Genomic DNA, 61,227 nt, shown 5'->3' on the forward strand with positions numbered 1-61,227 from the left:
GCTGCTTGGCGATGGTCTTGTAGCCCATTCCAGCCTTGTGTAGGTCTACAATCTTGTCCCTGACATCCTTGGAGAGCTCTTTGGTCTTGGCCATGGTGGAGAGTTTGGAATCTGATTGATTTATTGCTTCTGTGGACAGGTGTCTTTTATACAGGTAACAAGCTGAGATTAGGAGCACTCCCTTTAAGAGTGTGCTCCTAATCTCAGCTCGTTACCTGTATAAAAGACACCTGGGATCCAGAAATCTTTCTGATTGAGAGGGGGTCAAATACTTATTTCCCTCATTAAAATGCAAATCAATTTATAACATTTTTGACATGCGTTTTTCTGGATTTTTTTGTTGTTATTTTGTCTCTCACTGTTCAAATAAACCTACCATTAAAATGATAGACTGATCAGTCCTTTGTCAAAATCAGCAGGGGATCAAATACTTTTTTCCCTCACTGTAAGTACTGTCGGTCTAATGTATTAATGAATAATACTAATTTCATATTCCAAAAGAGTATTTAGGACAAGTCAACATTATTTTTTACAAAGTAAATGTCTGAAATGTTACAATATTCAACATTATGTAGTCAATGGTGTTAATAATGATATCACTGAAATAAAAGGACCTGTATGAATCTATAATACAGTTCTCTCTATTAAGTTTTTCACATTTAAGTATTTGATTCTTCTTTCCACATTTTTTCTAGAGCTAAGTTTGAAAACTGTCATTTCAGACATATGATAGAAGCCCCCCTCTTTCTTTCTCTCTTCCACCATCCCCTCTATCTCTCTTCTCCCCCTCTTCTCTCTCAGGGTGTGGCACAGCTAAAGCCCACTGATAAGCTGCAGTCTCTCTGTGCCCCCCTACACTGGGTTCTAGCCAATCTGCATCATGCAGCAGAATTGGACTCAGACTTCACTATCCAGTCAGTGTTATAAATCACTAAACGATACTAAGAGGTTATAAAAGTACAATTGAATGGTTTTGCCTCTTCCCCTGATGACAACACTTTGAGCACTTCTCAATAGCTCTATATGAATGCAATTAAATATTAAAGTCCCTTTTTAACCAGGTTTATATTAGAATAGAGGTAGGCTACAACTTCATAGCCCAGACCTGCTTTCCTTCTGATAGTTAGGGAATGGAAAAAATTGTATTCATATTGACTTTTAGGGCCAGGTATAAGACAATGTACAGAGACAGGTCTACTGTCTAGCCATACTCTACTTCTGAGTGGCGCATGAGAGTAACCAATCACCACTGTGGCGTCTACATTTCTCCCATCTGATTGGCTCATTGGGGACATGGGGGGGGGGGGATTCTCTGAATACTGATATTCCTTCTTCTAGCTTGAATGGCTACAGTTGATTGGTTCCTGGGAAAAGGCGGGTCAGTTGCTCTGGTTGCTGACTGGAGGAAACTCGTTCTCGTCATCCAGACAGACGGGTCCCTCTGTAAACTCATGTTCAGGGATCACATCACCTTTCTCAGCCCCTCCATCCTCTGAGTAGCCTGGGGAGAGGTTTGAGGGAGCGGGGAAGGAAGAAGATGGAAGGAGAGGAGAGATGACAAAAGGTCACGTCACCAGACTAAATCACATAAGGTAAGACATACACACACCATACACACGCGAACCATACACACAACCAAACATACACACAATACCTGAGAGAGTGGTAGAAGAGGGTGGCGTCGAGGGGAGGGCCACAGTGGCAGCGTTTGATGGGCTGGTTGACGGTGGGAGGGATCTTCCATCCTCAAGCTCCTCCTCTTCCTGTTGTTCTTCCTGTGGCTCCTCATCTCCTTCAAATAGTCTGGAGAATACACAAAGAGAGCGTGATCACAAACACCCACACAGAAGCGCATATACAAACATGCTTACGCACTCACCAGGGTTGGGGTCAATTCTATTTAAATTCCAGTCAATTCAGAAAGTAAACCACATTCCAATTGCACATTTTCCTGATTGAAAAGCATTGAAGAGAATTGAAATAGGAATTTCAGTGTACTTTCTGAATTGACTGGAATTTAAATGGAATTGACCCCAACCCTTAGGCTCACACACTTATTCACCTGTGTTTCCTGACCAACACACACTCTCCTCCCTCCTGTGGGTCGATGTTATAGATGTAGATATGTCCATCTGATGATGCCACCAGCAGACGCGGCAGCTTCTGAACCCTGAAAATCATAACAATACATAGGACTGTAAAATAAAGAGTTACCAAACATTGAAACGCACACTGACATACACCATCCCGCCGTGCAGGATTGAAACACACACAAACGTACGTGGCCAAGGCACAGACGTTCTTGAGTCCGAACATATTAAGTCGTACAGTGGCGAAGGCCCGGTCCTGGTGCATCATGTCAGAGACCTGGGAGGGAAGGTAGGTGCTGGCTGCTGTGAACATCTTCCCCACGTACACACCCCACGTAGGAGACTCCTCCTCTCGACTACAGACAGGCAGAAGAGACACAGTCACACACAACAAGTCAATCACACTCCTCTTCCCAACTGACTACAAAGACAACTGTAACACAAAGCATCTTCCACTCCTGACAACTAGCCACTGAGGACCAGAAAGAGCCAAGTTGTAACACAAGCAACACAACAAAATCAAAAGAGAGTAAACAGTGTGTACCTGGGGCTGTGATGTTCCAGTTTGAAGATATGGACCGTCTCTGTGTTGCTGGAGGCACAGAGGAACTGGCCGTCTGTACTAAAGGACAACGAGCTGATACTCACGTACCTGAGACACAAACACACATGGTAAAAGTCATCATCCTCAAGAGACCAAACCTACCCCTACAAAACCTTGTAGTAGTAGACATTCTAAAGCATTGTGTGTCTATCAGCTGTAGTATGGTGTGTGTGTCTGTAGTCTGTCTGTCATAAACTGACCTCTTCATCCCTCTGCGGAACTCAAACAGTCTCTGTCCCTCTGGGATGGTGAACACTCGGATCACTGTACCCTGGAGAGGAGGAGGAGATGGTCAGACACAACTATTGTACACAGAGAAAGGGAGTGACACTGAGTATACAAAACATTAAGAACACCTGCTCTTTCCATGACATAGACTGCCCAGGTGAATGTTAGGATCCCTTATTGATGTTACTTGTTAAATCCACTTCAATCAGTGTAGATGAAGGGGAGGAGACAGGTTAAAGAATGATTTTTAAGCCTTGATACAATTGAGGCATGGATTGTGTATGTGTGCCATTCAGAGGTTGAATTGGCATGACAAAAGTTTTAAGTGCCTTTGAACGGGGTATGGTAGTAGGTGCGAGGTGACCGGTTTGTGTCAAGAACTGCAACGCTGCTGGGTTTTTCACGCTCAACAGTTTCCCGTGTGTATCAAGAATGGTCCACCACCCAAAGGGCATTCAGCCGACTTGACACAACTGTGGGAAGCATTGGAGTCAACATGGGCCAGCCTCCCTGTGGAACACAACTCAATATTAGGAAGGTGTTCCTAATGTTTGGTATACTCAGTGTATATATAGAGAGAGATACAGTAGAAAGACAGGCAGAGACAGGCAGAGAGAGAGAGGGAGGAACAGTCAGACTCACCCTCTCGGAGGCGCTAGCCAGTTTGGTTCCTGACGCATTGAATGTGAGAGCTGCCAGGGGACTGTCATGGGCTGGGATCATCGTCACCGTGCTCTGTGGAACACACAGGTCACACGTCACCTCACACATCAACCTGCGACCACTTCAACAGCTGTGACATGCAATGATTGTACTCCATGTACTCAGAGGTATTAAGGCATTTCAACTACCACTGCAACCACTCTACTAGATAAATGCAAGATGCCATTGGGATCAACATGAATATCCCCTGCGTTGTGCTGTGTAGACTGACTTGAATAGCAGTGGTGGCAGAAGTAATTTGAATATCAGGTCTTACCAGGTTGTTGGCATTGTAGACAATGATCTCTCCGATGGTCTGACTGCCAGGGTACGCCAGGTAGGAGTTACCATGGTTCACAGAGAGGGCACAGAGACCTGACGGGTTGGAGGGTGTGTCTGTGTTTAAAAACGTAGCATAGTTGAGGGTACGCATCGTGTGTGTGTGTGCCTAGGTGTGTATTCAGTACCTGAGGGGTTGTGGGGTGTGTTGAGCAGCGTCTTGAGCAGCTTCATGTCTTTGATGTTGTGGATGTAGACAGACTCCTCCAGACACACCACCAGCCTCTACAGAGGACGGAGAGAGAAACGTTACTGCAGAGCTATAAGGGGGGATAGGTTTGGAATGGGAACTGACCTCAGGATAGGTGAGAGGGATTGGATTGGAATGGGGCCTCAATCTGACCTAGGGATAGGGGTGAGGAGTGGGTTTGGAATGGGGCCTCCGATGGCCATTACCTGTCTGTTGAGCCTGACTGAGAGGATGTTGTTGGAGTAGCTATAGTTGCAGATCTCTGTTCCCCTCTTGAAGTGGTAGACGTTCATACGTCGGGGCATGGAGAGACTGACCACCACCACCAGACTGCTGGAGAACAACCGCTCCACGATGTACACGTCTGGACACTCCGCTGGGAGAGGGAGGGAAGGGTTAAATCACATACAAGTGCTTATATAAAAACACTTTGCATAGAATACACACACACAGGTACACATGTGCATAGATCACACATGCACAGACACGCAAACACATACACACTCACGCAGGCACACATTTCAACACATTCATTTCATAGTAAATATTTTCATAAAACTGCATTGTTGGTTAAGGGCTTGTAAGTATGCATTTCACGGTAAGGTCTACACCTGTCGTATTTGGCGCATGTGACAAATAAAATTGGATTCGGTTTTTTGATTTGATACTCAAACCAAAACATTCATAGGCTGACACTTTCCTCTCACTGTGATATGAAACACTGATAAAATACTTGTAGAATGCATTACTGGGAACAGGCTTATGGTGTAACGCGTTACTCACTACCATTGTTTACATATGTGGGAGAGGGAGGGCTGTGTCAGCTTAGAACAACTTGTTCTCTGGTTAGAGACTACTGTACAACCACGCTAGTTGTCCTGACCACAGCTTACTGGGTGGTTGTTTTGTCCCTGTCCTATGATTGCAGTTTAGCGAACCTCTGCCAGTGTTTAACTGTAGTTACTAGCTACCAGTACACACAGGCTATAAGGAAACTCACTCACCTCCTTCATGGATGCAGTCCATCTTGTCCACCGAGGTGACAGAGAAGAGTCTGTAGCCTGACTTAGTGCCCACTGATAGAGACCTGAGACACACAGAGACCCAACTGTTATTACACATCCAAGATGGCGCCCACTATGTGTATACCCTATATCAGGGTTTCCCAAACTTGGTCCTGCCCCCCACCCCCTCTCCGCTCTATATCAGGAATGGGCAGCCGGGGTCTCAACTTACTGTTGAGAGTTAGAATAATAGAATACCCAAGGTGCAATTTTGAAATGTGGTTGTGCATCAGCAGTCACTCAATTAGCCCATGTCAGCAAAAAAAATTTGGATTGGTAAATTAGTCTATCAGCCAGGTATCTAAACTCGTAGTAAGCATAGTCGAACCGGGGTGGGGCCCATTGATCATCAGTTATCATATTAAAAACTGCAAACATTTGCCTCCACCCTATGGCAAAATGTGTAGAATTGCAGGAAATGTGTTATAAAATCGCTAAATCTTATCTCCGCCCCATGGCAAAATGTGTAGAATTGCAGAAAATGAACTTTTTCTGTTTACTGTCATGAGAGGGGCCGGGGGAGGGGGAGTATGGATTTGGGTACGCAGACCCACGAGCCACTGCGGCCCCTCATGATGAGTTCCATTTTTTTGTGGCCCCCACCCCCATCAAAGTTGCCCATTCCTGCTCTATAACCGCCATAACGGTTTCATCATAATCCCCTCTCAAGGTTTGCTTGAAGGTGACATTTTGATGATATGATATAACAAATATATAGATGTTAACTTGTTGTGCCATAATCTAAGTACTCATCTACCATAGGGGTCTTAAGCAACGGAAATTAATGCACATAAACAGAAAAACCATACAATAAAAAACAATGAGATTCCACAATGTTTATGAGCGGAAAGGCTGATTGGACCAAGGCTGAGGATGTTGTTTCTAAGGACAGTCATACACACACTCAGCTGACCAGGAAGTGTAGGGAATACATGCAATGCCTCACTACCCAGTGAGCTATATATAGCAGTCATGGGGAAATTAAGGATACACAGTGTGCTGTATGACCAACACAGCAAGAGTTGAATCAGGTCATGTATTTATTTATTTGGATCCCCATTCGCTGTTGCGAAAAGATGTGATCACCCTAAGCACTTCAAACAGCACTGATATTCAAGCACACTATCTATGGGCATATACAGAGATACTGTGTAGAGAAAAGGAGGGGCAGGCCTCTGTCAACAGATGGAGTAGGATGATATAGGATGATATTCATTCTAGAATAGACACTGATTTAAGATCAGTTTAATGTTTTCCCCCCTTATGGTTTAGGTTACGCTATGGGGAGGGTGAGCTGATCCTAGATCTGTGCCTGAGGGCAACCTCTACCCAGAGTTGATCAGGTGTGTGGTTCAGTGGGATATAGGCCTTGCCCAGCCAGGCAACATATAGCCTAACTGCTGAGGATGACTGAAAATGGGAGAGAGTTAATGTCAAGTGTTTGACCACCTGGATTGTTTATGACCCCAGACCCCAGCTATGCAGCTGTTATTACACCTGTAATCAACCTGTAGATCAACAGTGTCTGAATGCTCCTCTATCACTCACACTCACTCATGTTGCCATAATCCAATACATCCAACCGCCCCATGCATGCAGTGGTGATAGCCTAAGTATTTGACAGTTCCAAAACTCATTGCATGAGTCATCATCTGAGACAAATACCAGACTTGCACAATACACACTAAAAAATGAGGGTTCCTCAAGTGTTCTTTCGGAAGGGTGATGGTTCTATGTGGTACCATACTGACCCAAAGAACCCTTTGAGCCCTTCAATGGCTATTTGCAGTTCAAAAAAATTGTATTTCCTTTTTTTGTGATAATTAAAATGTAGGGGTGGCGGCTCATTAGAATATTTTGGGGCATGGTTTGCTCACAGCTCTTTTTGTGCAACTGTGATTGAGTGTCATTCCAGTTGATCTAATCTGTTGTGTTATGCTATCATATGTTATACAGTATATGACTGTGGCCAGTGACTGTGTTTTGTGAACAGTTGACTAAGTCAGTAGTTCTCAATTCTCTCCCCCTGGGACCCCCAGCTGTTCCAGAGCTAGCACACCTGATTCAACTTGTTAATAAACACAATAATAGACAGGCTGGAGATGTAGCCTATAGCCTATGTTCGAAGCGTATGCATATTAGCCCATAATTAATCAACTCAATGTTAGGCTTCATACTGCAGTGAATAAGTCAAGTCAATTTACACAGTGAAATAAATGAAAGTGTATCATAGGTAGCCTACACTATTTGCGCTCCAGATGCTGCGCTGAGTGCGCTCCAATCCCCGCGTTTGCAGTTCGAAAAGCTACCCTCCTGTTTCAGTTTATTAGGGACAATACGTTTATCCTACCTAGGCTACAACAAAACAACGTAATGAAGAATGTTATTGTTTTAAAGAGAGTATAAAACTCTAAGATGTAAACTGCAGTGAATAGCCTGTGTTGTTTGAGTAACCGCTCAAAAGCCTGGCGTTATGAATGCATGTCCATTTCGAAACAACTGCATCTAGCCTGCCTGATTGGGCAACCATTTGGATCAGTAATGCTTTTTTTCTCCAAGGTCACATTAACAGGGCAGTAATATCACAGATAGAACAATCGTTGGTAATATATATATTTTTAATTACGTTTCAGCTAACCGAAACATGCTAATGCAGGGATTTCTAGTGGCGCACATATCAATTATGATAATGCGCGAGCGTGGAGGAAGTTGTATCCATAGTTTCAGCGTTTGGCTTCCGTGTTTTAAAAGCGTTCGAAAATGAGGTGGATAGGTTACAAGCCTAATAACCCTTATTTGGCACTATATAGAACCATTCGTTTTTAGTGTGTAGTCTGCTGACCAGTATCTCTACTGTAGGTCAAATCTAGCTTGGATACTTTTCTCTCATCTATAGGCCTTCGTAGTGTGGTGGCCTACTAAACTAGTAACCTATATTTTAGGAACTGTGTTAAAGAGACACCATTGGATTAACAGTGATAAACAAAATGCACAAGTGGGTGAGGTTGGAAGAAACAATTCACACACTAACATATTTCTGCTACAGACCAGCATAAAGACCATATTATAGCTGGAAGCATAAGGATTTACTGCGGCCCTAGATTATGCAAGAAGAATCTATCTAGCAGTACAACAAGGAGAATCCGCTAGATTACGTGGTGTCCTGGTTGAACGATGCGCTGATCAAGTCTTGAGGCCCTCCCGGACCGTCGGATGTCTCCCGGTCCTCCATCTCGTCCAAGGTTATTCTCCTGCTCCACTGCCCTAGTTAGGAGGCATGGGTTCTGATCGATCACTCCGAAACCCAGCTCCTCTACACACGTATGCGCTAGAGATTAGTTAATACAATGTAATAAATGCTAAACAAATTAGAAACAGCTGGCTTGAATCCTGAAAATATAATTCGCTGTTGTTGTTTTTTACTTTTAGAGGAAGGCGCTTGTATTGTTCTGTTTTTAACCCTAACTTCAAGAGTTAACATGAGACAGACAAACAAAACAAAACCCGATGAGGGCTGTATGCGTGACTTTTGCCTCATTTTCTATTGGCTGGTAAGAACATTGGGGGGTTACCTCTGCACCACTCAGACTGGCCGACCTTTTCAAAACCTGTATCTGATTGGTTTACAAGAAAACAGTCCAGAGAGCACCGCCCATTTTAAATTAAACGATTGCGATTGGTTCACTTTACCTTCATTCGGGCACGAGGAATTGTTTTGATTGTTTTGATTGGTTGGAGTGTTTGAGGCTGCGCCAAATGGATGGACCCATCAAGTGTTTTGCTGACGGCATCTTTGCCACATCTCTTTGTGAAGCTTTGCAGAGTTTGCGTAAAAGCAATGCATACAGATGTAGGATCTTACTTCATTTGATCACTCTTTTGTTGGTGAGAATATTCCTGCAAAGCAGGAAATGCAAACTTGTAGTGTATTTGAGTTTTAAAAAGGCTTCTAAAGTTTGTAATTTCAGACTTGATTTGCCTTAACGAAAACTGTATCACCCCCTACAAAAATGTCCTTTAATTATAATCCACATAATAATTCACATTTCCTGTTGCTGCAGGATTATTTTACTACTGTAGCAAACTGGCTCAAATTAAGATCCTATATCTGCACAACAATGTATTTTACATATTTCTTGCCTGATCAGTCATTAAGCGTAATCTAATCCAATGGCACTGCGATCTGCCATCTATTGTTTATAATAAAGTTAAACTGCTGAAGCACAGTGTGCAGAAAATTAATCTTCCTAAAACAACAAACTCCTCCCAAAATATTCCTACATTTAGTATTCTTTGAATAAATGCCGCTCCACCGTTCATGGGAAATGAATATAAGGCTATCAGGTCCTTATATCTGCAATCGATTTCCCATTGACGTCATGATTTCCATGCGTTCCCCTTTAATGTTGCCAAGGGTTACGGCTCACATGTCAGAACGAGGCAAATTGACGTCAATGACGGCTCGTGATTGGTTCTAAACCCATATCCGGTGGGGCAGCGGTCCAAGGATTTGGAAAAATCGAAGGGAGATATTTGGTACGCTGGTGGAAATAACATCCAAAACCGAATTAGTGTCGAAGAGCTCGGTAAGAATTTGCGGATTCTTGTAAGTATTGCGCCACATTGTTTGAAATGTATGCCCTTGCGATTTCGGGATAGGTAGCCTCCGCCTGGTATTTGTTTATGATAGAGCTCAAGATGGCGTCATTGGCAAGACTGTCCAGAACAGAAGTATCTCTGGACTGGCTTTGCAGGCCAAAATGCCAACTAGCTAGCTAACTAGCTAGTTGATAGATTTGATATCCAACAATACAGTTTTAGCAAGCTAGCTTGGTCATGATTATGTTTATTTAAGTTAGCTAAGGTACCAGTAAACTGCGATCAACCCAGCGATCTGATGCGTACTAACTCTAGTAACGTTAGCTAGCGTACAGTCAGTATTATAGCCTAGGCCAGTTAGGTCTTGGTTGCTGTCATCCGTTATGCTCCTAACTAGTGTTGTATCTTTAATAGCTATACTATCATAGTTAGCAATCTAGCATTGATGCTACCGATGTACCTTGTTTTCCATCATGTTTGTTGGTAGCCAACCATAGTTTTGCCTTCTAATTTACCCGTCGAAGTTGTAACGTTACTGCTCCAATCAACGTTTTGAAAGCAAGGTCATTTTGAATGTTGTTGTTTTTTGGTGGGGGATCTGTCATATTATTCCAGGAGACAGTTCATGGGCAGTATTGAAAACACCAGAGAAATAAGCATCGCTAGATAGCAGGACATTGAAGAACTGTGTGAAATCCTAATCAGCAGTAGCTCGGCTAATTATTTATTTTATTGATACTTGATGTAAATGGTTGTTTCTATCATTTGCCTCTTCATGATCTGTACTTAGTGTACAATGCAACCCTTTGTTGGTGTACCTAACGTTACCAATGCACTAGATCCCCTCTTTCGTAGTAAAGCAGCATGTCATACTTGCTATCTGGCTCAATTTTTTTATCAAGATTATAAAGATAAATCTACTTTGACAGATTAGTAAAGACATGGTCCTATTTAAATGGCATATGATATACAGTAATCCTGACCTCTGCATGATGAAACTGATAAGAAATGTAACTTTTGTTTCCATCAAACAAGGATACCGTTTTTGTTGTTTAGGCCCATCTGTTTACCACCACTTAAAACTTAATCACATCATATGATCAAGTTACCCTCAAGCATCCCTAAAATGCCTATCTCTTTTTCTTTCTGTCTCACTCTCTCAACCTTCCTTTAATCTCTTCCAATTAGTCCCTCCCTCCCTTTCTCCCTCTCCCTCTCTTGCATTTACATTTTAGGCAGTTATCAGATGTTATACGACTGTAACAACCACATTAGAATAACATTTTAACCCTTTCCAAAAAAATAGCGTAATAGAAGCAACAATCCATGTTGTCTCTCGCAATCTCTAGTTTAGAGGCCAGAATTCGACAGTTCACCAGTTGGTAGCGGAGCAGTAGCGCGTCTTCAATCGTGATGGCGTCGGGCAGTACGAGCAGCGAGGAGGAGAGGAGTCTGAGGGAGTGTGAGCTGTACGTGCAGAAACACAACATCCAGCAGCTGCTGAAGGACTGCATCGTCCAGTTGTGTACCTCCAGGCCTGACAGACCCATGGCCTTTCTCAGAGAGTACTTCGAGAGGCTGGAGAAGGTGAGTCTGGGTGGGTAGGGTGGCGAGTGTGTGTGTGTGTGCGCACATCCAGCTGTGTGCCTCCAGGCCCTTCCATGAAACTCGTTTTATAATTGTAGTGCCTTTATATTGTAAAGTGTTGCCCTGGCAGCTGATTGGCTGTGTGTGACCTCTGACCTGTGACCCATGCAGGAGGAGGCCAAGCAGATCCTGAACCAGCAGAAGGCCAGCAGCCGTTCTGACTCCCGGGATGAGGAGGTGTCTCCTCCCATGAACCCTGTTGTTAAGGGTCGCCGGCGGAGAGGAGCCATCAGCGCTGAGGTCTACACAGAGGAGGATGCTGCATCCTATGTCAGAAAGGTGAGGATACACACACACACTCATATCAACATACTGTACGCGCACACACACACACACACATAACTTGCCACATAAAAATAAACTTACATCATGGCTCTAGTAAAACAACAAAGCATCAGACAAAACGCAGTCACTTAGACTAGCCCACAAAACAATGTTCTCTACTTAGTCATATCTATGGGCTGGCTGGAGATATTGTGAATACCTAGTATGATTTGCTTAATCATGGATGCTTTTTGTTTTCAAGGTCATTCCTAAATCATGGGTGCTTTTTGTTTTCAAGGTCATTCCTAAAGACTACAAAACAATGGCTGCCCTGGCTAAAGCTATCGAAAAGAATGTGCTTTTCTCTCACTTGGATGACAACGAGAGGAGGTATGTTGTTAACAGGCTTTGTTGTTAATGTTATTTGATTTGTCTGTAAAGATTGGTTGTCAATGTGAGTTTAGATCAATCCCACTGATTATGCCACAAACTCTTTATTCACAGCGACATCTTTGACGCCATGTTTTCAGTTACCTACATCGCTGGAGAGACTGTTATTATGCAAGGTACAGTAGGCTCTCATTTTCATTTAGATTCAGTGGAAATTCAAGTAGACCTGAAGTGTATTTTTATTCCAGAGAAAAGATTAACAATGTCTTCTCTCTCAGGTGATGAGGGGGATAATTTCTACGTCATCGACCAAGGAGAGACGGATGTAAGTCTCTTTTGATGTATTTTAGGAACCAACAACACTCTTTTTGCACAATGACTCTCGTGTTAACACACAAACACACACAACCGTTCCCATTTTAAAGAAAACAGGCCCCCAAGTTGAAAGCGTGTCTTGTTTTTTTTCTCCTGAATATGACAGGCTTATTTTTGAAACTCTCTTTTTAGACCGTTCTGTATTCTTTTTTTGTCATATGTTACTTGGCTATTCAGATCCCTATTATCTGCTACCTTAGCAATGCCTACTCTCATAGATGTAGCATTCTAATTATATGTCTACGCCTCATTATTTCGATATAATACAAGAAAGCACATAGGCAGTAAACAACATCTAATAGAGACAGTAACACACTCACCTTAACTAATCTTAATGTCTAAATACCCCTCTCCCCCTTTCTGCCAGGTGTATGTGAACAATGAGTGGGTGACCAGTATCGGGGAGGGGGGCAGCTTCGGCGAGTTGGCCCTGATCTACGGGACCCCCAGGGCTGCCACCGTCCGAGCCAAGAGCAACGTCAAACTGTGGGGCATCGACAGAGACAGCTACAGGAGGATACTCATGGTGAGCCTCCCCCTACTCTGCTCTGACACTTCACCTGACTGACATGATTTATTGATTTACTTTTGGCGTGATTAACGATGAGTAGGGACAGGTGGAACTGCTACGATTTTTATAACTGCTGGATTTTACGAATTGAATATACAGACAACTACAAAAGGTGAGCCCTATGACCAGTTTATGCATGATGTTTGAAGGCTTACAACAATTGTCAGAATAAACATTAGGACTTGTTGTTATTCTTTACAGGGCAGCACTTTGAGGAAGAGGAAGATGTACGAGGAGTTCCTCAGCAAAGTCTCCATCTTAGGTAAGGCTCACTGTTTCTTCTGCTCTTTGACATTTCCCCTGTAATAATAATAATAATAGTAATTATAGCCAGGGCCCAAACAAATTGGTCCACCAGCCACTGTGGCAGGTACAGTGCATTCAGACCCCTTGACATTTTCCACATTGTGTTATGTTACAGCCTTATTCCAAAATTGATTAAATAAAAAATGTTCCTCATCAATCTACCCACAATACCACATAATAACAAAGCGAAAACCGTTTTTTAGAAATGTTTGCAAATTTATTAAAAATAAAAAACAAAAATACCTTATTTACATAAGTATTCAGACCCTTTACTATGAGACTCGAAATTGAGCTCAGGTGCATCCCGTTTCCATTTATCATCCTTGAGATGTTTCTACAACTTGATTGGAGTCCACCTGTAGTAAATTCAATTGATTGGACAGGATTTGGAAAGGCACACACCTGTCTATATAAGGTCCCACAGTTGACAGTGCATGTCAGAGCAAAAACCAAGCCATGAGGTCAAAGGAATTGTCCGTAGAGCTCCGGGACAGGATTGTGTCGAGGCACAGATCTGGGGAAGGGTACCAAAACATTTCTGCAGCATTGAAGTTCCCCAAGAACACATTGGCCTCCATCATTCTTAAATGGAAGAAGTTTGGAACCACCAAGACTCTTCCTTGAGCTGGCCACCCGGCCAAACTGAGCAATCAGGGGAGAAGGGCCTTGTTCAGGGAGGTGACCAAGAACCCGATGGTCACTCTGACAGAGCTCCAGAGTTCCTCTGTGGCGATGAGAGAACCTTCCAGAAACCCAACCATCTTTACAGCACTCACCAATCAGGCCTTTATGGTAGAGTGGCCAGACGGAAGCCACTTCTCAGTAAAAGGCACATGACAGCCCGCTTGGAGTTTGCCAAAAGGCACCTAAAGGACTTTCAGACCATGAGAAACAACATTCTCTGGTCTGATGAAACCAAGATTGAACTCTTTGGCCTGAATGCCAAGCGGCACATCTGGAGGAAACCTGGCACCATCCCTACGGTGAAGGTTGGTGGTGGCAGCATCATGCTGTGGGGATGTTTTTCAGCGGCAGGGACTGGGAGACTAGTCAGGATCGAGGGAAGGATAAATGGATCAAAGTACAGAGAGATCCTTGATGAAAACCTGCTCCAGAGCGCTCAGGACCTCAGACTGGGGTGAAGGTTCACCTTCCAACAGGACAACGACTCTAAGCACACAGCCAAGAGTAGCTTCGGGACAAGTCTCTGAATGTTCTTGAGTGGCCCAGCCAGAGACCGGATTTGAACCCGATCTAACATCTCTGGGGAGACCTGAAAATAGCTGTGCAGCGACACTCCCCATCCAACCTGACAGAGCATGAGAGGATCTGCAGAGAACAATGGGAGAAACTCCCCAAATACAGGTGTGCCAAGCTTGTAGTGTCATACCCAAGAAGACTCAAGGCTGTAATCACTGCCAAAGGTGCTTCAACAAAGTACTGAGTAAAGAGTCTGAATACTTATGTAAATGTCATTTTTATATTTAATAAATGTGCAACATTTTCTAAAAAGCTGTTTTTGCTTTGTCATTTTGGGGTATTGTGTGTAGATTGATGAGGGGAAAATAAACAATTTCATCAATTTTAGAATAAGGCTGTAACGTAACAAAATGTGGAAAAATTCAAGGAGTCTAAATACTTTCCGAACGCACTGTATATTTAACAAATCTACCATTCACTCAGATTTTTTACCAGCCAATATATTTTTATTCTGCTAAAGTTACACCAACAAAACACAAAAAAACAGATGAGCATGCTTTGTAATGTTTCTAAAACAATAAATGTATTACTAGTAAGAAGAAATGTGGTATATTGTTTCATTAGTCTTTTAACTAATACTTTAGATGAGACATAAATGTTCACGGGCAGGACGTTACTGTGGTAATGCAACTGGAGTCATGTTTGTGCCTGTGAGATTGAGTCAGACTAGTAGAAGCGTTATCTTCTCTTCCCTAGCAGTTGAAACTCAAACATTGAAAAACAACCCAGCTTGTGAACAAAACAATGTAAATAGCCAAGAAACACAAGGACAAAGTCTCACTTTTACATTTACATTTAAGTCATTTAGCAGACGCTCTTATCCAGAGCAACTTACAAATTGGTGCATTCAACTTAGGATATCAAGTGGGACAACCACCACTGGGGGAGGGGGGTTGTAGAAGGATTACTGTTAGACTATTCCAGGTATTCCTTAAAGAGGTAGGGTTTCAAGTGTCTCCGGAAGGTGGTCAGTGACTCCACTGTCCTGGCGTCATGGTGGAGCTTGTTCCACCATTGGGGTGCCAGAGCAGCGAATAGCTTTGACTGGGCTGAGCGGGAACTGTGCTTCCGTAGAGGTAGGGGGGCTAGCAGGCCAGAGGTGGATGAACGTAGTGCCCTCGTTTGGGTGTAGGGTCTGATCAGAGCCTGAAGGTAAGGAGGTGCCGTTCCCCTCACAGCTCTGTAGGCAAGCACCATGGTTTTGTAGTAGATGCGAGCTTCAACTGGAAGCCATTGGAGTGTGCGGTGGAGCGGGTGACATGAGAGAACTTGGGAAGGTTGAACACCAGACAGGCTGCAGCGTTCTGAATAAGTTGTAGGGGTTTAATGGCACAGTGATGAACCGTCACTTCGGTAGACTTTAGTTTCAAATAAATTAGACCAACTTTTATGCCAGTGCGCAGCGCTTCTAAAAATGAATCTTTCACTCAGCTCTACACGTGTGTACAGCCCCCTGCCAGGCAGTGTTGCAGAGCGAGGAATATAAGATTCGTAGTTCTTTTGACTTTTTGCAATTATTTTACCGGCTATGAAACAAAACGGCAGAAATACTTTGAAAACAGCTACTGTAGCATTTATTTTACAGTAAATGTGATCAAACTTGACTATTTTTATTCACAAATGCAAGTGAAATGCTCGCATTGTGGAGCCCTGACCACCCGCCAATGTGGCTAGTGAAATAGACATCTTACCCGCCAATGCCAAAATCTACCTGCAGGTGGCGGGTGTTGATTTTAGGCTCTGAATATAGCCACTTGCATACAGTGGTTTCAAGATGCGTTAACAACTCTTCGTCCACCACCTAGGTGTACTGTACATTGTATGGTTTCGTTTTGGTTCTGTATTGTGATGTCACTTACGTCCCTGTCTTGTGATTCCACCCCCTTAGAGTCTCTGGACAAATGGGAGCGTCTGACAGTGGCTGATTCTCTGGAGCCAGTGCAGTTTGATGACGGACAGAAGATTGTGGTGCAGGGAGAACCTGGCGATGAGTTCTTCATCATACTGGAGGTATGTACATCACATTATGGTTTCACTCTGTTTAAAAAAAAAAAAAAAATTAAAAAAAAAACTCACCCTACTGAACAGCACCCTGATGTTGGTGTTCTGTTCTTTGTTCTGTAGGGTTCTGCAGCTGTATTGCAGCGTCGCTCTGAGAATGAGGAGTTTGTGGAGGTTGGGAGATTACAACCGTCTGACTACTTTGGTAAGAAGAACCTCCTCAGGCTTCAACTCTCCCTCTCTTCTCATCAACTTTTTGTTTCTTTATTCATTTGTTTGTGTATGCAGTATATAAGCCTGAATCTCACATTTTAAGGTGATATGATAAGAAAAGCACACAGCTCTAACCTGATTTGTGAAGCCTCTTACATATTTGGATGTTATATTAGCAGAAATGAACCAGATTTGGGAAGCCTGTTTTGTATTGACCATGTATGCCGTTCCTCCAGGTGAAATTGCCCTGCTGATGAACCGACCCCGTGCTGCCACTGTGGTCGCCCGCGGTCCTCTGAAGTGTGTGAAGCTGGACAGACCACGGTTCGAACGCGTCCTAGGACCCTGCTCAGACATTCTCAAACGCAACATCCAACAGTACAACAGCTTTGTTTCACTGTCTGTCTGAGGGGTTTCCCCATCCCCTGTACCCCCTAATCTCCTATGTAACCCCATAACATCCCCCTCTTCTTTTAGACACACAAATGCAATTTTGCTTTAATGTCAATTAATTTGATCTTCCGTTTGCTTTTGCTATTTTTTTTACCCATCACCTAGCCATCCTAGTCACCCATACGGGCACAGTTATGTTACATGTACCAGCTTCATACAGTATGCTTTCACTGCATTCACTGAAAAAAAAATAAAAAAATTGTAAACTCTAATTTTAAACACGATCAGTGATTAGTAGGGGATTGGCCGAGGTTAGGACAGGCCAATGATAAGATGGGACAATCAGACATGGTGAAGTAAGCATCCATGATGAATATTGGGTAGATATTTTGGTTCCATATAAAAGTGTGAAGGTTGGCAATCTCACAAAATTATCTAATTTTTACTTTCAGAATTAGAAGAATGCTGGAAGCATAAGGATTGCATCTAATTTCTTATGTAGCTTTCATGTTATGATCGTCTGGTTATCCTCCATTGCTACATTTAATCGATTTTTTTTTACATTTCTCCTATTGTTTCCATTGATTGATCCATCAATCTAATTTACTATTGTTTTATCTTGTTTGAGAGCGTTTGTACAACTTAATGCAAACAGAAGGTTTTCTGTTGTACAGCTACCAAACTAGTGCCAAATGTTGATAATTGTTTTCACAACTCAGAACCCATAGAAGATTCTTATTCTATAGTCCGAAGAAGTGGAACTCAAAACAGGAGGTATCTATCACCATGTTAACACTCACCTCTGATTCATTGGTACATTATTGGCTACAATGGGGGAAAAACATGGAGTATTAGTGTATTTCAGTATTCATTATTTTTCAGTAGACACCAAATAATTTCATCACTATACTTTTTTAAACAGAATGATTATTATTATATAGTTATTCAATTATTATCAAAGGTATTGTAATCGTTATTGACTGAACGAACTAATGTTACGGCTATGGTTTGGAGTGATGGTAAACTTAAGTACGTTTTAAATGTCTTTTTGTAAATGCTTATTTTTCCATAAATTCTATTTTAGGTGTTCAGTGCCACAGCGTAAATAAATGCTTATTCTTGTCAACTGACAAAACAGTATGTAGTTGTGTTGTGAAAAATGTCATGGGTTAACCTTTTAAAAGTAGACGAAAGGGCTTTAAAATAATTAGCATTTTAAGTCTCCAAATTGAAGATTGTTTTATGGGTTTAAGACTTAATTATTTCTGTATTTCAGCGCTGAAGTTAAAAAGCGTCAGAAAGAAAGAATCCCGATGACTGGTGATTCAGACATCAGATTCAATTGTCTTGAGTTTTAAGATTATATATTTATTTTAAAGCGGCTTCGCTGTTAAAGCTTTGTGAGAATTATTTGAATGTGTTTTTTGAAACAATCTGTGATCTACTCTATGCTTACCTACAGCATAATGTAAAGTGATGAGATGATGTGAATGAAAGAGTATTCCCTTTGTTGGTCAAATAACAGTCAAACAGCTGGTCATTTACTACCAGCTTCACCCCTAGAATCTTAAGAATGCAATGTAATTCTGACAAATGTGTTTATCATTTTTTTTCTACAAACTCCAGCAAAAATCTATAGTCTCAAGGTTGTATTCCTGTGCATTCCTGCCTCACAGCTTGCCCCTCACCCCTTTCTTACAGAAAGGACCGTTACATACGGTAATGCTATTATCCCTTTCTGAGGTATTCTCTTTGTTTAGGCTCTGTCATGTTTCCAATCTTAATCTTGTGTACTAAACAGTATGGCTGGCTGGATGGATGGATTGACTTGTGTAACCATTTGTTTGTATGTCCAAAACCAATCAACATGATCCTGAGTCGATGGCAGTGTTGCCAACTTGGTCCAAAACTTTTGTAGTGCTTTCAGATTCAGTTGATGTTATGGAATATTGCAGTTGTCTATTTGCTGACAGTTCAAACTCGCACCAATTATTTGCTTGTGTTTCTTCTGTCACATAGCAATCACATAGAAGTACTGATGTGGTGAAACACACCACCACAAGATTACTACTAACTAGTAGGCACACTGCAATCGACCCAGTTTGCCTTAGCTTATGTAACCTGGGCATAGACACTCCTTTTAGCCCGACCTTCAGCAAGTTTGCGCGGCCTGCAGCAGGCTCTGAGAGCTGCAGGTCATCTGAGGACCATTCTTTTTCTATTCTACCCAATGCCTGTACTCGGTTTGACTTCCTGTATGTGCAAAGACATTTATCCTTTTGGTATAGATTGTTCCAGATGGCAGTTTAAGCAATAAAAAAGTAAAATCACGGACTGAGTCCTGTAAGTCTTTACTCATTGGTTGTCTGAAGATGTACATACTATAATAATGAATGAATAGTCCTAACTCTGGAGGGCAGTGTAGTACCTCTTAATATTCTTCAGTGGTTTCCTTTACTCACTACACCCACATTGATCTGAGAGAACAGGACAGGTGAAGGCAAATCCCCAGGAGGGCCTCTTGACATTCTGTTTTATTGGTTCAGTGCATATGAAGGAAAGAGATGAGAAAAGGACGCACCTTAAGCCTATTGATATGCACCCCATTGATGGTGGTCGCTGAAATGGGATGTTTAACTTTCGGTGGATGAAAGAAAGCGACCCACTTCATTGGAGAGCTCATAAAGTTAGTAAACCCAGAACCCACTCCTGCATGCATTTAAGATCAGTCACTGTTGCACAACCAATAAATGTTCTGAGCGTTTTTGCTGCTGACACCTTATAAAACAGGTTCCCTCCAGCAGTGTTGGACAGAAGCCAAACTTCATTTGGTGTGATTTCACTTACTCAGACTCTTTAAAATAGCTGTGGTTATTCTCCCTCTCTTCTAAAACATCAGGATACATTGGATTTGTAGTCAGGACAACAATGAGAACAGCTCAGAGCAAAAGGTCCAGACATGTTGAGATGAAATGACATCAAACAGAACGTTGTTTGAAGACAATGCTTTGTTTCAGACTAGTTAGAACAAAGTATAAGCTGGTGGTGATATGATAAGCTGCATGTACACATACAGTACTGTAGCTGTGGCTATTTATGTCAGGGTGTGTTATGGTTGGGTTGATGATGTGAAAGCACTTAAATGGCAGACAGACACCCGATGAGACAGGCAGAAAGACAGACAGACACCTCTTTATGAGACAGACTGACACCTCCTGATGAGACTGATAGATAGACAGACAGACAGACAGACAGACAGACAGGAATTAGACATCTACGTGCTATCTGGAAAAACCATGGGCCGTTTAAATGACAGTTTAATAGGTAACACTTTCCTATAGGGAGAAACCCCTCATACACACACACATTATCTTTCGTCCATGCACTTTCTCTCGGTTGCTTTCTTTTTAACTTTCACTCCCCCACCCCTCGCCACCTCCTCTCAGTCACTACCTCTTTTAAATAGCTTTCTCTCGCTCTCTCCCCCAAAGATGACGTGCCCGGAGGCCCAATTTACCTTTCATCACTCACCCATTTACAGTATGTCTAATGTGTATCTAGATCAATCAAAACAGTTACACAACTGAAAGCAGTAGAAATGTAATAAGTATGGAAGTGTTCAATAATTTCTTCATATTAGAATTTTGTTCAATAAATCACCCCAAATCAAAACCTTTATTTACACATTTATATTTGATAAAACATCTGTTGGCACAAGGTTACTTCACAGAACCGATGTGCAATCAACCTTACATAGAACTAAAAGCAATTTAATTTCAAAAGTTGTCCCTAAATATCTTAATTGATGTCACATGACTGTTGAGTACTGAAGAAGGGCATGAGGCAGAAATCATCTTAAATTATCCAATGCTTCTTCCACAGTCATTTGGCTCCTTTGATGCACTGATACTGTAGGTCCATTTCAATGCACTGCAAGGCAGAGGGGATCTCCAGAGAGGGTGCAATGCATGGAAGGTGACCTCAGGTGACCTCATAGCCCAAGGCCATGCGTGACATTTTAATAATGCAGGAAAGCAGTGCTGCTGTCTATTGTCAAAGCAGGCCGTATCATTCCAAAGATTTGACTTCAAAGACTAGTTCGGAATGCATTACTCTGTGAGAGAGACCAGACCCTGTGCTTCCTGCTTTTACAGGACAAGGTTACCTGCCATCATGGTCCTCAGGCTGTCCTTGGTCTTAAGTTACCTCCCCTTGCAGGACTTGGGGATACGTCCAAAATGTCACCCTATTCCCCTATTATAATGCACTTATTTTGACCAGAGCCACACAGGCCTCCATTTGGATTCCTTATTAACCTTAGTTACCTCTCCTTGTTGGGCGCAGACACTGGTTTGACAGACTCAGGCTTGGCGGAGGTATCAATAAAGTCTGTGGTGATCACCTGAGCCTCTCCCAGCCTGCGGACACACCTGTGGACTGTCTTCAGGACACGCTGCAGCCGGCGGTCCAGGGCCTGCAGGTGGGGCTCAGCAAGGACCGGCTGCAGTGTGTCTCCTCCCAGGGACTCCCTCATCACGTCACTGAGCCTGTAGTGGTCCTGGGAGAGGAGCTGCAGCCGCAGCAACGTGGAACGCTTTATACTGAGAGGTGAGGAGGGGCGGGAGAGGGGTTAGAGGAAGGGGAGGGATGGAGGTGAAGAGGGGGAGAGAGAATGAGGGAAAGATAGGCAGAGAGTGAGACTTGGCCATGCCAAGTTAAATATGAATAAAGGTTAAATATTGGTGTTAGTTAATCTGTGTTAGTGACTATAGTGGATGCCCTCCATATTTACATGCAGCACTGTGACAGTGGAGCCAGAATGGACATCTCATCATGAGAATGCTTCCCAAACCTGAAACACAGGAAGTGATGTAATCATAAGGGAACTACAAATATTACATTGTACAATGACTGAAGTTATAAAGCAACTCTAGTACCCACCCTCTGGCGTTGTCAAAGTGAAGAAGAAAACCTTCATCGCCAAACTTGGTGAAGATCTCATAATGGTGCCTGTCCATGTTACCTGAGGGAGAGTGCCAAGAACAAATATTCACTCACATAGGGCTACAGACAAAAGTAGTGCACTGTAATTGGGAATAGGGAGTCATTTGTGACACAGCGTGTTTATTCACTGTATAGACAAAGATAGTGCACTACATAGGGAATAGGGTGTCATATGGGACAAGGACAGGGATACATCAGGGGTGATCGGTGCTAGTACATACCAATGAGGAAGTCAAAGACGGCCATGTCTATGATGTTGAGCAGTCTGTTCCCTGAGTTGTAGGGATACAGCTGCTTTATGGTGTCACAGTAGAAGGGGTTCACCTCCCACCTGGTAGAGATGGACACATGCAGATTGTATCAAAATATTATAAGATATTACAACAAGATATTAATTGTAACAAGATATTCATGTTCAGTCTGCCATATTACCTTATCAAAAAACAGTCAAATGGAGAACTTTCAAAATGAAAATGAGAGGCTCCAAAATGGCATATGGGAAGAGATGACAGTAGGTCTCAGGGTTAAGGTCTAAGGGTTGTATGCTTACTCCTCCCTGCCAGTGAAGGTGTATGATCGTATCCAGGGGTTGGGGATGGAGATACGAGGGGCGATGCTGAGACCGGGGAGGTAGGCTGACATGGAGCCCTCCAGCAGGTCAGGGCTCCCACACACTGCATACTCCGTCTTACACGCGTACAGGCACTTGGCAAAGAAACACGTGTTGTTCGCTGTTTGAAAGAGAATAGATATATTGTAGATCCTCACCTTTTAATCACAGACTGATTAATTAAAGATCTAGGTAACAGGTGTGTAGACTCTCAAGCCAAGTTGTCCTATTGTGGAACTGTGTTGTTCCAGCAGGGTAATGCCTACCTGGAGAGGTAAAGAACACACTCATTAGGTCCTCGTTGTGAGTGGTCAGGAGAATCTCCCCCGTCACATTCACCAGCCTGCCCACCACCGGCGGTACCCTCCGGAAGTCCAGGATTCTAGAAGAGAGAAAGACAAGAGTTCCATTCTGATTAACGCAAACTCATACATCTTCTACTACTCAGAGTTCTAGAAGAAAGAGTTCCATTCTGAACAGAACAAACAATAGAAAGTCAGATGAACTCATAGCTCCTGCAATCTCTCACCTTAGTTGACATACACAAAGTCACAGGAAATGAACTCAACTTTACTGATTTTTATCCATAATAACACCTATGTGATTGTTTCTGTTCTCCGCTGTGTAATCTAGCAGTTGTTGATGTGTAGCAATATCCCCCCAGGGCCATATTTACAGTCTGACAGACTTGTGTCTCAATAACAGTCATCAGTGTGTGTATCTGAGACGAAATACTGTAGATGTTATTGAGGTGCTGCCTGGGCTGTCATATCTCACCTGCTGATTGTGCCTTATAATGATAAGGCCTCTGGCACAACACAGAGACAGAGACACAACACAGAGACATTGGTGGGAACACACAGACAGACCAGTATATAGTCTTAGACAGTACTGTAGTGTAGAGTCACAGTGTACCGAGTATTTACGCTTTGTTTTTCTTCTCTTCTTTTCCATTTCATGAAATTAGAAAATGACTAAATGGTATATTGTGAGGTAAAAATGTATGTAACACAATAACTTGATCACTTATTTGACCTTTATTTGTGGATTGTAGCCTACACCCATGTACACCCATCCATAATGTTGTTGTTCCTCAAGGTATAACAACCATGTTGACTTGCTGTCTTGTGTGGTTTTGGGTTGAAAAGCTGTGACTCAAATGACAGTATTTGACTGATGACTCACTTGAGTTAATGTGCAGTAACCTGGAGGCATGGAGGTTAGACAGACTTTACAGTAGACAGCAGTAATTACACCTATGTCTGTGGAAATGAAATGCCTGGCTCGGGAAGGAGACATGTTGAAATAGTGGAGAGGCCTTAATCTCCCCAAGGACACTTTCTTTCATAATCAAAGGTAGACGGAGGTACACGCTTTCGGCTCTGTTTGTTGGGAGGCAACTTGGGAAATACAGTATGCTTGAAAATCATTCAATTTGAAGGGTTCTTATACGCTTTCTCAGAAAATAGATTGAATCCTTGAGAGAGTTCCAGGTAAGTTAAAGGTTGAATAAAACCAAACTAAATAAATATGAGGAGAGTACAGGTTGCCAAGGTTACCTGTCCAGGTGAAACGCAGCGATCTCAGCATTGTGTCTCTGGAAGTCGACAAAGTAGAATAAATCATCAGGAGTCTCCTGGTCTCTCTGCTGTCTGAGAGAAGGAGATGAGAGGGGAGAGTTGTTCAAGAGTGGTTCATATATCTACAGTACTGTTCAAAATATTACTACAAACCAGAATACTCCCTCTGATTGATTTCCCCAAAAAACAATCACCTCATGGGTTTGAACATGGCCTTGCCAAAGTTCTGCATCTTCAGGGCTAGCTTGAGGTGGTATCCACTGGGCTTTACCACTGACACCAGGAAAGAGAGAGAGAGAGAGAGAGAGAGAGAGAGAGAGAGAGAGAGAGAGAGAGAGAGAGAGAGAGAGAGAGAGAGAGAGAGAGAGAGAGAGAGAGAGAGAGAGAGAGAGAGAGAGAGAGAGAGAGAGAGAGAGAGAGAGAGAGAGAGAGAGAGAAACGGATAAAAAATTAAATTAATTAAACAAGGCCTTTTCTCTAACCGACCACTCAGCCAACCACCTGCCCTCAGCTTCTGTGTCTCTCTCGGCAGCTCTTCGTCTCGTACAGAGAGAAAGCTTAGCTCTCTAAAAATCCTATCCAAAAAACACATAGTTGGCCAGGAGTTTATTTTGCAGCTCGAATCCTTGGGGTTTCTTTTTGATTGTGTTCGTTATTATTTTCTCTGCTCTAGATCTGTTTTAGCCTGGACCTGTTCCCAATGATAAGGTAATGACAGAGGTTGTAATGGTTCCACAGATGGAGGACTACACTCAGCAGGGTTTCTCTACCATGTCCGGGTATTTAGCGTACCCTGGCAGAAAGCAAGGCTAACCAGTAACCATAAAGATACATGCTTCTCCTCCTGATTCCAACTGATTCAGCTTAGTCTTCTGAAGTTGTAGCTTATTAATAGTTTACAATCTCTCTCTGCTGTGTTTAACTGGAGAAAAATCAAACAGACACAAACAAGCTTTGAAGTGCAATGGGAACATTGTTGCTTTTCAACCGTTCAAGAAAAAGTGGTTGAAAAAGCCATATAAAAATAAATGTGGGACAGAGGAATAGAGGGTTTTTGGGTTCTTGGCAGTGTGTTTGTGTTGTGGCTGAGGTCGGAGCCACCAGTGTGTTTGTGCTGTTGCTAAGGTTGAAGCCACCAGTGTGTTTTCAGTGAGTGTGGTTGAAAGAGCTACAAATCTTGGAATGCAGCCGGCTGTAGGTCCCTGTTAGATGAGATTGGTGTGTGTGTGTGTGTCTGTGTGTGTCTGTCTGTCTGTCTCTCTGTGGGCATGTGAGTGTGTATCCATGGTCTGAGTTGTTTGTTGCTTGAAGGTATAGTAAGGCTGTGTAGACTGCTGTAGAATCACCCCACTCTCCTGCTTTCTGAGATAAAGCTTTTTAAAAAACACTCTGCCTTTGAACTAAATGAGCCACTCTCTGCTCTCTTTCTCCAGGGATGTGACTTATGAAGATCTGGAGAGTGTGAGAAATTAAAATGATGCTAATTTATGGGGCTTGGAACCAGATGAAAACAAAAGTCTTGTCAGTGGTGCGACTGGGTGTTTGGCTCTGATACCACAACTGCGCACCAAAGGAAATAACAGATGGAGAAAAACTACAGAAGAACCAGTCATGAAGATGACTGTGTCAACTGATTCTCTCTTTTCTCTCATTTCTCTCCCTGTCCTCATGGAAAACTTTTTAAGCAAATGGAATGCATGTTAGAACACAAAACACACAAATCATAGAGGCACAAAACAGAGCAGGTACGTAGACAGCACCAGACCTTACCCTGGGTACAGTCACACGCTCCTTTGAGGGCCTTTTCATCTTGAGTGTAATCTGCATAAAGACATTTCTGCAATGAATACCTATAACAATCATATAAATGTTTAAAGCATGAGGTCCTATAGCACCTGCATGCACTGTTGACAGTGTTGTTCTGCTATGAGTGACTATAATGCTCATATGAGTTGTTATTACACTCATATGAACACCACTTATATGAATGGTTATAACGCTCATACAACAGGTCCAACCTGCGCTGATGACGGTGGTGGTCTGCATGTCTTTCAGCAGGTGGGTGATTGTGGGGTCCTCGCGGGCGTATAGAGCGTAGCGATTGATGCCCAGGTGGAACTTCAGCCAGCTGGCCTCAGGGTCAAAGGTCGCTTGGTGTTCCAGCAACGTTGCTGCCTCGCTGTACAGCTTCATATGCCTGGGGGAGAGAGAGAGAGGGATGTTACAGTGGTGTTAAGGTTATGCATAGCCTTGCCCTTGCTGTACAATGTCATACTGTATGCCTGAGGGGGTAAGAGAGGCGGTCAAAATGAGGTCAGAGTTAGGGTATGCAAAACAGTGGAGTTATCCTTGAAAACCTGTGATACACACTGTGAAACTCATACAATATCAAATCAAATCGAACTTTCTTGAAAGCGCCTTTAAAAATACACTTGTAATATCCATGGTGAGGACAACAGTTCCTTCACAGGACCAACTTTTAGGGTATTTCCACAGAGGAGAATAGACTCAGAGGTAATCAGTCAAAGACAAATGCAGATTATTCTCGGAGGAAAACATTTGAAGTGGCAGCATTCCAGACAAACTAAAGCCTAGTAAACAGTCGCCACCTCCCTCTTGGACTCTCTGACTCCCTCCGAGCTGTTCGCCCTCACTTAGAAATCTCCCTTCTTTCCTCTCCTCCTCTCCTGACACTTCTGTATACATATCCCCACAGAAACATACACTTAAAATATGGGCAGGAATCACTCCAGATCCAAAGCAAACATTCAGACCATTAAGGAGGCTTGGGAAGCATGTGGCTTTGGTGCACCGTTGTGCCAATTCTGACCACGGTGGGTGGGAGGGTTGGTTGCTTCCCTGCGTTCAAACATCATCAGTTGCTGTGGTCAGATGACAGGAGGGGTCGTCACAGGAAGGCTGACCACAGACCACAACCAGAGACCACAAACCCACAGACTAGAAACCAGGGAGCAAGCAGCTGGCTGCAACACCACATCACCCTCCTCTTTCAGTGGTCTTGATTCAAACTATTGTTGTATGCCACACTTACACTTACACACACACACACACACACACACCATATATCGTAGTGGTTGACCTGTAAGTCAGTAAACTATAACTGCTCTATTTCATCCTCCAAATAAAACAGTCAAAACTTTCCCCAGATGTCCCTATGAAAAGCATCCATCCTCTCGTTAAGTCTATTTATCTTCTGTTAACAGGCTGCTGCAAGATTTTGCAAGACTCTCACACTAAGCCCTGGGGTATCTATTGTTATGTGCACATTTAGAAGTAAGCCAAGGGGGTAGAAATATCCTCTCGTCATATTTCTTCTGTTTTTCCACCATTGGAACCCAAACAGGATCTCTCTGAGGGGAATGCGCTGGGCTGTGATGGACAGCGTTAGACAGGAGCCAAGACAGCTACAGTCTGTTCAGCTCTCACAGGTTTAAAGGATTTCGTCAGGTTTAAGGGTCTTGTTTACCTAGCACAGGGAGATCCAGACACAGGCTCTCAAATGATGTTTGAGTATTGGTTCCAGCCCACTATTAAATGCTGTTTATAACACCGACTTTGAAGACAGTTTATGGGGTTAGTCTTTACGGGAAAATAGCTTGCCTAAGAGAAAACATTTTGTGTCGACATGCTTATGCTTGAGTATCTGTGCGTGTGAGAGAGAGAGAGAATAAGAGAAAGAGGGAGAAAGAGAATGGTGTGTTTATGCATGTCAGGGATCCACAGCCGTAATGTCAGGGACCCTACCCCTCCACCACATCGAAGCCACAGCAGGATAATACGTGTGTCTCCTAACATTTCTAGTCACACCTAAAGTAAATCACAACCATAACAAAACATTGAGAAATCTCTAAACTCAGGGCTGTGTGTACTGTACTCACCTCTCCCAGCGCGAGACCTTCCTCCTGTAATACCCCATTACCTCTTCAGACTGTAACAGCCTCTCTTCCAGCCCCAGCTCCGGTGTCTGGATGTTATACAGGGGGTGAGCAAACAGCCTCCCCAGCTTCGAGACCCAATCTGTAGGGTTGTCCGTAGCTCTGACCCCCATCCCCTGGAGGTCCATGGAGGTGGTGTTGGAGGCCCAGGGGGTGTTGAGGCTGCTGTACCCAGCAAGGGTGAAGTTAGTCCCCCTGGAGGAGGGACAGAGGCAGCCTCCATCCTCTGGTCCTGGTTGTCTGTGGCGGAGCTTGGGGAGCAGGACGAAGTAGAGATCAGCAGTGAAGATGGCTGTGACGGTCACAGACAGGAGCAGACGGTCTCTCCTCAGCATCATAGTGGGATGATGTGAGGAGACAGAGAGAGAGATGGAGGGGAGAGACAGAAGAGAGACGAGAGAGAAAGACTGGAGCAGAGAGACAGTGGCTGGGAAGAGACAGGGGAGAGAACAAGAAGATGGAGAGAGAGACCAAAGAAGTCTTAAAAGACAGAAAAGAGAGACCAAGATAATAAACTAGACAGTGAGACTAAAGAAAGAGACCATGTAAGGAGCGAGACCAGAGAGAACAGAGAAAGAGACTAGGTGCTGCTCCACAGTAGTCACACCGCCAGCCACAGGTTACAGGTAAGAGGTCAGAGGTTAGATCTGGGTCTATGTCCGTGTGTAATCCTCCTGGATGAAGGTGGTCAAAGCCCAAAGCATGTGCTGGACAGTCAATGTTCCAGGTTCCAGGTGCTGGGTTCCGTTCTGGCTCAGATCAGATGAGAGACAGTGTGTTGCTCCAAGTGACAGGTTGTTATGTGGCTCCAAACAGAAGTCCTTGGCTGTGTGAAGAGAGCGTGTGTCCATCTCTTGTCACAGCAGTATGTAGAGTGCAGTCCAGCTTCTGTCCTCCTGGTCTTGCTCTGACGGTGTGTGTGGGTTTGTTTACACGCCTGTTAGTGAGAGGTTGCAGGTCTAAGTCCAGTGTGTGTATCCTGGTCACCTCTCGTCCTCCTGAAAGCATTCCTCTTCATCTGGAGCTGGCGAACAGTGTTCTCTGAGAAAAGTGAAGGTCTGTGTTTGTGTGTGTGTTTGCTTGTACCTGTGTTTGTGTGTTTGCTTGTACCATGTGCCTGAACAGATTTACAAGTGTTTGTGCATGTATCTGAGTTGGTCTCTTTATGTGTATGTGTGGTGTGTGTGGTGTGTGTGTGTGTGGTGTGTGTGGTGTGTGTGTGTGGTGTGTGCGTTGGTGGGTGTGTTAAGTCAACCGTCTCAGTGTGATTGCCTTATCTCTGGTCATCTGTCTCCTGCTCTCCTCTCTTCCGTTGGGTGAGTCAGGTGTGAACGCAACACTCTCAACACCCTCTCTCCTCTTTTCTCCTCCATTCTCTCTCCTCTCCACCTCTCTCTCATCTCTCTCCACTCCTCCCCCTTTCCACCACTTTGCACCTTTTTTATGCTCCACCCATCTCCTGTAATCTCAACTCCTCTCACCTGTTCCTCAATCAGACTGACGCTCTCATCTCCTCTTTACTCCCCCTCTTCCTCTCCCCTCTGCTCCACTCGGTCTTCCTCTCCTTTACTCCTCTGTTCTAGACTGCTCCCTCCCTCTTTCTTCATCTCCTCTACACACCTCCCTCCTTTCGTCTCCGCTTCACTATGTTCAGCTCCTAGGCACTGTTCCAACAGCACTTTCTTTCCCGTTCCACTTCCCATGCAGACACACACACACACACACACACACACACTCCTCCCTTACTCTGTCATACTTGCAAGAGGGAGAGAGGGAGACGGAGAGAGAGAGGGAGCGAGAGCATGGTAAAGAGCGCTAGAATACGTCTACACACACACAGAGTAAGACAGTGTACACTCATACACTATTTTTTTATGCTTCTACTGTTTCAGTAGGGGAATAGGTTATTCAATGGCACTACTAAAAGTCACAGTAGACTACATTTGTTATTCTAATTCCCTGAGCAGCAAGAAACTCAGAGGGTATTTCCCAGACTCCATCTGTGTTGTTGTTACTGTGGTATTTTAGAAACATCTGTCGTGAGTTTGGGTGTGTGGAACTCTGGCAAAGCTACACTACAATTTTTCTAACTCATTCTCTGGGGGTTTTCACTCTCTCTCTGAAAATGAGAAAATGGACCCAGACTCTCCTTGATTGATGTTGGAAATTAGCGAAAGGCGTCCATAACCTGACTTTTTAGCTGTTAAAGTGCTTCTGTGTGAAGACACTCAAAGGGGGTGAAGTGAACACTCCCTAGAAGGGCTAGGAATACCACAACTATGAAAATATGAGCAGCTATTGTTGTTCTAACAAACCTAAATGCTTGATGTAAAAATAAGCATTTTATTTAGACAGGCGACGACCACGCTTTTTCACAACTGACTGAGCTTTCCATTTAATTAAACTGTTGTTCGCATGTGGCTTCTTAAAAGGCCATTGTCACAGTTTATTTAGCGAAGACAAAGTCGTCCCATTCTAAACGTCCCCCTAAAATAAACCTTCGTAGCCTGACACTGATAGAGAGAAATCATTTTTTGAAATATAACATGGGTTCAATTCATAATTCCTCCAGATTATCATCATATAATGTCTGTGTTAGTGTAGCTGGTGATTTAGACTGAGTCATGCGCAGGAGGTGTAAATCACAGAATAAATGGTTTATTCAGCCAATACAGCGGTTCGCAACAATGCGTAAAACAACTACAGTGCGGTAACACAGCGCACTGGAGGAAAACAAAACACACGGGTGAATATTCCGGCGATACAATACATAAAGCTCCACCGAGCTATCAACACCTCCACATGAAAACAATCACACACAAAGACATGGGGGGGCAGAGCGAATACTTATACAGGGACTGATGAGGGGATATGAACCAGGTGTGTGTAAAAAACAAGACAAAACAAATGGAATGATGAAATGAGGATCGGCAGTGGTTAGAAGGCAGGTGATGACGAACGCCGAAACCTGCCCGAACAAGGAGAGGAGGCAGCTTCGGAGGAAGTCGTGACAGTTAGTATGAACCGTGAGTTGTTAACTTGCTTTGAGCTAACCCTGTCCGTTTCTGTTTTATCCCGACACAAACACTGCCCTGCTCCTACTAACAACGTTGTTTTCCCTCTCTCTCCAGAAACAGCACAATAAAATTACCCCAGGTTGTACGTCATTGGTTTTATTTATATAATTCAAATGTGCAGTGATAAGGATGGGATGGATAATAATGTAAAAAATCTAATTGTGTTGATAAAGGTTTAGTCTCTACCCTTTCCTTCATACACAGTGAAGCCTGCCCACTGGGCACACACTAGTTGAGTCAACGGTGTTTCCACGTCATTTCAATGAACCAACGTGGAATAGACATTGAATTGACGTCTGTGCATAGTGGGTGGTGTATTTTATGTACACATGTCATCACATCTCACCCTGATTCCTGTTCTTTGGTCTTTACGATGATGTCATGAGAACCAGAACATGTTGTGGGAGATGATAGTGCCAAACAGGTTAGACAGAGAGATGGGAAAAATATGGGAGGGGGGAGGAAGAGGGGGAGGAAGAGAGAGAAAGAGAGAGAGATAGAGGGATAGAGGGAGAGAGCGATAAAGAGATAGAGAGTGGGGGAAGAGAGAGACAGAGAAATGGGACAGATAAAAAGACAAGAGTGGAGAAAAAAGACACAGCGACTGACCTTGGATGCTCTAGAGTTCCTTGCAGTAGTTTAGTCAAAGTGGTATCGCATTACCCTGTGAGAACGCCAGCCCTGCCATAGCATAGCACCCCATGACGTGCACTAAGGGTAGACAGTGCTTACCCTGTGAAAATCTAATAGAAAAAACTGTTATGAAAAGCCAAAGCAATTGTTTTATTAAATCTTTTTGGTTATTTCAATTTTTTTCTTAATGATTCTGGTGGTTTTAATAAAAACTAATCACACAATTTGCTAAAACTGCATCAAAACCTCAGGAAAGGCATCAGGGTATTCATGCCTTTCAGGCGAACAGAGTGAGTAGTAGTGTCACAGTTCCCTCAGCCAGAACCCAGAAGCAGACCAGGACAAGGAGAGTTGAACGAAAGTGAGGGTTTATTCAGATAACAAAAAGGTGCAGAATAATCCAGGGACAGAGCGGGCGGCGTGGGTGAGTAGTTGGGGGTGCAGTACTTGGTCCAGTGATGGCTCGGCAGCCGCCGACCATCAGGCAGAGGTGGGGTGAAGGTTCCGGACGTGTGACTGCAGGTGGAACAAAAACGGAGGTAAGGACACAAAAACTCGACAAAGTACAAAACAACAAAAACTCACGCTAGAACTCAAAACTGATACACAGATACACCTACTGTTCATGGCTAACGATCCGGCAGGAACTGGATGTTGGGCCAGAGCCTAAGAAGGTGCTGATTAGGCCCAGGTGTGCCGATTGCTAATGGGAAGCAGGTGCGGAAACCAGAGCGCTCCCCGGAGCGTTCCCGAACCCTCGGGAAACTGGAGATTACGACCAGGACCCGACTCAGACAGCCGGGATCGTTACAGTACCCCCCCTCCGACGAACGCCACCGGGCGGACTCCCCGGAGCGCCAGGATGGAGGCGGTAAAAGTCCCTGATGAGATCCGCATCTAGGACCTGTCGCCGCGGAATCCAACTCCTCTCTTCAGGACCATACCCCTCCCAGTCCACGAGATACTGGAAACCCCGGCCCCGCCGTCTGGAATCCATAATGCGACGCACCGTGTAGGCAGGACCACCTCCGATCATCCGAGGAGGAGGAGGAGGAGGCGGAGGAGGCAACAGAGGACTGAGGAAGACAGGCTTGAGGCAGGAGACATGAAAGGTGGGATGGACTCTGAGCGTCCTCGGTAGTTTGAGTCGCACTGCCACTGGATTGATCACCTTCTCCACCACAAACGGACCAATAAACTTCGGTAACAACTTCCTAGACTCAGTCCGTAACGGAAGATCCCGTGTGGCCAGCCAAACCCTATCTCCGATGGTATAGGTGGGAGCGGGGATCCGGCGACGATTCGCCTGGAGCTGATACCGGTCCGAACCTCTAAGGAGTGCCTTTCTGGCCCGATGCCAGGTCCGGTGGCAACGCCGAATATGGGCCTGAACAGAAGGCACTGAGAGCTCCTTCTCCTGAGAAGGGAACAGGGGAGGTTGGTAGCCATACAGGCACTGGAAGGGAGACATCCCAGTGGCAGATGTAGGGAGAGTATTGTGGGCATACTCAACCCAAGGCAACTGAGAGGCCCAGGAGGTGGGGTTGGAAGAGACCAGACAGCGTAGCGTGGATTCCATCTTCTGGTTGGCTCTCTCCGCCTGACCATTGGATTGGGGATGAAAACCAGATGTGAGACTGACTGTAGCTCCAATGGCCGAACAGAAGGACTTCCAGACAGCAGAGGTAAACTGAGGGCCACGGTCGGAAACGATATCACTGGGCAAACCGTGGACCCTGAAAACCTCCTAACCAGGATCTCGGACGTCTCCGAGGCAGAGGGAAGCTTGGCAATAGGCACAAAGTGGGCGAACTTGCTGAACCTGTCCACGATAGTCAGAACGACCGTGTTCCCCTCAGAAGCGGGCAACCCCGTGACGAAGTCCAGGGCCAGATGCGACCATGGACGCCGGGGAATAGGAAGGGGGTGAAGTAGTCCAGAGCTGGGCCGATTGGTACTCTTATTCTGCGCACACACTGGACAGGCAGCAACAAAACCCCGAGTATCCTCGGCCATGGCAGGCCACCAAAAACGTCTGCGAAGAAACGCCATTGTCCGAGCCACGCCAGGGCGACAAGCCATCTTACTGGCGTGGGACCATTTGAGAACAGCAGGGCGAACCGACTCAGGCACAAACAACCGACCGGGTGGACCGTTACCGGGTCCGGGCTGAGTCCGAAGGGCCGCCAGCACCTCCTCCTCAATCTTCCACATAACTGCTCCCACGACGCAGTTCCGGGGAGAATTGTCTCGGTCTTGGACCCACTCTCCTCCGTCTTGGAGAACATCCGGGACAAGGCGTCCGCCTTGCCGTTCTTAGATCCAGGTCGGAACGTCAGGACAAACTTGAATCGTCCGAAAAACAACGCCCACCTGGCCTGACGGGGAGTTGAGACGTTTAGCCGATTGCACGTAAGCAAGATTCTTGTGGTCAGTCCAGACAATAAACGGTTGCTCCGCCCCCTCCAACCAGTGGCGCCACTCCTCCAAGGCAAGTTTCACCGCGAGAAGCTCCCGGTTACCCACATCGTAATTCCTCTCCGCAGGCGAAAGGCGACGAGAGTAGTAGGCGAGGGATGGAGTTTACTGTCCGTGGAGCATCGCTGCGACAGGATGGCGCCAACTCCCACATCAGACGCGTCCACTTCAACGACGAACTGACGGGCCGTGTCCGGTTGAGAGAGAATCGGTGCGTTGGTGAATCGCCTCTTCAAATCCAGAAACGCTTCGATCCGCCTCCGGATTCCACTTGAAGGTCCTGATGCTGGAAGTCAAGGCAGTTAATGGAGCGGCCACACGGCTGTAATCCCGGATGAATCTGCGGTAGAAATTCGCAAACCCCCAAAAATCTCTGGAGCTGCAATCTCGTACCGGGCTGGGCCCATTCCAGAACCGCTCTAACCTTCTCCTGGTCCATCCTAATCTCACCCCTGGAGATGATGTACCCGAGAAAGGATGTCGTGTGGGCGTGAAACTCGCACTTCTCGGCCTTCACGAACAGGCGATTCTCCAATGAATCGCTGCAGAACCTGCCGGACATGCTGGACGTGGTCGGAAGGTTCCTTCGAGAAGATCAGAATGTCATCCAGGTAAACAAACACGAAGAGACCGATCATATCTCTCAGGACGTCGTTCACCATACTCTGGAATACCGCTGGAGCATTGGTCAGTCCAAACGGCATCACCTGATACTCGAAGTGCCCCATCGGTGTATTGAAACCCGTCAACCACTCGTCCCCTTCTCTGATCCGGACCAGGTGATACGCATTGCGTAGGTCTAACTTGGTGAACACCGTAGCACCCTGTAAGGAGTCGAAGGCAGAACTCATCAAGGGCAGGGGATACTTGTTCTTGACCGTGATGTCATTCAACCCCCGATAGTCAATACATGGTCGAAGAGAACCATCCTTCTTACCCACAAAGAAGAATCCTGCCCCCAGGGGTGATGACGAGGGACGAACGAGACCAGCAGCTAGGGACTCCTTGATGTAGGTCTCCAACGCCTCACGTTCAGGTCGGGAGATACTGTATAACCTTCCCTTGGGGTAGACAGCTCCAGGGACCAGGTTGATGGCACAATCATATGGTCGGTGGGGAGGGAGTGACAGAGCCTTCTGCTTACTGAAAACTTCCCCCAAATCGTGATATGTCTCGGGAACCAGGGACAAATCTGGAGGTTTAGCCTCAATCACCTGACTGGGAACCGAATGGGGGCAGGCAGTCTTGAGACAGTTAGCATGACAATCCAGGCTCCAACTCGTTACCTTGCCCGTCACCCAATCGAACGTGGGATTGTGTTCCTTCAGCCAGGGGTATCCAAGGACCAGAGGAACATGGGAAGACGGCAGAATGAAAAATGAAATCATCTCAGAATGATTCCCTGACAACCGCATCTTAACCGGTTCAGTCCTCATCGTGATACGTGCCAGACTACTGCCGTTCAGAGTGGTCGCTTCAATGGCTTCCGGCAATTGCTCCTTGGAAAGCCCCAGCTGTTCCACCAACCTCGGCATCAAGAAAGCTTCCATCGGCACCTGAATCGATAAAAGCGTTAAGCGCTAAGCTCTGATTCCTGTTCACAAGGGTAGCCGGGAAGCGGGGTCTGACAGAGGTACTGAGAGGTTGAAACTGGCTCGCTAAAAGTCCTCCCAACTTTAGCGAGCCGGGCAGTTTGACGACCGCAGGGAGCAAGTGGAGATGTAATGTCCCGAGCGACCACAGTAGAGGCAGCAGTTGGTCCTACGTCTCTGTTGACGCTCCTCCTTGGTTAACCCGTGCCGCCCCACTTGCATGGGTTCAGAATCGGGAGAGAGGTCCTCTCCACTAATCCTTCGTGGTGGAAAATGATCGACGTGTTCTGGTCCACCACCCGACCCGACTGGGAACTGAGAAGCTGATCGATTGGAAGGACCCCATTGCTTCTCCCTCCTTCGGCTCTCGGACTCGATTATCCACCCGAATAGACAAGGCTACCAAGCTGTCCAGGTCACTAGGCTCGGATAGGAGATCAACTCATCCTTGAGCTGCTCCGACAGACCCTGGTAAAAAGCCGCTTGCAAAGACTCCTCGTTCCACCCACTCTCCACAGCCAACGTCTTGAACTCGATCACGAAATCGCCACGCATGCGAGTTCCTTGGTGAAGAGAAAACAGGCGCCTAGCTGCGTCCCTCCCTCGGACGGAATGGTCGAAGAGCTTCCTCATCTCGGCCGTGAACCCCTGGTATGAAGCCATGCAGGGATCCTGTCGTTCCCAAACGGCTGAAGCCCACTCCAGCGCTCGACCACGCAGCAACTCAATCACAAAGGCTATCCTAGCCTTGTCTGTGGCATAAGAGTAGGGCTGTAGATCGAACACTAATCCACACTGCATAAGGAAGGAACGGCATCCTCCCAGCTCCCCCTCATATTTATCCGGCGTCGGAACCTTGGGCTCACGGATGGACACAACTTCAGAAGCGGCAGGCGAGATGGGTGAAACCGGTAGTGGGTCCTCCACCGGACACTGGCGTTGGTTCTGGACCTCCATCAGGCCGGTAGAAAGGTTCCGAACTGACAACGCGATCTCCTGTAGTACCGTGCTATGATGGCCCAACATCTTCTCCTGCTGGGCAATGGCATGGCGAACTGAGTCCAGGTCCGCTGGGTTCATAATTGGCCGGATCGTTCTGTCACAGTTCCCTCAGCCAGAACCCAGAAGCAGACCAGGACAAGGAGAGTTGAACGAAAGTGAGGGTTTATTCAGATAACAAAAAGGTGCAGAATAATCCAGGGACAGAGCGGGCGGCGTGGGTGAGTAGTTGGGGGTGCAGTACTTGGTCCAGTGATGGCTCGGCAGCCGCCGACCATCAGGCAGAGGTGGGGTGAAGGTTCCGGACGTGTGACTGCAGGTGGAACAAAAACGGAGGTAAGGACACAAAAACTCGACAAAGTACAAAACAACAAAAACTCACGCTAGAACTCAAAACTGATACACAGATACACCTACTGTTCATGGCTAACGATCCGGCAGGAACTGGATGTTGGGCCAGAGCCTAAGAAGGTGCTGATTAGGCCCAGGTGTGCCGATTGCTAATGGGAAGCAGGTGCGGAAACCAGAGCGCTCCCCGGAGCGTTCCCGAACCCTCGGGAAACTGGAGATTACGACCAGGACCCGACTCAGACAGCCGGGATCGTTACAGTAGACTGTCCACTTGTCTGAAATGTCATTACCAGTTAATACTTTTTACCCAGACTTTTACACATCTTGGACATTTACTTTTGCTTTGTGGATGTAAGGAATGGGAATTACTTTTTGTGTCAGTGTCGAGTGTGAACCTCGTATTTGCATTCACAAAGTGGAGAGAGCTTGCTAGCTAGCTAAGCTTAGGGATTCAAAACCGACCTGCTGAAAAGGTAAGACATAGCTTATATATCTTGCTAGATATTTAAGTGATATGTCGCGTTTGCTATTTAGTTGTAAATATGTATGCGAGTGTTATAGCTACTATGAAATACTTGTTTTGATTGTTGTTTTCAGACGACGTTAGCAGCTAGCTAGCTGACTACGCCACGCATTGGTTTGTTTCATTTAAATATAAAATTTCGCTTAGCTATTTAGTTGTAACTAGCTATAACTATATGTATCCTGGACATTATGTTATATTTATGATGTCTGTGATCAGAAAGCCATGCATCTAATTAGCTAGCCAGCCACTTCACTTCACACTAGTGGCATGGGATAGCCATGATCATTGGAAGAATTGTAAATCCATTGTGAAAGGCTTTGCATTATTCGGATAAAATGTGTCCATATATTGGTATTTTAGTGCTTCCTATCAGTTGTAACTGTGTAAGCTACATCGGTGTATGGCTGAGCTGTTCAGCAGTGTGTCATTTTGTCGGATGAAATTGAAATATGCCTCCATCGGAGGTCATTGCTTGTGTATATTTGCTACATTGGTATTTACATGTATTTTTAAAAAATTGTCAATTTCAGTTAATAGCCAAAACCACTCTGGTTGTTGGCGCTATCTGTTTTATGGTGAACGTCAAGCTTCATCAAGGTTTATTTGTGAGTAAAACTGCCTTTGATAAACGCCAGTGCTTACCCAGTCATCGACCTTACCGCACGTCACTGATACAGTAGCACCAGACGCATTTACTCACACACACTCCCTGGGATAACAGCAGAGTAGAATCAGGGTATGTATAAAAACACGCATTTTAGCTATTTCGGCATTGTGTTTGTTTTCAAACTAAGGGGTTAGTTCAGGCGTGAAAAAAGTCCATTGGTAAAAGACAAAATAGTTGAAACTCAATTATAACTGAAAGATATGAAAGAGCTTACTTCATTTTCCACCATATTTTTTTAAACCATGAAGCTAGCCTAGCTTATTTGTAGTCCCATTGTTGGCATGCATACGGCGTCCTACAGCGCACAAAACGCAGGACATTCCTAGGTGCATAAGTGCATTCCTGAGGTACTGCATTCTACCCAGGGCCAGAGACAGCAGGGAGAATCACAGACAGACATCCCAATGTCTGATCTGATAGAAGAGGAAGAGGATGAGGAGGAGGAAGAGGAGGCTGGTCAGTTGGCTTCCTGTTCTTGCTCTGAGCTGTTGATTGACAGCTGTAGGGAGCTAAGCCCCACTTCACTCATACACCTCAGAGCCTGACGCTGCATCCACAGGCTCATAGGTAAATCCTCCGGTAAGAACACCTCCTGACAGTCCTGGGAGAGAAGGATTAGAGGGAAGAGGAGAAGAGGGAGAAAAAGAGGGTAGGAGGGTAAAGGAGGTGAAGAGTGATGTGAGGATGAGAGGGAATGGGAGGAGGTCAAAGGAAGAGTGTGAGGTTCAAAGTTTAGGTTGAGAATACATTTGTCATGCAGCCTTAGGACTAACGTTCCAAGAACAAAACATTTCTGACATTCTTTGTTGGAATAATTCCCTCAAGGCCTGAGACTCTTTTCAAACCTCTCTTTCTTTATCTTGCTATTTTCATTCCTCCCTCACTGACCATCACTGAGTCGGCAGGCCAAAATCCCTCACTTCAGGCAGAGCATGGCAAAAGACACACAACAAACACAGGAAGACAGAGACAGGGAAATAGAGGGAGAGACAAATAGAGGAAGAGAGAGAGAAGGGGAAATAAAGAAAGAAAGATGGTGAGAGAGAAGAAACTGCATCCAAACGCCGTCACTATGTAACAGTGCAGACAAATACATTTTCTCCCCCAAAAACTATCCGAAATAGAACAGCAATGTTCCTCCTCCTCCTTCGCTCCCTCTTCTACTCCAGTCCTTCCGATCATGGAATATTGCAGCCACACTCTCTTTGCCTAAAGGATGTGGAGTTATGCTGTAAAATTCCTTCTGCAATGATCATTGTTTTTTTCAGTTATATTACTGGTAATAGCTATTATAATACTGGTGTAAGTATCCCAGATGTAAATGTCAAGTCCCTTAGCAACCAAATGTGTATAAACCCAGTAACAATACAATGTAATACAATACATTAATCAACTGTAGCTCAGAGGGACCACTAGTTTGTGACCTTTGACTTTGACTCACCTGCATGGCCAGTGCCTGGAAGGGCGTGCACATGCCCCCAAACACCTGCCTCCTCTCTCGCCTCATTAACAACCAGAAATAAGGTTCTGGTTGTAAGTGGCTAACGACAGAGCGAGAGAGAGACAGAGAGAGAGACAGTGATATATATATATATACACTGACACACACTGACACTGACACTGACACACACTGATACTGACACTGACACTGAACCACACTGATACTGACACTGACACACACTGATATTGACACTGATACTGACACACACTGACACACACCGATACTGACACTGAGACTAACACTTACACACACAGATAATGATACTGACACTGACACACACTGATACTGACACTGACACTGACACACACTGACACTGACACGCACTGACACTGATACTGACACTGACACACACTGATATTGATACTGACACTGACACACACTGATACTGACACTGACACACACTGACACTGACACGCACTGACACTGATACTGACACTGACACACACTGATATTGATACTGACACTGACACACTGATACTGACACTGACACCTACGCTCACTGATACTGACACTGACACACACTGACACTGACACACACTGACACACACTGGTACTGACACTAACACTGACATTAATATCAAACAATAACAGCACTACAGACACAGCCTGACACAAAGGAGCTAGGAGCGCTCTCTATCTCCCCCCCTCTTTCTCTCTCTCGCTCATTCTCTCTGTCTCTCTCTCTCTCTCTCTCTCTCTCTCTCTCTCTCTCTCTCTCTCTCTCTCTCTCTATATATATATATATATATATATATATATAGAGAGAGAGAGAGAGAGAGAGAGAGAGAGCGAGGACAGAGAGAATGAGCGAGAGAGAGAAAGAGGGGGGGAGATAGAGAGCGCTCCTATCTCCTTTGTGTCAGGCTGTGTCTGTAGTGCTGTTATTGTTTGATATTAATGTCAGTGTTAGTGTCAGTACCAGTGTGTGTCAGTGTGTGTCAGTGTCAGTGTGTGTCAGTGTCAGTATCAGTGAGCGTAGGTGTCAGTGTCAGTATCAGTGTGTCAGTGTCAGTATCAATATCAGTGTGTGTCAGTGTCAGTATCAGTGTCAGTGCGTGTCAGTGTCGTGTGTCAGTGTCAGTATCAGTGTGTGTCAGTGTCGTATCATATCAGTGTGTCAGTGTCAGTATCGTGTCAGTGCGTGTCAGCTGTCAGTGTGTGTCAGTGTCAGTGTCAGTATCAGTGTGTCAGTGTCAGTACATTATCTGTGTGTGTAAGTGTTAGTCTCAGTGTCAGTATCAGTGTGTGTCAGTGTGTGTCAGTATCAGTGTCAATATCAGTGTGTGTCAGTGTCAGTATCAGTGTGGTTCAGTGTCAGTGTCAGTATCAGTGTGTGTCAGTGTCAGTGTGTGTCAGTGTCAGTATGTGTCAGTTTCAGTATCAGTGTGTGTCAGTATCAGTGTGTGTAAGTGTCAGTGTCAGTTTGTGTCAGTGTCAGTGTGTGTCAGTGTCAACATCAGTGTGTGCCAGTGTTAGTATCAGTGTCAGTGTCGGTGTGTGTCAGAGTGTGTCAGTATCAGTGTCAGTATCAGTGTGTGTCAGTGTCAGTGTCAGTATCAGTGTAAGTATCGGTGTATGTCAGTGTCAGTGTCCGTTTCGGTGTGTGTCAGTGTGTGTCAGTGTCAGTATCAGTGTGTGACACTGGCATTGTCAGTATCATTGTGTGTCAGTGTCAGTATCAGTGTGTCAGTGTCAGTGTCAATATCAGTGTGTGTCAGTATCAGTGTGTGTCAGTGTCAGTATCAGTGTCAATATCAGTGTGTGTCAGTATCAGTGTGTGTCAGTGTCAGTATCAGTGTGTGTCAGTGTCAGTGTCTGTATCAGTGCGTGTCAGTCTCAGTATCAGTTTGTGTCAGTATAAGTACCACTGTGTGTCAGTGTCAGTGTCAGTATCAGTGTGTGTAAGTGTGTGTCAGTGTCAGTATCAGTGTGTGTCAGTATCAGTGTCAGTATCAGTATCAGTTTGTGTCAGTGTCAGTATAAGTGTGTCAATGTCCGTGTCAGTATCAGTGTGTGAATGGTCAGTGTCAGTGTGTGTCAGTGTCAGTGTCAGTGTCAGTATCAGTATCAGTGTGTCAGTGTGTGTCAGTGTCAGTATCAGTGTGTGTCAGTGTCAGTATCAGTGTGTTTGTGACAGTATCAGTATCAGTGTGTGTCAGTGTCAGTATCAGTGTGTATCAGTGTCAGTGTCAGTGTCAGTATCAGTGTTTGTAAGTGTGTGTCAGTATCAGTTTGTGTTAGTATCAGTATCAGTGTGTGTCATTGTCAGTGTCAGTATCAGTGTGTGTCAGTGTCAGTGTCAGTATCAAATCAAATCAAATCAAATCAAATCAAATCAAATCAAATCAAATGGTATTGGCCACATGGGCCGAATACAACAGGTGCAGACATTACAGTGCATTTATTTTTAATAAAAAAAGTAGAATAAAACAACAAAAAAGTGTTGAGAAAAAAAAAGCAGAAGTAAAATAAAATAACAGTAGGGAGGCTATATATACAGGGGGGTACCAGTGCAGAGTCAATGTGCGGGGGCAGCGGCTAGTTGAGGTAGTTGAAGTAATATGTACATGTGGGTAGAGTTAAAGTGACTATGCATAAATAATTAACAGAGTAGCAGCAGCGTAAAAAGATGGGGTGGGTGGGGGGGCAGTGCAAATAGTCTGGGTAGCCATGATTAGCTGTTCAGGAGCCTTATGGCTTGGGGGTAGAAGCTATTGAGAAGTATTTTGGACCTAGACTTGGCACTCCAGTACCGCTTGCCGTGCGGTAGCAGAGAGTACAGTCTATGACTAGGGTGGCTGGAGTCTTTGACAATTTTGAGGGCCTTCCTCTGACACCTTCTGGTATAGAGGTCCTGGATGGCAGGAAGCTTGGCCCCAGTGATGTACTGGGCCGTACGCACTACCCTCTGTAGTGCCTTGCGGTCGGAGGCCAAGCAGTTGCCATACCAGGCGGTGATGCAACCAGTCAGGATGCTCTCGATGGTGCAGCTGTAGAATTTTTTGAGGATCTGAGGACCCATGCCAAATCTTTTCAGTCTCCTGAGGGGGAATAGTCTTTGTCGTGCCCTCTTCACGACTGTCTTGGTGTGTTTGGACCATGATAGTTTGTTGGTGATGTGGACACTAAGGAACTTGAAGCTCTCAACCTGTTCCACTACAGCCCCGTCGATGAGAATGGGGGCGTGCTCAGTCCTCTTTTTTTCCTGTAGTCCACAATCATCTCCTTTGTCTTGGTCACGTTGAGGGAGAGAGATTGTTATCCTGGCACCACACGGCCAGGTCTCTGACCTCCTCTCTATAGGCTGTCTCATCGTTGTCGGTGATCAGGCCTACCACTGTTGTGTCGTCGGCAAACTTAATGATGGTGTTGGAGTCGTGCCTGGCCATGCAGTCATGGGTGAACAGGGAGTACAAGAGGGGGACTGAGCACACACCCTGAGGGGCCCCCGTGTTGAGGATCAGTGTGGCAGATGTGTTGTTACCTACCCTTACCACCTGGGGCGGCCCGTCAGGAAGTCCAGGATCCAGTTGCAGAGGGAGGTGTTTAGTCCCAGGATCCTTAGCTTAGTGATGAGCTTTGAGGGCACTATGGTGTTGAATTCTGAGCTGTAGTCAATGAATAGCATTCTCACGTAGGTGTTCCTCTTGTCCAGGTGGGAAAGGGCAGTGTGGAGTGCAATAGAGATTGCATCATCTGTGGATCTGTTGGGGCGGTATGCAAATTGGAGTGGGTCTAGGGTTTCTGGGATAATGGTGTTGATGTGAGCCATGACCAGCCTTTCAAAGCACTTCATGGCTACAGACGTCAGTGCTACGGGTCTGTAGTCATTTAGGCAGGTTATCTTAGAGTCCTTGGGCACGGGGACTATGGTGGTCTGCTTGAAACATGTTGGTATTACAGACTCAGTCAGGGACATGTTGAAAATGTCAGTGAAGACACTTGCCAGTTGGTCAGCACATGCTCGGAGTACACGTCCTGGTAATCCGTCTGGCCCTGCGGCCTTGTGAATGTTGACCTGCTTAAAAGTCTTACTCACATCGGCTACGGAGAGCGTGATCACATAGTCATCCGGAACAGCTGGTGCTCTCATGCATGCTTCAGTGTTGCTTGCCTCGAAGCGAGCATAGAAGTGGTTTAGCTCGTCTGGTAGTCTTGTGTCACTGGGCAGCTCGCGGCTGTGCTTCCCTTTGTAGTCTGTAATAGTTTTCAAGCCCTGCCCCATCCGACGAGCGTCAGAGCCGGTGTAGTATGATTCAATCTTAGTCCTGTATTGACTCTTTGCCTGTTTGATGGTTCATCGGAGGGCATAGCGGGATTTCTTATAAGCGTCCGGGTTAGAGTCCCGCTCCTTGAAAGCGGCAGCTCTACCCTTTAGCTCAGTGCGGATGTTTCCTGTAATCCATGGCTTCTGGTTGGGGTATGTACGTCACGGTCACTGTGGGGGACGACATCATCGATGCACTTATTGATGAAGCCAGTGACTGATGTGGTGTACTCCTCAATGCTATCTGAAGAATCCCGGAACATGTTCCAGTCTGTGCTAGCAAAACAGTCCTGTAGCTTAGCATCTGCGTCATCTGACCACTTCTTTATTAACCGAATCACTGGTGCTTCCTGCTTTAGTTTTTGCTTATAAGCAGGAATCAGGAGGATAGAGTTATGGTCAGATTTGCCAAATGGAGGGCGAGGGAGAGCTTTGTATGCGTCTCTGTGTGTGGAGTAAAGGTGGTCTAGAGTTTTTTTTCCTCTGGTTGCACATTTAACATGCTGGTAGAAATTAGGTAGAACGGATTTAAGTTTCCCTGCATTAAAGTCCCCGGCCACTAGGAGCGCTGCTTCTGGATGAGCGTTTTCCTGTTGACTTATGGTCTTATACAGCTCATTCAGTGCAATCTTAATGCCAGCATTGGTTTGTGGTGGTAAATAGACAGCTATGAAAAATATAGATGAAAACTATCTTGGTAAATAGTGTGGTCTACAGCTTATCATAAGATACTCTACCTCAGGCGAGCAAAACCTAGAGACTTCCTTAGTATTTGATTTTGTGCACCAGCTGTTGTTTACAAATATACACAGACCGCCACCCCTTGTCTTACCGGAGTCAGTCGTTCTATCCTGCCGATGTAGCGTATAGCCCGCTAGCTGTATGCTATCCATGTCGTCGTTCAGCCACGACTCGGTGAAACACAAGATATTACAGTTTTTAATGTCCCGTTGGTAGGATAACCTTAATCTTAAATCATCCAATTTATTCTCAAATGATTGAAGATTGGCTAATAGGATTGATGGGAGAGGCAGTTTACTCGCTCGCCGTCGGATCCTTACAAGGCACCCCGACCTACGTCCACGATATCTCCGTCTCTTCCTCATGCGAATGACGGGGATTTGGGCCTTGTCGGGTGTCTGTAGGATATCCTTCGCGGCCACCTCGTTGAAGAAAAAATATTTGTCCAATACGAGGTGAGTAATCGCTGTCCTGATATCCAGAAGCTCTTTTTGGTTATAAGAGACGATGGCAGAAACATTATGTACAAAATAAATTACAAATATAACGCGGAAAAACACACATAATAGTACAATTGGTTAGAGGGCTGTAAAACGGCAGCCATCTTCTCCGGCGCCATTATTCCAAAAAAGTGTTGAGAAAAAAAGAGCAGAAGTAAAATAAAATAACAATAGGGAGGCTATATATACAGGGGGGTACCGGTGCAGAGTCAATGTGCGGGGGCACTGGCTAATTGAGGTAGTTGAAGTAATATGTACATGTGGGTAGAGTTAAAGTGACTATGCATAAATAATTAGTGTGTGTCAGTGTGTGTCAGTGTCAGTATCAGTGTGTGTCAGTGTGTGTCAGTATCAGTGTGTGTCAGTGTCAGTGTCCGTGTCAGTATCAGTGTCAGTATCAGTGTCAGTATCAGTGTGTGTCAGTGTCAGTATCAGTATCAGTGTGTGTCAGTGTCAGTGTCAGTGTCTGTTTCAGTGTGTGTCAGTGTCAGTGTCAGTGTCAGTATCAGTGTGTGTCAGTGTCAGTGGCAGTGGCAGTATCAGTGTGTGTCAGTGTCAGTATCAGTGTGTGTCAGTGACATTAGAACATATCTGGTAGTCAATGGTATACTTTCTCCTGAATATGTCAACATGGTCTGAACAGTCTGAATTTTTTTTTTTTTTTTTTTTTTTTTTTAGGGGGTAGATCAGCTTAATATTGCAGATAGATTGTAACTTCCATCAATGTAATTGTCTGCATCACTTCCAATCCCCATGTTTATATATATATATATATATATATATATATATATATATATATATATATATATATATACAGTGGGGAGAACAAGTATTTGATACACTGTCGAAGCAAAGCATGTAGAGGTCTGTAATTTTTATCATAGGTACACTTCAACTGTGAGAGACGGAATCTAAAACAAAAATCCAGAAAATCACATTGTATGATTTTTAAGTAATTAATTAGCATTTTATTGCATGACATAAGTATTTGATTGCCTACCAACCAGTAAGAATTCCGGCTCTCACAGACCTGTTAGTTTTTCTTTAAAAAGCCCTCCTGTTCTCCACTCATTACCTGTATTAACTGCACCTGTTTGAACTCGTTACCTGTATAAAAGACACCTGTCCACACACTCAATCAAACAGACTCCAACCTCTCCACAATGTCCAAGACCAGAGAGCTGTGTAAGGACATCAGGGATACAATTGTAGACCTGCACAAGGCTGGGATGGGCTACAGGACAATAGGCAAGCAGCTTGGTGAGAAGGCAACAACTGTTGGCGCAATTATTAGAAAATGGAAGAAGTTCAAGATGACGGTCAATCACCCTCAGTCTGGGGCTCCATGCAAGATCTCACCTCGTGGGGCATCAATGATCATGAGGAAGGTGAGGGATCAGCCCAGAACTACACGGCAGGACCTGGTCAATGACCTGAAGAGAGCTGGGACCACAGTCTCAAAGAAAACCATTAGTAACACACTACGCCATCATGGATTAGAATCCTGCAGCGCACGCAAGGTCCCCCTGCTCAAGCCAGCGCATGTCCAGGCCCGTCTGAAGTTTGCCAATGACAATCTGGATGATCCAGAGGAGGAATGGGAGAAGGTCATGTGGTCTGATGAGACAAAATAAGAGCTTTTTGGTCTAAACTCCACTCGCCGTGTTTGGAGGAAGAAGAAGGATGAGTACAACCCCAAGAACACCATCCCAACCGTGAAGCATGGAGGTGGAAACATCATTATTTGGGGATGCTTTTCTGCAAAGGGGACAGGACGACTGCACCGTAGTGAGGGGAGGATGGATGGGGCCATGTATCGCGAGATCTTGGCCAACAACCTCCTTCCCTCAGTAAGAGCATTAAAGATGGGTCGTGGCTGGGTCTTCCAGCATGACAACGACCCGAAACACACAGCCAGGGCAACTAAGGAGTGGCTCCGTAAGAAGCATCTCAAGATCCTGGAGTGGCCTAGCCAGTCTCCAGACCTGAACCCAATAGAACATCTTTGGAGGGAGCTGAAAGTCCGTATTGCCCAGCGACAGCTCCGAAACCTGAAGGATGGAGGAGTGGGCCAAAATCCCTTGTCACGCCCTGGCTCTGGGGACTCTTGTATGTTGAGCCAGGGTGTTAGTTTCTTTGTGTAGTGTCTATGTTTCGTTTTCTATGTTCTGTTCTAGGTTATGTGTTTCTATGTTGGCCGGGGTGGTTCTCAATCAGAGGCAATGAGAATCAGCTGTTGCTTGTTGTCTCTGATTGGGAACCATACTTAGGCAGCCTTTTGTGCACTTGTGGTTCGTGGGATCTTGTTCCGTGTAGGTTTGTGTATGACCGAGGACTTCACGTATCGTTTTGTTGTTTTTGTTGCTGTTTGAAAAGTACCTATTAAAGTATGTACTCATATCACGCTGCGCCTTGGTCCACTCATTATGACGATCGTGACAGAAGATCCCACCAAAACAGGACCAAGCAGCCGGGTGCGATGGCCCAGGTGGGCCAATGGTGGTCCTGGGAGGACATGTTCGCGGGTAAAGGGCCATGGTCTAAAGTTAAAGCTCTGGCGAGAGAGGAGGTACGGCGCCAACAGTGTCGTCGTCGGACAGACGAGAGGCACCCCCAAGACATTTTTTTGGGGGGGCACACGGCATGGACGACGGGGCTGCTGGAGGCAGATACAGGGCGAGTTTGTGGACGAGGAGAGAAGGCCACCAGGTTACGGGGGCCATTGGTCGTTAGAGGGAGGGAGAGTGTAGAGGTACGGCGAGAGGTACTGAGGTGTGTTACCAGTCCGGTCCGGCCCGTTCCTGATCCCCGCACAAGGCCAGTGGTGTGTGTTCCCAGTACGGTCCGGCCTGTTCCTGTCCCTCGCACCAAGCCTGTGATGCGCGTCGCCAGCCCGGCTTGGCCTGTTCCTGCCCCTCGCACCAAGCCTGTGGTGCGCGTCGCCAGCCCGGCCCGGCCTGTTCCTGCCCCTCGCACCAAGCCAATGGTGCGCGTCGCCAGCCCGGCCTGGCCTCTTCCTGTCCCTCGCACCAAGCCAATGGTGCGCGTCGCCAGCCCGGCCCGGCCTGTTCCTGCTCCCCGCACCAAGCCTGTGGTGCGCGTCGCCAGCCCGGCCCGGCCTGTTCCTGCCCCTCGCACCAAGCCAATGGTGCGCGTCACCAGCCCGGTCCGGCCCATTCCTGATCCCCGCACAAGGCCAGTGGTGTGCGTTCCCAGTACGGTCCGGCCTGTTCCTGTCCCTCGCACCAAGCCTGTGATGCGCGTCGCCAGCCCGGCCCGGCCTGTTCCTGCCCCTCGCACCAAGCCTGTGGTGCGCGTCGCCAGCCCGGTCTGTTCCTGCCCCTCGCACCAAGCCTGTGGTGCGCGTCGCCAGCCCGGCCCGGCCTGTTCCTGCCCCTCGCACCAAGCCAATGGTGCGCGTCGCCAGCCCGGCCCGGCCTCTTCCTGCCCCTCGCACCAAGCCAATGGTGCGCGTCGCCAGCCCGGCCCGGCCTGTTCCTGCCCCTCGCACCAAGCAAATGGTGCGCGTCGCCAGTCCGGTCCGGCCTGTTCTGCCCCCTCGCACCAAGCCAATGGTGCGCGTCGCCAGCCCGGCCCGGCCTGTTCCTGCTCCCCGCACCAAGCCTGTGGTGCGCGTCGCCAGCCCGGCCCGGCCTGTTCCTGTCCCTCGCACCAAGCCAATGGTGCGCGTCGCCACCCCGGCCCGGCCTGTTCCTGCTCCCCGCACCAAGCCTGTGGTGCGCGTCGCCAGCCCGGCCTGTTCCTGCTCCCCGCACCAAGCCTGTGGTGCGCGTCGCCAGCCCGACCCGGCCTTTTCCTGCCCCTCGCACCAAGCCAATGGTGCGCGTTGCCAGCCCGGCCCGGCCCATTCCTGCTCCCCGCACCAAGCCTGTGGTGCGCGTCGTCAGTCCGGTCAGCTGCTCCACACCGGAGCCTAAGCAATCCGCTCCACCGATGTCCAGTCCAGCTCCAGCCAGCGGGGCCAGACCAGACCAGGGGTGCTACGGGGGGGTTGTTAGAGGGTGGTGGTCACGCCTGGAGCCGGATCCGCCTCCGAGGTGGAATGCCCACCCGGCCCCTCCCCTGTTGAGTTTATGCTGGCGCGGTCACAGTCCGCGCCTTTGGGGGGGGGGGTACTGTCACGCCCTGGCTCTGGGGACTCTTGTATGTTGAGCCAGGGCGTTAGTTTCTTTGTGTAGTGTCTATGTTTCGTTTTCTATGTTCTGTTCTAGGTTATGTGTTTCTATGTTGGCCGGGGTGGTTCTCAATCAGAGGCAACGAGAATCAGCTGTTGCTTGTTGTCTCTGATTGGGGACCATACTTAGGCAGCCTTTTGTGCACTTGTGGTTCGTGGGATCTTGTAGGTTTGTGTATGACCGAGGACTTCACGTATCGTTTTGTTGTTTTTGTTGCTGTTTGAAAAGTACCTATTAAAGTATGTACTCATATCACGCTGCGCCTTGGTCCACTCATTATGACGATCGTGACATCCCTGCTGCAGTGTGTGCAAACCTGGTCAAGACCTACAGGAAACGTATGATCTCTGTAATTACAAACAAAGGTTTCTGTACCAAATGTTAAGTTCTGCTTTTCTGATGTATCAAATACTTATGTCATGCAATAAAATGCAAATTAGTTACTTAAAAATCATACAATGTGATTTTCAGGATTTTTGTTTTAGATTCCGTCTCTCACAGTTGAAGTGTACCTATGATAAAAAATGACAGACCTCAACATGCTTTGTAAGTAGGAAAACCTGCAAAATCGGCAGTGTATCAAATACTTTTTCTCCCCACTATATATATATATATATATATATATATATATATATATATATATATACATATACACACATACATACACACATACATACATACACACAAACATACATACATACATACATACATACACATACATATCCTTTAAAAAAATATATTCCCCTTTATTACTTTCCAACCACACCACCCTTTCCCTACTTGGAGTAAACTAGTGAACAACAATGCTTAGACCTCTACTTCTAGCTTATACTTACTATCTACATTTTATGGACACAGTCAATTTTACAATAATTATATTTTGTTAGTTTTTTCTCCTGAACTTCTTCTACTCTCAACCTCTCTGATCATTTTCATGATGTCCATCCGGTTGGCTTCTATATGCATATCTTTCTAACTGTGCTCTTTCACAAAAGCTCCCAACCTACAACCTATATACTTATTATTTATTATGGACACAGTATGCTTACATTATTAGTTATCTTGTTATTATTTGTTGTTAGTTGTTATTAGTCCCATCCTTCAACTCCATTCAACACCTCCCATCTATCTCTTAACACCATCCATATAGGATTTCTATTTGCCATATATTTTTCAACTGTACTGTGATGTTTTACAAAAATTCTGAACCTTTCTATTCTCATTGTTTCTACAGATTGTGAATTGAAAATAAACATTTTTGCTAAAAGTATTATTATATTATTGATCGATTGACTATGACTTTTCAGATCACCCAGTAATGCTATCTGCAAGGTTAGCTCCAGGTAAATATTGCAATCCTTTAGCCATTCCTGGACCTGTGTCCAAAAACAAGCTACAAATGGACAGTACCAAAACAAATGATCTAATGATTCTGTCTCTTTGCAGCAAAATCTGCAGAGCTGGGAAGATTGTATCCCCCATATAAATAACATTCTATTGGTAGCAAGAATTTTATATAATAATTTAAATTGAAAGATTATATGTTTTGAATCCGGTGTCGTTTTGCGTATCAGTTCATAAACACTATGCCATGGGATCGGTACATCAAAAATCTCTTCCCAACTATTTTGCAATCTATATTAGTCCTTAAATGAAACTGGTATACTTTTTTATTTATCACAGTTTTCCTTAACCAATTATGTTCTTTAATGCAAGGCCGACAGACAAGTTCCTTACTTTCTCCCCCTTCCACTTTCCTCTTCCATTTTTGCGGTAAGGCTGCAATTATTTGGTTGTAATTTTGGGTAGAGCAGACATTTCCACATGTTTTTGTTAGCTGCATGTGCGACATAACTCCACCAGTTCTACCGATGATATCATTTACGAAGATTATACCTTTTTTAAACATTTTGGAGAAAAAAAAGTTTTTTTTGTCAATTCGTATATTTGAGTTTAACCACAACATTTGTTGCATTATTTGTTATGTCGTTGCTGGAGGATTAAATTGAAATTGCAACCAACTTTCTATGGCTTGTTTTAGAAATAGTGATATTTGGGAGATGATTTCCTTTTCAAATAACTGAAAGTGAGATGTTGTAATCTGAATAAAGGGAAAAAGGCCATTCTTGAACATTGGGTGAGACAATCTTACTAATTTGCTAGAGAACCAGTTCGGATTTAAGTATAACTTTTGTATGACTGAAGCTTTTAGTGATAGGTCTAATGCTTTAATATTTTATAATTTCTGTCCTCCGAATTCATATTCATTATATAAATAGGCCCGTTTAATTTTGTCTGGCTTGCCGTTCCAAATAAATGGAATATTGTTTTCTCATATAATTTAAAAACTGTTCGCTAGGCGTAGGCAAGACCATAAGCAAATAGGTAAACTGGGATAATACTAAAGAGTTAATCAGGGTGATTTTTCCACAAATTGACAGGTATTTACCTTTCCATGATAGCAAGATCTTTTCCATTTTTGCTAACTTTCTATTAAAATGTATTGAAGTGAGATCATTTATTTCCTTTAGGATATGTATTCCGAGTATATCCACATCACCATCAGACCATTTTATTGGTAAACTACATGGTAATGTAAAAAATGTTTTGTGATCCAAAACGTAATATAGTACATTTGTCATAATTTGGTTGTAATCCAGAGAGGTTAGAAAATGTATCTAGATCCTCTATGAGGCTGTGGAGGGATTCTAGTTGCGGATTTAAAAGAAAACATGAATCATCAGCGTACAATGACACCTTTGTTTTTAAGCCCTGGATTTCTAATCCCCTGATATTATTGTTGGATCTGATTTTAATAGCCAACATCTCGATGGGCACAATAAATAGATATGCCGATAGTGGACAACCTTGTTTCACTCCTCTTGACAGTTTAAAACTTTCTGAGAAATAGCCATTATAGAGATTCTCCAAAATTGAAATGCTCCAGGCATTTATATATAAACCCCAGTCGTACTTTATCAAATGCCTTTTCGAAGTCTGCTATGAATAGCAGGCCTGGTTTCCCAGATTTTCCATAGTGTTCTATTTTTCCAATACTTGCCTTATATTATCTCCAATGTATCTTCCATGTAAAAAACCTGTCTGATTAGAATGAATAATATCCGACAATACCTTTTTAATTCTATGCGCTGTACATTTTGCTAGAATTTTTGCATCACAACACTGAAGTGTAAGGGGCCTCCAATTTTTTAAATGGACTGGATCTTTATATTTTCCACTTGTATCCTGTTTCAGTAATAATGAGATCAGACCTTCTTCTTGAGTGTCAGATAATCTACCATTTACATAGGAGTGGTTAAAACATGCTAATAACAGTCCTCTTAGTATATCAAAAAAGGTTTGGTATACCTCGACTGCTATGCCATCCAACCCTGGAGTTTTCCCGGACATAAAGTCTTTAATTGCATCCAGAAGTTCCTCCTCTGTAATTTCACCTTCACATTAGTCTATCTGTATGGCTGTTAATTTTACATTATCAATAGAAAAAAATCTCTACAATTAGCTTCAGTTAGAGAAGATGGAGGCAACTGAAACGAAAACATATGCTTAAAGTACTTTGTTTCCTCCTTCAAAATATCATTTGGTGAATCATGGATGACTCTGTCAATTGTAACCAGTTTCATTAAATTATTTTTGGTAGCATTCCTATGTTGAAGATTAAAAACATTAAAAAAGAATTTGGTGCATTTTCCCCCATATTCCATCCAGTTTCCTTTATTTTTATAATATATTACACTTGATCTTTCTTGAATAAGTTTCTCCATTTCTTTTAGTTTTTCCTCTAATTTATTCTGAGCCTCTATGTTACAATTTTTATTGCCATCTATCTGTTCTGTTAGACTTTCTATTTCCTTTGTTAGTATAAACTCTTTTGACCTAAATTGCTTTTGTTTTCGAGTACTGAATTGCATGGCCTCTAAAGGCACAATACAATAAGGGGATTTGCTGTACCTATTTTATGTAGGAAAAAGTCAGTTATAAATTCCTTTGTCCTAGTTAAAAATAAATGATCATCCAATAGGCTTTGATTAAATTTCCAATATCCTCGCCCACGTGGAAATTCAGTAAGAGTAATGTATATGCCAATTATATGACGGTCCGACCGCATTCTGTCCCCTATCAACACTTTTGGTGCCAACGAGAATGAGATAAGAAAGAAGTCAAGACGACTAGCTTGATTGAGTCTCCGCCATGTATATCTCACTAGATCAGGATATTTAAGCCTCCATATATCTACTAGTTCTAATGTATCCATGACATTCACGATTTCCTTAAGAGCATGTGGGTGATTGTTTGTGGTGTGATTTCCTTTACGGTCCATTGAGCTATTTAAAACAGTATTATAATCCCCCACCATAATATTGTCTTGAATTGCTTGCAGAGTTGATAATTTATTATATATATTGTCAAAGAAGTGTGGATCATCATTATTTGGTCCGTAAAGTTTAATGAGCCATATCTGTTAATGGTCCAATAACATATTTAAAATAATCCATCTACCATGCGTATCTATTTGGACAATTTGCACATTCGGATCGAAATTACTATTAATTAATATCATCACCCCTTTTGAGTTTCTTTGCCCATGGGAGAAGTATATTTCGCCCCCCATTCCTTTTTCCACGCAACTTCATCTAGAATTGTTGAATGAGTTTCCTGTAAACAATAGATATTATATTCCTTCTCTTTGAGCCATGTAAATATTGTTATTCTTTTGTTATTATCAGCTAAGCCATTACAATTATAACTTGCTATACTTATTTCACCATACACCATAATGAGATACAAGTTTCAAGTCTATTTATCATTATATATGTTTGTAAATTCACCAATAAAAAATACCGTAATGATTGAGTGTCCATATAGCTGTACCGTGATATTTGCATTGCTACTAAGTAACCCTCCAATTGTTCTCCACTAATTCCCCCGCTAAAGCCCCTCCCCATCCCAAGTTGAGCCGTCATCCCAGTGATCGGCATCCCACCCACACGTCCCTCCGGATCCCTAGGGCCCCGAGAGGTCAGGACCCATCCATCGAAAATCAGCACACAGTGCCACCCACAAAACAGAAGCAGATTAACCGCCAAAAACATTTCCAATGCTGTCACATCTATATATATAACTATTTGAAAATATATATCTATTCAAATATCTTGCATATGTTCTTTTCCATCATTATCAATGAATATGCGTAATAATGTTGGCAGTTCATGCGTAGGATTTTAACATATAACCCGGATTGCCATTGTATTACATTTAATTTATTGACAAGCAATTTTTATCCTAGCAAACAATTACCGCGGTCCATCCCATACTCCCCCTAACATCCCCACCCCCCCACAACAGATGCGGGACAAACACACACGCAAGTTCTAATTAGTTGTATTTGAAGATGTATTATTCTGCTTGTTATCTTTTCTTGTTATATCGTCTTATCCTTTTATAAAATACTATACTTACTATAAATGTTATTTAATATTACAATCCCTATCATTGCTAGTATTGGGTGTTCCATTATTCGACTCCTCTATTACAACTTTTAGAATAGCCATGGAGTAGTCTTTGTGTCTCTGAACATTTGGTTGTCAATATACAGTTTATCGACAACGAGTGCAACACGTTTCACTTTTAATCTATTTTCCTTGAAGATTGGATACAGAACTTTGCGTCTTTCTGCAATCTCCCTCGGGAACTGATCATTCATGCCTATTTTCGTGCCAGCAAGTCTTTTACCTAGGCTTTTAACCATTGCTTTATCCTTAAAAAATGCAAATTGCAAAAAAAACAGTCTCTGAGTTTACATGACCTGAAAGCAGAATACTGCAGTGTGAGTGTGTATTGGAGTGTGTGGATGTGTGTGTGCATGTGTGTGCATTGGAGTGTGTGTTGGAGTGTGTTGGAGTCAGCCTTATCTTGGTGTGTTGAGTCTGAATCAGAGCAGGGCTTTCCTGGGTGCCGACAGGCCCTGTCTGGTTCTCTGGTGTTGGGGCTTCCTCTACAGGACCAGCAGGGAGGAAACTGCTTAATGTGTGTGTGTGCCCGTGTGTGAGTGAGTGTGAATGTGTATGTGTGTATTGGTGTGTCTGGAAAGGAGAGCACAGCTAATCGCTTATTTTGGCAGGGACAAGGAAATAGGCAGACTGGGAGAGGAAAGTGTAGGAAATGTTCTACACACACATGCGCACACATATACACACACACACACCTGCTCAGTTCTGCACTTCAATTCTAGTGAAACGTTTGCCAAATGTACTAAACTCCTGCTCCAATTCCACTGTTCTAGAATGTCATGAATGTACAGATTCGATGCTTCATAACTCAGTTAAACTGAGGGTGATTGAATTATTGGGTCTGGCTATGACCTGTCTGACTTTACAGTAACCTTTCTCCTTCCTCAACACTGCCACTGTATGTTAGACTCCTGTTGTAGGGCCACTGTGTGTGCAGGTTTTCATTGTGTGATTTTACTGCTTGCATGAGTTACTTGATGTGGAATAGAGTTCCATGTAGTCATGGCTCTATGTAGTACTGTGCACCTCCCATAGTCTGTTCTGGGTTTGGGGACTGTGAAGAGACCTCTGGTGGAATGTCTTGTGGGGTATGCATGGGTGTCTGAGCTGTGTGCTAGTAGTTTAAACAGACAGCTCGGTGCATTCAACATGTCAATACCTCTCACAAATACAAGTAGTGATGAAGTCAATCTCTCCTCTACTTTGAGCCAGGAGAGATTGACATGCTCATAATATAATGTCTGGAACGGAGCAAACAAATGGAAACTCTGTGTTTGATGTGTTTGATACCATTCCACTAATTCCGCTCCAGCCATTACCAAGAGCCTGTTCTCCCCAATTAAGGTGCCACCAACCTCCTGTGATGGACAGACCTCTCCGCATCTACTGTTGCATCAATATGTTTTGACCATGACAGTTTACAATCAAGGGTTACGCCAAGCAGTTTAGTCTCCTCAACATGCTAAAATTCCCATTATTCATTACAAGATTTAGTAGGGGTTTAGGGTTTAATGAATTATTTGTCCCAAATACAATGCTTTTAGTTTTTGAAATATTTACATTTGAGTCATTTAGCAGACGCTCTTATCCAGAGCGACTTACAGTTAGTGAGTGCATACATTTTCATACTGGCCCCCCGTGGGAAACGAACCCACAACCCTGGCGTTGCAAGCGCCATGCTCTACCAACTGAGCTACAGGGGACTAACTTATTTCTTGCCACCCGTTCTGAAACTGACTGAAGCTCTTTGTTAAGTGTTGCAGTGATTTCACTTGCTGTGGTAGCTGACGTGTATATTGTTGAGTCATCAGCATACATAGACACACTGGCTTTACTCAGAGCCAGTGGCAGGTCAGTAGTAAAGTTTGAAAAAGGTAAGGGGCCTAGACAGCTGCCCTGGGGAATGCCTGACTCCACCTGGATTATGTTGGAGAGGCTTCTATTAAAGAACACCCTCTGTGTTCTGTTAAACAGGTAACTCTTGATCCCCAATTCAGCAGGGGATGTAAAGCCATAACACATACATTGTTCAAGCAGCAGATTATGATCGATAATGTCAAAAGCTGCACTGAAGTCTAACAAAACAGCACCCACAGTCTTTTTATTATCAATTTCTTTCAGCCAATCATCAGTCATTTGTGTAAGTGCCGTATGAACATGCCCTTCCCTTTAAGCGTGCTGAAAATCTGTTGTAAATTTGTTTACTGTGAAATAGCATTGTTTCTGGTCAAACACCAATTTTTCCAAAAGTTTACTAAGGGTTGGTAACAGGCTAATTGGTCGGCTGTTTTAGCCAGTAAAGGGTGCTTTGCTATTCTTGGTATAGCGGAATTACTTTTGCTTCCCTCCAGGCCTGAGGGCACACACTTTGCTGTAGGCTTAGATTGAAGAGATGTCAAATAGGAGTGGCAATATCGTCCTCTATCATCCTCAGTAATTTTCCATCCAAGTTGTCAGACCCAGGTGGCTTGTTATTGTTGATAGACAACAATTATTTTTTCACCTCTTCCACACACTTCATAATTTGGTCAATTATGCATGGAGGTGTAGTTTCAGAATTTCTTGTTAGCATGTCATGCGTAAGTTTGCTAATCTTGGCAATGAAAAAATCATTAAAGTAGTTGGCAATATCAGTGGGTTTTGTGACGAATGACACATCTGATTCAATGAATGATGGAGTCGAGTTTGCTTTTTTGCCCAAAATTGCATTTAAGGTGCTCCAAAGCTCTTTACTATCATTCTTTATATAATTTATCTTTGTTTCACAGTACAGTTTCTTCTTCTTCAGTTTCTCTTCCTCCTCCTCTGTCATGTAATTCAGTTGGTCTCTGTATAGAAAACATAGCTGTTGAAAAGTTTGATGAAACTTACATATAACCTTTAGTTATCATTAATATAAATGACTTTCAAGAGAGACATTATGAAAAACATTTGGAAAATGATCTATTTTTTGAAAACCTATGTTTCCAGGGAACTTAATTGGCCAGCAAACATCTAATGACATGTTTTTTTATCCTACACAGCCTTTACTGGGGTTGTACCACAGTGACCTCATAACCACTAAAACCAGTACCACACACACTGTCACTCACATCAGGTCTGTTCTCAGAGCTGATAGTCATTATGCCCTCACATAACATATTGATGAGTCTGTGTGTGTGTGTGTGTGTGTGTGTGTGTGTATGTGTGTGTGTGTGTGTGTGTGTGTGTGTGTGTGCGTGTGTCTTTTCCTTGGGTTTCAACATCATGGGAGGATTGATGATGTTCTGTTCACCACATCCCCACAACAACAAACGGTCGCTACGGGTGACTCTCTCTGTCCACACACACAGACTCAAAAAGACACACACATACACACACATGCACACACACACACACACATACAGTCCACATCTCCTGAAAACTGTCCAAACCGAACCAAACTCCATCTGGTTTAACTCAGCTGTGCTTACAGTAAACTATCAACCTAAGTCAACCATTGTGGTTATTGAAACAGTTAGCGAATTCATCAGGATGTCTTTCTCATCCGAATTCACCCACCCACCCACGCATGCACGCACGCACTCACACACACTCACACACACACCATGTATACAGTGAGTCTTTACAGTTCAGCCTAGCCCTGTTTTCTATGCCTCCAAAAAAGCCTCTCCAACATTCCAACATCCTTATTCATTTGATGCAAATCTCTCATTTTGTGTGTTTTTCCCAGTGCCTTCAAATACACCACGGTCTTACAGAAATACTCCCCAGCCAACAGCGGCACACCAGCGGCTTTGTTCTCTGGTATTTTATGATAGATGATGGCAGCCATTTTAGGGTTATATATAAAAGACTACAAACCTCTGCAAAAGAGCAGATTGAGAAAGACTGCGGTAGGCCTAGAAGTTACAAAAATAAGTTACGAAAAATGGAGACCCATAAAACAGTAGATGTTTAGAACTTTGTGAGTGATGTTGATCCAAATGGACCATTTCTGGAATACTGACAGAAAAAGTACAGTACAGCACCTAAAGGTCAATCTGTAGGCTTGGTAAGTGGCTGCGTCATTGAGGCTCCACTGTGGTTACTGTCCAAAGGAACCTACATGCCCTCCCTCCCCTCCCTCCCACGTCCACAGTCTGGCGGTCCCATCCACAGAGCCAGAGAGGAAGAAGAGTCTCTCTACGTACACCAGCACCTCCACACTTGTGGGCCCTCCAGGACTCCATGAGAGGAGGGCGGCTGGAGGAGGGCTGGGGAGGTGAAACATAAAAGACAGGTAGACACACGTGAAGATAGAGTACAGCGTAAAACACATGAAACAGAGATGAATAAAGAGATTTATCCTAAACATATACAGTACTTTACTAAAAACAGAGATGATGATCTGGATAATATTGTATACTCCTGACCAGAGAGAGACATACTGTACAGTACATACAGTATTCCCACACCCACACAAGGACAGAGGACATAAATACTAGTTGTAGTTGTGAAATTTAAGGTGAATAAAGTTGTTATTCAGTTTAGCGTAATTAACACAATGCTTAGCATACTTATTTTTGTCCCCTTTCTGTAATACAGTGTTCTATTTGGGATGCACTCAAATGAGTGCACTCATTTGTGAACTGGTTGATGGTCACTAGACATGATAACGAATGTTATGGATTCTCATATCTGTTGATAGTGATTGACGCCAGACTGGACTGCATGTACAAGGACGAGGACACTTTATGTTATTGTATTCTGTCACACCGTGTGATTCTGTAGCAGCTGATGTTGTGACTTCCTGCAAGCCTCTAGGCAGGTGTTTACAGAACATTGGTGCTGTGAGATTACAATATAAGGGGCCTGCTTAGAGAAGGCAAGTTAGACTTTTTCTATGCTTCTATGCTGGAGGTTGTCTCCCTGTCGCAACTTGTAATTAAACCAAAATTATTTTGATTGATTAGATCAATGACTGCTCTCCTTTTGTTCACCTGGAAATTCCCACTACAGTAGCGATTGGATGGGGGGGATATTATTTTCACATATCGGGATATTGTTTTTGACAATATCGCAATATTAATTTTGTGCTAGTCGGCTGTACCTGCGCCAAAACTCAAGTATTTTTCCTTCTATAGCTTGTTCTCCATCTTCTTTTTAAATGGCAAGCAAACATGTTTTTAGCACTTTTATTTCCATGACTGATCAAAACTCGCTTTCTCATGGCTCTCTCGTCCCTGCAGCAGACTTGGTGAGCAATATGTTTGGAACATCGAATAGCAATACAATCGCAGTATCGAATCGCAATACATATAGAATCCTGAGAATCGCAATACATATTGTATCGGCACCTAAGTATCGTGATAATATTGTATCGTGAGGTCCCTGGAAATTCCCAGCTCTAATAAATAGGTTGATTGATATCTTGTATAATATAATTTGTCTTAACTCCCCATTCCTCCTCACCTCCACTTGGATGACACCGCACTAACACAACTGTCATCATAATCACTCTCAGATTTACTACAGCCCACCACTAAACCCATCTCTCTCTCTCTCTCTCTCTCTCTCTCTCTCTCTCTCTCTCTCTCTCTCTCTCTCTCTCTCTCTCTCTCTCTCTCCTTCCTTCCTTCCTTAGCTACTCCTTTTCCCCCCACATCCCTGTCCTCTGCCACCTCCTCTCCCTCCTTCCCTCTCTCACTGTGTGTGTGTCCTGGTTACCGTGTGTGCAACCAGGTTACCGTGAGTGTGTGTGACCAGGTTACTGCCTATGAGGAGCACTGTCCTCGACACATACACACACAAATCACATACA

At 44.4% G+C, this 61,227-nt stretch overlaps 3 protein-coding genes across 4 annotated transcripts; 1 reads left to right on the forward strand and 2 right to left on the reverse strand.

The window, feature by feature from the left end:
* Window positions 1-378: 378 nt before the first annotated feature.
* LOC121547542 (WD repeat domain phosphoinositide-interacting protein 1) lies at window positions 379-8,734 on the reverse strand. The gene is made up of 12 exons (XM_041858877.2): window positions 8,373-8,734; window positions 5,158-5,240; window positions 4,360-4,529; window positions 4,092-4,188; window positions 3,902-3,999; window positions 3,565-3,657; window positions 2,895-2,965; window positions 2,635-2,742; window positions 2,282-2,446; window positions 2,063-2,170; window positions 1,655-1,803; window positions 379-1,501 (listed from the first exon to the last, which is right to left on the reverse strand). Exons 1-12 carry the CDS (start codon window positions 8,447-8,449, stop codon window positions 1,380-1,382), a joined length of 1,341 nt encoding a protein of 446 aa, XP_041714811.1. The 5' UTR covers window positions 8,450-8,734; the 3' UTR covers window positions 379-1,379.
* A 953-nt stretch (window positions 8,735-9,687) lies between these two features.
* LOC121547545 (cAMP-dependent protein kinase type I-alpha regulatory subunit-like) lies at window positions 9,688-19,567 on the forward strand. 2 transcript variants are annotated; one of them, XM_045209782.1, is made up of 11 exons: window positions 9,688-9,823; window positions 11,166-11,403; window positions 11,575-11,742; window positions 12,026-12,117; window positions 12,232-12,293; window positions 12,396-12,442; window positions 12,860-13,018; window positions 13,265-13,325; window positions 16,518-16,639; window positions 16,754-16,835; window positions 17,080-19,567. In XM_045209782.1, exons 2-11 carry the CDS (start codon window positions 11,230-11,232, stop codon window positions 17,250-17,252), a joined length of 1,140 nt encoding a protein of 379 aa, XP_045065717.1. In that variant the 5' UTR covers window positions 9,688-9,823; window positions 11,166-11,229; the 3' UTR covers window positions 17,253-19,567. The 2 variants fall into 2 exon arrangements, with proteins under 2 accessions (XP_045065717.1, XP_045065718.1); XM_045209783.1 differs by having other exon boundaries at window positions 9,699-9,803.
* Window positions 19,568-20,909: 1,342 nt separating this feature from the next.
* On the reverse strand, window positions 20,910-28,812 carry LOC121547540 (pseudokinase FAM20A-like). The gene is made up of 11 exons (XM_041858875.2): window positions 28,330-28,812; window positions 26,449-26,627; window positions 26,201-26,251; window positions 24,625-24,703; window positions 24,410-24,502; window positions 23,117-23,232; window positions 22,791-22,971; window positions 22,462-22,571; window positions 22,178-22,259; window positions 22,029-22,088; window positions 20,910-21,837 (listed from the first exon to the last, which is right to left on the reverse strand). The coding sequence occupies exons 1-11, from the start codon at window positions 28,722-28,724 to the stop codon at window positions 21,558-21,560; spliced, it is 1,626 nt and encodes a 541-aa protein (XP_041714809.2). The 5' UTR covers window positions 28,725-28,812; the 3' UTR covers window positions 20,910-21,557.
* Between the last annotated feature and the right edge of the window lie 32,415 nt (window positions 28,813-61,227).

Source organism: Coregonus clupeaformis, chromosome 31, assembly GCF_020615455.1.
Source record: "Coregonus clupeaformis isolate EN_2021a chromosome 31, ASM2061545v1, whole genome shotgun sequence".
NCBI classification, from domain to species: Eukaryota; Metazoa; Chordata; class Actinopteri; order Salmoniformes; family Salmonidae; genus Coregonus; species Coregonus clupeaformis.

Coding starts and splice junctions, on each gene's coding strand:
- LOC121547542 (XM_041858877.2), bottom strand. CDS start 8,449: ATGGAGGACCGGGAGACATCCGACGGTCCGGGAGGGCCTCAAGACTTG. Junction 2,743..2,894: donor TTCCGCAGAGGGATGAAGAG/GTCAGTTTATGA, acceptor TTTGTGTCTCAG/GTACGTGAGTATCAGCTCGT. Junction 2,447..2,634: donor CTGGAACATCACAGCCCCAG/GTACACACTGTT, acceptor GCCTGTCTGTAG/TCGAGAGGAGGAGTCTCCTA.
- LOC121547545 (XM_045209782.1), top strand. CDS start 11,230: ATGGCGTCGGGCAGTACGAGCAGCGAGGAGGAGAGGAGTCTGAGGGAG. Junction 11,404..11,574: donor ACTTCGAGAGGCTGGAGAAG/GTGAGTCTGGGT, acceptor TGACCCATGCAG/GAGGAGGCCAAGCAGATCCT. Junction 16,640..16,753: donor AGTTCTTCATCATACTGGAG/GTATGTACATCA, acceptor TTTGTTCTGTAG/GGTTCTGCAGCTGTATTGCA.
- LOC121547540 (XM_041858875.2), bottom strand. CDS start 28,724: ATGATGCTGAGGAGAGACCGTCTGCTCCTGTCTGTGACCGTCACAGCC. Junction 26,252..26,448: donor CACCACCGTCATCAGCGCAG/GTTGGACCTGTT, acceptor GTCTTTATGCAG/ATTACACTCAAGATGAAAAG. Junction 22,972..23,116: donor TGTGTTCTTTACCTCTCCAG/GTAGGCATTACC, acceptor TCTTTCAAACAG/CGAACAACACGTGTTTCTTT.